The following is a 62485-nucleotide window of genomic DNA, read 5'->3' on the forward strand; positions in this document are numbered from 1 at the left end:
TTCATGTACACATGCTTTCTTCCTTTTCTCATGTCCCATCAGACTTCAACTCTCACCCATCAGTCCATCAGAATGATCCTTACCAAGTTCATCTGAGACCTATTCATTGTCAAATACAAGGCCCACTTTTCTGTCTTTGCCTTTCATAACTTCTGGGGAGAATCTGGAAAAAGTAACTATTCTCTCTTCCTTGAATAACTTCTTACTTAGCTTTTAAAACACTATCCTCTCAGAATATTATTTACATTGTATTGGTCACTCTCTTATTCATTTTTGTTTGTTCCCCACCTACTTGACTTTTAAATGGTGACATTCCCCTAAAGTTTGATCCCAAGACCTATACTCTTAACACTTTACACTGTCACTTTTGAAACGTCATCCAAGACCTTTAATAAATGTTCAAAATTTAACTTATTATTTTACCACACAAATATCCCTCATCCCAGTAATATGACCTCATTGACCCATTGCTCAAACCAGAAACTAAGTATCACTCCTGGATTTTATCCTTTCCCTCACTTTTCAAATTTGATCCATTAAGTCCTGTTGATTCTGCAACCAAATTATATGTAAGGTCACCTAAGAGTTTCCATCCGCACCTGCCACCACGCTACTGCAACTGCCTTAAGTATAGTCTCTCTACTTCTATACAAATCACCTTCAAATAATTTTCTACATATGAGCCAGGTGATCTTCTAAAATATAAATTAGATTAAGTAAATTCTCACTCTTCAGAGCAGATTAGTGATTTCCTGTACAGAATTTTGTACAAATTTCTCTTACAGAAGTTTGTAACTTCTGTAACATTTAATTCATGTAATATATTAATTCATTTTTACCTGCATATTAAAAAAAGTGTTCATTATTTGCTCATTATTTGCATACATACTTCACTCGTATTCATATCTTCAGACCCCAGCCCAGTGTGCGCTCTGTAATACTTACCGATGCTTCCCAATGCCAGTGAGTGCACCGCTCTCCCTGACTCCCTGGCAGCCTCCACAGGGAGGACGCAAGTGTCCGCCGATGACCCTTCCCGCTGGCCAGGACACTAGCACAATCTGCGTGCCTTCCATGTCCTCAAGCCTCCTCAGAGCAGTGTCCCATTCATCTTCTTCAGGATCCTTGGAGAGTGAGGCTTGAGTTAAATGGAGCTGAGTTTGCACAAAGAGAGAACAGAGGAACTACTTCGGTAATGCTAATAAAATAAAAACCATGAGACAACAGTGTTTTGGATTGGAAAACCATTATCGACAGGCTGAAATGACTCCTTATGGCTATGAAGTCATTGACAACCTGGCTCCTTTTCTCTCTCACACTTCTCTTCACAGGCTTCATTTAATCTCTGTTGAACTACCCAAAGATCCAAAAACTCACCATGATTTCTCCTGCCCCTCATTGAATTCCCGGAAACCCTTGCTACTAAATAGATATCATCTCCATTTCTCAAATGAGAAAACTGAAATTCATGGACAGTGATTGGTTCAGCCAAGGCCACCCAGTAGAAGATCCAGAATTTGATCTGCTTCTCTGATTCCAAAGTTTGCTTCTTTCCTCTATGCCAAGCAATTTCTCTAAGTTAACAGAAATATTCAGGTTGTTCACATTACTGAAAATGTCAGAAACTGGCAATAGCAGCTTAAATAAATAATGCTCCCAGGATCACTGTTTCTCTACTCATTTTGTAATAGCTGTGATATAGTCACCAAGACAGTTTAGGAGTAAAATCTTATTAACAACACTTCTATGTCAAAGAGTCTCAAACTTTATTATATCCAACCCAATTGGGGCACTTACTAATAATATAGTTTTCTGGGATACACACTCTAAAAGTGTGGTTTTAGAAAATACAAATAAGGCCTAAGAATTTTAAGAACACTGTGAAAACTAGCTTTCCATTTTTTTGTGAAAAATATTGATTATTATCAAAATTAATAGCTCTGAATGGAAGTAAGTTTTCCATGGTAAAAAATTTTATTAAGTCCCTGTGTTAGTTTTTTATATGATTAGTGTGAAATAAAACTTGACATACTATTGACACAATTCCTAATAGACTTGGGCATTTCTCGTATACATAAATTCTCAATCAATATCTCTGAATGTATGTAGATTTTACTCGGTATACTTCTCACTGACTCTGAGTCCACAATTGTGTGACTCATAATATACATGCCTGACTGCTTCCATGTGCAGTTCCAGAAGTTAGTCATCAGCTTTTCATAGTACCTAGTTGATTATACCATGGAATTTTGATGATGTTTGCAGTTGCTTATGCTGGAAAACCCTCCCAAGAACCAGAAACATGTTTTAAAAACCTGTTGCCAGGTTTCTTGTTGTAACTCTGTCATAATTTGCAAAAGATATATACTGCTCACTGACGGCAACCACCAGTTTATTCATGAAATTTTCAATAATTAAAAAAAAAATGAAAAAAATCACTTTGAGATCAAGTGATGAGGAACTGAGTGCAACTAATACTAATTATTTTTCAAAAGTTAGGATGAAAGACAGTTTCAATGGACCTGGAGCCTAGAAACATGAAGAGCTAAGGTGGCAGAATTTCTGGTACAAGGGCCTTTAATTCAATTTAACTTAAAACATTTATTGGGCATATATAGGGTCCCAAGCAATGCCTAGGAAGCACTGAGAAGAAGATGTATTTTTAAACTTTAAGGAGATTTTAACCACTCAGGAAGCTTGTTCATAATATCTATAGTACAAATCATACTGTCATAAATGACAGTTCCTATGGCCACACCCTAAGCCTTGAGAAACTGTTCCACTTCTAACATTTAAATTATAACACAAAAGTTTTAGGACAGCAACCTACTCTGCTACCAGGAATCACATTCTTTTGCTTCCAACACACGTCTTTGACCTCATTCAGACCTATAGACACATAGCCTGCATTTCTTCAGAATTAATTACTTTGGGAATCTAGTCCTCATTTTTCTCCTTTCTAAAACAAATTCCATAGTCTTTTTCATTGGATACTTCTGTCAATACCCACTCAACACCCATTCTAGGTGTCTCTGGACTTCACTAACCATCATCTATTTTCAAAATTTGGGGCATCATCTTCTTAGATGTCACAACAAAGTTTGAAACACATACCTTTCCTTCTTGAAACTCCATGTTGCTTGCAGTTATTTCTTTATTATCTCAAAAATATTCATTGAGCACTATCGTGTGCTAGGTGTCAGGAATACAATTTTATTTTTAAAAAATGTTCCCTTTTTTCATGGATATCACATCCTAGTGGTGAGGACAGAGAGTAACCATAACACAAATACACATAAACTTGCAACTATGATAATTGCAAAAAAAAAAAAAAAAAAAAGATATATATAAGGACCCTGACTTTGGTTCCCATTTTTTTTCTAAAAGCCATTGAAAGTTTTTTTAAGGAGATGATACACTTAAATTTGCTTTTGGAAATACTTTTTCAAGCACTAGGGTAGTAAATAGGTAAGAGACAGGCCAGAGCAGATACGGCAACAATCCACATTAGGCACAATAATTACTTGGCAAAGATCATAGTTGTCAGGTGGAGAAAAGGAAGTGAAAAGGAGAGAGATGTATTAGATTTAAAATTAATAGAACTTGGTGTTGGACAAGAAATAGAAGGGTAAGGAAAAATGTATTGATACAAAGATGCAAGGAAAATATGACCAGCAACACTGAAAGGAAAAGAAATCAACAGAGACAAGAGGGAAGGAGGGAGGGGCGGGCCGGGAAAGGGAAGGAAAGGGGAAAGTCAAGGAACATATAGCAAGAACTCATGGACAAAACCAAAGGGGAAGAGCTGAGGGAGGGAAGGAGGGAGGAGGCAAGGGAAAGTGGTCGGGGGTAGGCAGAGACAAATGTATTTAAAAATAAATAAAGAAAGAAAGAAAAAAAAAGAAAAATGTATTGATAATATCATTTGGGTTTCTGTCTTGTACAACTAGATAGATGGGCATTCTTATTGCCTGGTCAAAGGGAAAGAACCTTTTCTGAGAGGAAGATCATAAATTTTCAACATGTTGAATTTGAGCTATAATTGATACTTTCCAGAGGATATTTCAAGCAGCCATTTGGATGTGGAGTCTAGAGTTCAGAATAAAAAGCGCCTGGACTAACCTACTTGCGGGTTGTTCTTGCGTGAGACCAGTGAGAGACTACAGACAGCGAGCGGGATGCAGATGTAGGGCCATGCCTACAAGGAAACAGTGCACCGGATGGGTGCCGGAGAGGAATATGGCTGCAAAGAAACAGAAGAGTAAGAGCCAGGTTGTTGGGGAAGAAGTTGGAAAATGAGGCTCTCTTCTCATTTTCCTCAGGTTGTCAGGACTGTTTTGGAACTTTTTCATCTCAACATTCTTCCTTTGATTTAAATTACATGGGTCCAAACTGGTTCTGCCACTTCTTTGAAGGACTTTTTTCTGTTTTGCTAACTTTTCTTCCCCTTTAGCAAACAAATGTAAGTATGCAAATTGTCTTTTCAGACATTTTCATGTCTTTCTCTTCATGCTCCTCCAAGTGATTTTCTCCACTTTGCAATTTCATTGTCACCTTCAAACTGACAACTTTCACATACACATTTCTAATCCTAACTCTCTACCTGTCTTCAGATGGACAGATAACATTAACTCATTTCTAAAAGATCAATTATGAAGCTTAAAATATTTTTACATTTTGTTACATAATGAAGTACTGCTAATAATAAAATACAGAAATGGATGAGCAGAATGCAAGATCAAACATACAATTTGTTTTCTAATAAACAGATTTTTGTAAATTATTCTAGAAAGTTTCTATGCATATAGAAATGTGTGTACACAAAATATATATTTACACAAAAGTGTGTACACCTGTTCTATATCTTGGTTTTAAACTTACTGTAACCTGTACTACTTTCCATATAGGTATATAAGGATCTGCCTCATTTTTCATCCACTATACAAATATGCCTTAAATCATTTAACAAATTCTGCTCTGATGGACATTTGGGTTACTACCTTTTATTCACTATGACAACAATAATGCAAAAAACTTCTTTGTATATGCATTTTTAATCAGTTGTTCCCAGTGTATGTGGGGCTAAATGGGAGAATAGAAACTGTTACATCATACTGCATGCATACTTCAATTTTTGTTAGCTATTACAACATTGCCTTCCCAAAACAATGTACCAACTTTCACGTCTATGTTCAATCAAGGAGATGATTTTCTATTTTCCTACTTCCTCTACTACAATGGGTGTCATCTAATGTTGTTATTATCAAATACTAATCTGCTCTGTGATTATTTTTACTTAAATTTGTTTTTCTTCTTTATATAGCTAATTCTGACTAAGTTTGGGCATCTTTTCTTCTGCCTATTACCCATGCTATGTCTTTTCAAGTAAAAGTTCTATTTATGTCCTTTGCCTATTTATATATTTTGGGTTGTCAATCTTTTCTTACAGTTATTTTCTAATTCCAAAGTGTGTTTTTTACTGTAGCATTAACTTTAAACCTTCTCAGGCTTGACTTCACTCATTACTGTATTTTTCACATATTAGAATTTTAAATTTTATTCTTGATTATTTGTTACTTTACATGAAATTATATTGTCAAGTTTCAAAAAAATAGAATGTGAGAGGTTTCTTAGTCATATGGGATCTTCCTGTACAAAAAAAAAAACAAAAACGTACAGCTTTCTATTTATTTATGTCTTCTTTATGTTCTTGAGGAAAGCTCAAAGGTTTTCAGGCTGCAGGGTCTACACATTTCTTCTTTGCCTCATTATGTAGTAGTTTACATTCATAGTTGCTACTATAAGCTATTTTATTATAAATCTTTTATTATAGTCCTTAACTAATAAGTCTGTAGATTACTAAACATTGTTTATTAATTAGGTACATGGCCACCTTAATACAATTTTTATGTCATTTGCAACATTTTTAATTGATTCTCTCAAAATTCTTATGTAGAAAAATTTATGTACTGGGGATAGTCTTAATGATAATATCTCTCAATATTTATATTTGGTTATACCTCAGAAAATATTAGGTAATATAATAGTGGAATTATTTTCTTGAATGTAATAAAAATGTGTTTAACATTTCACACTAAGCATGATGGTAGATTTTTGTAGGATACACCTTTTTTACCAAGTGGGTGACCATTTCTTTATATTTTAAAAAACCTATGAAAGCTATTTTTTAATTTTAGTTGTTATAAGGGTTGACTATTGTAATTAAATTTTTATACATTGAACCAGAGACATTCCTAGAGACAATTTCAGCTAGTCTCTAGATTCATCCTTCTCCTTAGTATCTCTGCTCTATCCACTCATCACAGTGTTTTCAGGACAAATCCTTTGAGCACAACTTTGGCTAGGGTGATACCTTGCTCTAAAGCCCACCATGGTTATCTGTCTACCATAAAATATCATCCAAACTCCTCAGAAGAGCATTCAAAGTCCTCTACCTTTTGTTAACTCATCAGCACTAATTCCTCTCACCAATCATATACTTAGTTTCAATCTGTCTCCCTTTTGGCCTAAAAAAATACATATTTCCTTTTGACTTATTTTTCATCTATGTCTTCATTTATTGAGAATATAGACATCCTGAATTAATGAGACTACCTGTCTCTAATGTTCTTGATGTGGAAATTATTTCCTTTTTGCAGGGCTCATAAAAAACTACAGGCTTTTCCTATAGCACATATATTAATATGCCTTGTAGTAGAGACATGTCTCATCACCCCTTTGAGATGCAATCAAGAATATAGCCTTTATAAAGAAAGAAATTTATATTACATATTTTTATCTCTCTTGTCAACAAATACAATCCCTAGTGGGACTCAGAAGAATAAAGGTGGAAATCAAATTTTTAAACCTTCACTCAACAACAAAATGAAGAAAAATTTTTACTTGTTCACAGACTATAAACACACACTTCCATAATAATTATTCTAGACAAATATCAATTAATATCTTACCTTAAATCATGTTGGTATCATCATCATCAAAAGTAGGCTCTTCAAAAATGAAAGTCAAACACAAAAATTCTTAAGACTGTGAAGGCAATTGCATTTTGTTTCCACCAGATATAGTAAATAACCTGAGGATATAGAAGCTACAATATAAAGATATTTTGACCTGGGAAAAAATATGGAGTTACTGTGGTTTCTCGGGAAGAGGCATGACACATGGAAAGCACTGTTTCAGAAAGACTACTCTGGACAATGAATACAGCATGGATTAAGAGGGACGAGTGTGAGGTGCAGTTAGAAGTGTGGCAGAGCACACCAGGGGAAGAGGAACACGAGCAGATCTATAGCAGCAGAAACAAAGGCAGAAAGTCAACGCTGAGACAAAACAAGACATAAATTTGAAAGCATAGTGTGGGCTGATTTAGGTAAGCAACAAAGAAAAAAAGAAATCAAGCATTTCAGAAATCCATTTCATCATGTCATAAAGGTGTAGCCTTTAATAGTAAAAGTAAGTCCTCACGTAACATCATTGATAGATTCTGCAACCTTAAGTGAGATGATGTATAACAAAAGCAATTTTACTGTGGGCTACTTGTAAAACAGGAGTTAAGTTTATTGCATATCATCACCATTAATGAAATGATGTTGAAATGACCTTATACGAAGACCTGCATGCTTCCAATTAACAAGTTGGGGGAAAAAAAATCTGTTGCCTTTCTCATTCAGCTAACGTGGAGATACTTGAGTGCGAGGACCAGGGAATTTCCATGTTTATAACTCTAGTATTTAGCATAGTACAAGCCAGATAGTAGACAAAAAAATATATATTGTAGAACTTAAATGATGATAATTTATTATAAGCAATGAGAAGAACTTAACTTGTATCCTTAACATAGTTCCCTCAATATCTTCTCTATTATTTGGATTAATTTTACATTTCAATTATTTTTAAACAATTTGTAGAGCTTATTATGGTAGAATAGACAAATATATGATTCCACGTATAAGTTCACGTACAACATAAAAACATATTCATGGAAACATATGAGACCATGTTATGGGTGCTGTGTAAATAAATGACAATAGTCATTACTTTAATTAGGCTCAAAAAATTCAAGTCCAGTAGAATTCATCACCTTTGGTGAAAGATGCTGATTACTTTGTTTTTCAGGAAGACATGGCAGTATCCCAGGCTGTGAGCAAATGTAGAAATGCAGACACTTGAGATGACATTCAAGAGTTTGCAGCGCCTTATGAAAGAGAAGAAAATTTTTTCCTGGGAAAACCTTGATGCCTGTAAGAAAATCCATTCGTTTACCAGGGAAATTCCAAGAGAAAACACTCCAAACTAATACAATTTCCATGAAATTAGGACTGTTGATACATATGTGGAGGCATACATTTAATAAACACTCAGAGTAGGAACAGGGCACCATGAGACCAGATCAAAGAAGCAAACTTGAGGAGCACAGGTATGCGACAGTGTAGTGCGAGCTTGCAGGTGAGGTGGCTGGAAAGTGTGAACATGGACACAAGAAGGGTTTGTGTTGTCTATGTTTTAAAGTATCTTAACTTGTTATCGTTAGCAAATAGGATCAATAAAGAGTCAGGAAACAGGACTGGACCAACTGAGACTGTGGAAGCACACAAAGGAAAGGGAACCAAGAGGTGCTGATTGGAAACTGGAGCAAAGCTAGAGTGGCCTCAGTTGAGAAAAGGAGCTGAATGTGGAACAGATGGAGTTGGGGCAGAGAGTAAGTTAGAAGACAAAAGCACGGTGCAATATAGTAACTGCAGGCACAAGCGGTTGTCTAGATTTAAATTAACAACAACAAAATAAAGCTAAAAATTCAGTTCCTCAGTTATCGTAGCCACTTTTAAATGCTCAAGAGCCATATAGGGTTAGTGGCTAACCTTATATTGGATAGCACAGGTAAAGAACATTTCCACATTTCAGAACGTCCTATGTGTTAGCTCTGTACTGAGGACATTAAAATGGGTAGGAAAGGGAAAACAGCAGAGGAAGAGGTGAAGGAGGAGGGATGGTGAGTCATAGTTTCCCTTTCCCGTTTGTGCTTAATTTCCCATGTGATGGTCCAGGGAGCCACCGCTCCGCAGCAGAGGGGTCTGTCACACCCCCTCCCAGAAAGGGGCTGGAGAGGTTGCTGCTTTCCCAGTGCTCTAGGTATTGGGATTGTTGGAGCAGGGCATTGAGTTAGGGGGGCAGCCAAGGTTGGCTCTGGCTGAAGAGGGCCTGTGCACACCCTAGTGCCTACCCAGACTTCAAGGTCGACAATCATTCACTCGCCACGCAAAAGCTGTGAGAGTGGGCTCCTTCTTCCCTGGTGTCCAGTGAGTCCTCAGTCATTCATGCCATGCAACCCTCCTGCTAACATATTGCTCAGCCCAAGTCAGAGGGCGACACTCACATTGTATATTACTCGACTAATGAGAAATTTGGCCTGACCGTCTCCTTTTATTTTATTTATTCATATCAACCAATTCTAATTATATGTATTCTTATTCATTGCAAGCAGATATAGGCAGCCTGTGTCTTCCCTCTAAGCTCCATGATGAGTAGCATGAATATTCAAACCTCTGTTGAGAAACCTTCTTTGTCACACATCTGCAGTGAAATGACAGCATTCTGTAGAAGGAAAACTTTCTGTAAAACATTTTGTAAAATGTCCTTTCTAGGACATTTTAGCATCTTTTTGGTCATAATCAACTTTTATACAATCCAAAAGGTCTTTCATTTCAGATCGCCATTTCAAATTCCATAGACTTCCTGCCACACACAATATTTATACCTGACATTGGGAGGTGAAGAGAACACTTCCCAAGAACACTGTCAAATGCTGCCTGCCTTGTGGGAGTCACTATTTATTTCACAGACCCAAGGTTTCTCAGTTTCCCATTTGCATGTGTGGGCAGCCGTCTCTTCAGTTCATTCCCCATGTTCTAATTGGCTCACTCTACAGGTTCTTGGCTCTGTGCTTGGGAATCATCACTGGCTTTTAACCCACCTCACCTGAAGAGCAGCTTCTGTGTGTCCATTAGTATTTTAGGTACAGATCCTAATCTTAAAAATATCAACAGGACTAATTTGGAGGTATTTTAATTTACTTTTAATCTGATGTAGTCATATTGTAGTATTTTTTACTGCATTTGAAAAAGGCAAAACTTGAAAGAGAGAGAAAATGTTGGGGAGAGAATATATTCATTTAGAGCGAAAAACAGAGACTTCCCCTGGACTTAGGCTGATCACTTAAAGGCAGAGGACCTTATAATTATAAGTATCAGAGTTTTGCTTTTATAAGCTGATATTTAAAAAAAAAATCCTCACTCTTAACATTAGCAAATTTTCTCATAAACATTAGCAAAAATCTCATAAAGATCAACTTTGAAAATGACTGGATATTTTCCTAATATCCACTGAAATGGAAAGTTTATAATTTTCCACCATGACCTGAGTATCTGGCTATGAGCACAGGCCAGATAATCTTCTTGGAATACTATAAGCTTTCATTCAGACTCCACTTGCCTTTTTAATATGGGAGGAAGCTAAACAACCTGTGAATCTAGCGTAGGGGGAAAGCTCCAATCAATTATACCATTTTCTTTACTTCTTATCATTTTAAATGCCTGCCACTGAAAACTTTCCATAAAGGAATGAATCTGCCATTCCCTACAGAGAGCTGCCTTTCATCCGGAAGAAGGGCGTGTCCCTATCTTTTTCCTGGGAGCAAGGATGATCTTGTCACGCATCTTCATGAGATCAGCCCAAGCTTTTAGGGTGGGGATCTAAACTGGTTATACATACCTTCAGTCCTTCTCCCAGCAAAGGCAGAAATACCTCAAAGCCTGCATGTAAGAACATCTACTGTAAAGTCATTTTAACAGACAGCAGCTGAGCGGGGCAAAAGAAAAAAAAAACCAGAGAACAAGCAGCACTCCCCTGGTCCTGGATGTAAGAGCACCCAGCAGCAATGGACTGGCACTTCAGAGCAGCTCCTGTGCTCTTCCTTTTTCTGGTAAGTGGATTCTGTCAAAAACATGTCATGATCACCCTCATGGTCAGCAAGTGAGAACTTTTTTCCCTAAGAGTATATTTATTTATTTTTAGAGCATGGGGAAGGGAGGGAGAAAGAGAGTGAGACAAGTATCTATATGAGAGAGAAACATCCATCCATTGCCTCTCATATGTGCCCTGACCAGGGACCAAACCCAGCACCCTGGCATGTCCGCTGACTGGGAATCGAACCGGTAACATTTTGCTTTGCTGGATAATGCCCAACATGGAGCCATACCAGTCAGGGCGACAAATGAGAACTTCTTAGACAGTGTTATTTGGTGTTATTTCTAACCTATACCCACTAAAAGTTTATGTTAATAATAATGTGACTTTATGAACCAGATTTTTAAATAGTATTTCTCTCTTTAATTAAAGAATCAGGATCGTATTAATGTATCAATGTCAATTCATCATATGATATCTCTGACATCAAAGTCATTGCTATGTTCTTTAGGGAAAATAATGAATTTGGGGGAGTCATCTCACTATTTAATAGCACTGTGTCATTCATATTCTCTTTTGCAGCTGGGCTTTTAAAGTAATATCACAGGTGTGTCCTGACTTTTAACCTAAACATTTTGCATTCTTTTGGTACCTTTGCAGGATGTATGTAGTGCTGTGGTTCATATTTGTTGCTACTTGCTTAAGTTTTAACTGGATTGTTGGGTTTCTATAATAACAAGTTAGATCTTTGATTCAATGTATGCTGGTTAGTTTTCATTCAGTTCATTAATTAAGACACGTCATAACCAGTGCATTAATAAGTTGGTAACTTTAGAGCCAAATTGCCCTTTAAACATGACTGTTATCCCATGGACTTTCTAATGGATCTTCAGGATCAGCTGATATCATACTTTGGGACGTGGCAGGGATTAATGAGGATTATGCACTATGTCATTTGAACAGAGGAGCATTTGTACATTTTGAAAAAATAAAATAATTTCATTTTAAAATTTTATATAAATTTGATCTCATATAGCCTATTATAGTTACAGTTGATTAAAGCTTATTCAGATACTTATATATTTTCATTGAATGTATAAGATACTATATTTCACTATTTTTATGATTATTTTTAATTAATTGTACCCTAAAAAATTTCTTTATACAGCCATTTCCAATTAGTCATTCTTCATTAAAATATATCATTTTATCAATATTGTGTATCCTTATTGAAATTTCTTTCTATGTACAGAGATTTCTGGGCATTTGTACTCTATTTTCTGAGTCTCGATGGGTATCTTTTGTGTGAATAATTTGTTGGTTTTATTTGTTTGTTCTTTTGCCATATTTTACTTTGGAATCAATCAAAAGTTTCTCATATTCCTTATGAAAATTATGTCTCAAAGAACTTACTATATGATGAATTCAAATATTTCAGTTTTACATTATTGTAATGTTTTTGTAAAACATTTAACTTTCTAAGATTTTGAAAATCATAATTTATTTTCACTACTCGTTTTGCCAGATTATTTGGATAAATGTAATTTGGAGTTATGCAGTCTATTTTTGCTTTAAAATGATTTTTACTCTGAAAATTAACCACCACTATAGAAAACTCTTCCACTAACATGTTTGCTAGCCTGTGAATGTCTGCTTTTACAAAAAAAAAAAAAAAAAAAAGGAAATGAAAAGAAATATTTATGTAAAGCCTTTATATTTTTCTCTGCTCAAAGTTGATAAGTGAAAACCTAGAGCAGAGAATATAGTTGGACAATTTTGAACACCTTTAAGACATTTAAACTGGTAGTACCTTTAATGCAAGTCCATTTGAGAGCTGGCAGCCATCTACTGCAAATATGTTGTGTAGTCTGCTCAATATCCTAAACATAGACCTTGTTCAAGTAAGTGGGTTAGATCTGGGAGAATAAAAATGAAAAACCTGCTCTTGCAGTGATCAGCTTTGCCACTTGATTATTCTTTTATTTAAACAAATCTCTTAGGCAAAAAATAGCTTATACCCATTATAACATAGCAAGCCAAGTTAATGTTATTGATTCTGCATTTATTTTTTCATTCTTTTTTGTTGCCATGAAATTTTTGTATGGTGGTGGGGAAGGGAGTATTTTAGGCCAGAGAACAAAGTTACCTAAGCTCTGAGAAATTTTGTGACAATGATAGAAAATATGGCATGGTCACTGTGGGAAAGCAAAATAGAACCAGTAGAATTTTTATAGTTCTAATGATTTCTAAACTTATTTGTAACTTTGTCAGGTCCAATGAGTACATCAATATGCTTCTAAGGTGTCTTTTTCTAGAAAACAAACTTCTGCAGCAAAGAACTCAAAAAATTTATCTAGTACCAAGAATGATCCAGTTTCTTCAGTACATCATATCAGACTAGCTTCTTCTCTTTCCATGGCTAATATTATCTTTCCAAAAAAGCCCAATGACCACTTGATAAACTAAGTCCACACTTTGAACTTAGCTGAAATTATTTAGTCTTCAAGCAGGAATTTACCTGAGTATTTCTCAACACTTGGACAAAAATACACAAAAAATAATACAGGGCAGACAAAAGCAGGTTTATAGTAGTGAATAAGCTAAGCCCAGAGTTTATTCTTGCATGAGTATTTATTAATTATTGTATTATTTATTTGAATTAAGATAATAAACCTACTTTGTGCCACTCCTGAATGTATTTTATTAGATAGTTCATCAACTTATTTGAACTGGACATCTTAAATACACATAACTGTGTTCACTGATGCATAAAGCAAAGAAATGATTAACAAACTCCTAGAGACTGACAGAAGACAGCAAAAAAGAGGATTCTTTATGATTTCTTCAGCACATGTTATAATAATATATATTATAGATATAAGTATTTCACTAAAATACCTTATAGAAAATGAAAGCAATATTTCTTTTCACCTGTTCAATAAAATTTATAAATTATATTTAAGCAAAATCCTTTCCATTTACATAGGGCTTTAACTGCAGATTTTATGGTACATTTAAGACCAGCATCTTCTTTCACCTTTATGAAAATGGAGAGTTCAAATGTATCATCATTTAATTGTTTTTTGTTCCTGCACAGTAAATACATTTTGCATGCCTGATTTAAGCAATAAAAAACCTTAAAATGCTGCCTTGACAAATCCGAAGTTTTGGCCCCTAACTAACAAGATATGCTTATTTAACAGGGCTCATGAATCTAGAAAAACAACACTCCTGTCTCTACCCAGAGCACTGAATTTCTGATAACTCTTTCATCACCATGCCTTCTTCAAGGATATTATTGCTGAATGTCCCCATGTCCTAACGGGCATTACCTAATGTGTAAGCAGAGTCATGCTTGGTGACGCAGTTAGGTTCCCTGTGCTCCCACCAGTGAGGGAACACCCTTACAGATTACTGGGTCATCCACCCTTGCTGATGAGGCTTGGCATGCAAATTCCTTAAACGGACTTGGGAGGATCAAAGTCATTTAAATGTCAGTGTCAGTTAATCTTGCCCTCCACTGGTCTATGAGAATGCAGATCAGTCCTTTACACCTGTCTAAAGAAAAGCCACATCATCCCAAATTAGTGGCTGCCTGTTGCTCATAAAATTACTTGCCCATAAATTATTTGAGGGCAGTTCTGTCTGATTCACTTTTGTACATTTCATAACGCATTGTAACAATGAAAGATGGCTCAATAGGTGTGTAATCACACAATGTAGAGTCATCAGAAGGGAATTTTTGGATAGTTTATATTTCCCTTCCCTATAGACGCCATAAAATTGTCAAGGTATTAAACATGGAAATAATCATGTTGAGTTTCCCTAACACTTATTTTTATGATGTAGCATTACACTTACTTTACATTTCTTCTAAGCCTTACCATAATATTTTTAGTGCTTAAGCCCTTTCAATGTCTGCACCCAGCCTTGGAGTCACATAATACATATTCAATACATATTTGTCAAATAAATGTATAAACCAGTGAACAAATAAGAGAAATCAACCTATCAAGAAGTCAACTTGTGACTGATAGCTTTTGTGCAGTGCTACAAAGGAAACACAAAGGAGGAGGTTTCTTTAAAAGAAGCATATTATTATATATTAGCTTTGTCTCAAGTTCAATCTTGTGATGTCTATAACAGTTAAATACCTTAGAATTAGTTGAGTAACAAAAACTGCCAAGTAACTGGAAGACCACCTCATAATTATTAAATGCAGAGGGTTTTCATCATAAAAGTTATAAATTACAACTTTCAAGACCATTTTTGTTATATGCAAAGAAATGTAAAATTGAGTATTAAAGGAAAAGAAATAAAAATGAGTATAATTAGAGAACCATTGAAATTGGCATGCAGCATTGTATCCTGTGGTATTTGGGTTATGCTTTTGTTTTTGTTGTTGTTGCTGTTGTTTTAATACATGGATTAGCTTCTAAAATAGAGATGAAGGGAGGAGATATTGAAGATTCACTGCATTCATTTTTGAATAAAATGGGCTTTAGCCTCATAAAGAGAAATGGACTGGTAACTTCCCCCAATACCCATATCCAGTGGGCAAGAAGCTGAGGGTTACTCAATAAGCTTGACTACCCCATATTCATCACTAAGTAAATCTTTTTACAGCCTTCACAGAACGTATTCCCAATTTATTTTGGAATCCAAACCACTCCCCTTATTTAGAGAAAACAACCTTACGCTCACCCTACGGACAAGTTCTGAATCATCCATGTGGTGCCCTTCAATTTCCCTGTCCTAATCGATTGATTTTAATCTCCATTATCTCACTCTTCCTTACCCTCTGTCTTCAAAGCCCTTTCTCTCTGCCTCTTCCCTCCTGCTCATCACATACCTCCAGCAAGGACTTTCTCAACCTCTCTTGTTTCAAATCAAAGTCTCCTTTTCTCCTCTTTCTCTGACTTCAAAATCCACATCCTCTTTTCCCTAAATATCTCCTTGTATACTTAATCTTATTCTCCTATCATTTCTATTACCTTATTTCCCCAAATTTCTCAGAAAAGTGGCATCTTTATATCCTCTTCCCCTCCGTCTTCTCCTGCACTTGTGAGTCAGGAAGGGCCTGTTCCATCCAACTGAAAACATTTTCCTGAAGGTCACAAAAAAACTCAGAGTTTCTCTGAATTCACCCTACTCAACTTTTACATCATCAGACATTTGTTCACAGTTTTTCTTTTAATTCTCCTTCTTTGGATACCCATGACATTACATTATATTTTCCTCTCATTTCTTTGGCCACTTCTTTTCCATCTCTTTTGTAGTTTCTTGTTTATTGTCATGGTTCCCAATTATATAAACTCAGGAATTCCCCTGGTTTCATCCTCAGCCATGGGCTATTTCTTTCCTGTGTTCTCTACTTTAGGGATTTCAAATTCTCCCATGATTCCAACCATTCTCCTGAGCCTATGTGTCCCTCAAGTCTATGTGCCAGGACTAAACTGTTGTTCATGGTCCTGACACATATTTCAAATCGCTAAACATCTTCACCAGGTATTTCTCTGGCATCCCAAACTGAGCGAGCTCTAACCTGCTTAACTGTGCTTCTGCCTTGCTCCTGATCTCCTAGTTTAAAACTGCAGTGATCTCAGAGTCTCCCTCTCTTCACAGCCACTCACCACTTGTTCTCAAACCCTGTCAATTTCAACCTGGCTCTATCTCTCCCTGGATCTTACTCAGTCTACCTGCTCCTCCTAATCTCTGCACTAACTTGATGCAGAAATTCAGCTGCTCATTGCCTGTAATCACTGTCTCTTCCCATCACTTCCATCAATTACTCTCAGAGATTTCTTTAAAATCCACAATTTTATCATGCCTTTCTCATGATCAAGAAACTTCAATATTTTCCTTCTGCACACAGAGATTTGGTGTTAAAATTCAAAAAGCAACTGTATGAAATCTAGTCAATGTCTAACATTTTATAAATGAGAAAACTAAAGATCAGAGTATGTAGGTAGTTTTTCTGAGTCTACCTAATGCTCTTTGATTCTCATCCTTTTGCCCTAAAAGTCAAAACAAGGAATTTGTTTCAAATTCCATTTTAGACTCTGAGCAAAAGGCAATATAGATATGTCAACACAACATATTTTTAAGAAGACCTGGCTGTTTTTAATTGGTAATCTAATTAAGAGCTTGACTATACAGTGAAACCTACTTGGTCTTCTGCCTAAATTGCCTCTCATGAGAAAAAGAATGACACAGTTTCATAAAGTGAGAAGGTTAGTGGCTTCTGGCATGGTTCTCCAAAACAAACAGCGGTGCTGACACTTCCGTGTGGTAAAGGAAATGCAAAAGAGAGAAGAGATGAATACACAGTCCCGTAGGTATGAAGAACAGGCTCCCAAACAGACAAACGAGGTATCCGTACACGCTTATCCAACATCTACAAGGAAAGGAATAATTGTTCATGAGTTCAAGGTAGCAAGAAGCACACAGCTGCATTAACATCATTTCAATTCTGCACCCAAGCAAGACAGTAATATTTTGGTTACTTGTCCAAAGCATTGGGCTGTTTGCTTTTCTTCCTCCCCCACCTATTATGACTATTACTGTTATTATTGTTGTATATAAGCATTCCTTATCACAAGGATAATATGAGAATAGATTAAAATTCAAAATTTTTTTGAATTTCTAAAATTGTGATGTCAGTTCTCTGTAATATATTTTAGTTAGTAATTTACATAAAATAGGCTATCTTGTACTTAATTATAAAACCCACACCTCAAGCACATATTTAGGCTGAATTGTACTGGGTTGTATTAAGTCATTAATATCGAAACCTCAATTTCTCATCTGTAAAATGAGATAATTATAGTATTGACCATATATTCTTGTTGAGATTAAGTGCATGGATTTCTCTAAACATGTTGTCTAGTACTTAGTTATCATTTAATAAATTGTAATGATTATAATGATTAACATTAAATATATACCATGAGTATATAACTCCTCTAATAAAAATATTGTCTTTTTAAACTATTCATATTAATCATAAGTACAAATTTTCTTGAATTATCAATTACAGTGATTTAAAAAATGTACTTAAACATTAAATTTTATTTTAACTTAATGGTAAAATTAAAGCTCACTATAAAAAGTTATTTACTATATTTTGAATATACTATTATTTGTATTTTTAAAGTGCAAACCTTAATTTTATTTTTCAAGTAATATAGATAGTGCTTATTTATAACAACAGCTTTCATACTTGGCAATTCTAAAAATAATTCAAGTTGAAGTTAAAAATGTCTTATTGAGGCAGAAATAAGAACTAAAGATTCACATTTTATTTATTAAATCTGAGTGCAATTTTTTATTGTTTTTCAGCTACAGTTGTCTCCATTTTCCCCCCAACTCTCTCCTGCCCCACCCACCCCCACATCCCACACTCAATCCTAACAGCCCCCCTCCCATTGATGTCATCCAAGGATTCTTTATACATGTTCCTTGATGACACTTCCCCTTGTTTGCTCCATTACCGCCCCCCCCCCACCCCTCAGGTTACTGTCAGTTTGGTTACTGTCAGTTTGTTCTTTATTTCAATGTCTCTGGCTTTATTTTGCTTGCTTGTTTGTTGATTAGGTTCCACTTATAGGTGAGATCATATGGAATTTGTCTTTCACTGCCTGCCTTATTTCACTTAGCACAATGTTCTCCAGTTTCATCCACGCTGACGCGAAGGGTAGGAGCTCCTTCTTTCTTTCTGCTCCATAGTATTCAATTGTGTAAATGTACCAGTTTTTTGACCCACTCAATTACTGATGGGCACTTAGGCTGTTTCCAGCACTTGTCCATTGTAAATTGTGCTGCTATGAACATTGGGTTGCATAGGTTCTTTTGAATTGATGTTTCAGAATTCTGAAGGTATAATCCCAGCAGTGGAATTTAAAGCCATAAAAATCATAGAAGAAAACATAAGCAGCAAAATGTTGGACATTGTCCTTAGAAATTTTTATCAGATATATCTCCCCAGGCAAGGGAAACAAAATAAAAAAAATAAGCAAATGGGACTTCATCAAACTAAAAAGTTTTTGCAGAGCAAAAGAAATCAACAAAATAAAAAGGCAACCCACAGAATGGGAGAACATATTCGCCAATACATCTAATAAGGGGTTAATCTCCAAATTTATAAAGTACTACAAAACTCAACACCAAAAAACCAAACAACCCAATTAAAAAATGGACAAAGGACCTGAATAGACACTTCTCTAAAGAGGACATATAAATGGCCAATAGACATATGAAAATATGCTCAACATCACTAATCATCAGAGAAATGGAAATAAAAACCACAATGAAATACATCTCACACCTGTCAGAATGGCCATCATCAATAAATCAACAAACAACAAGTGCTGGTGAGGATGTGGAGAAAGGGGAACCCTTTTGCACTGTTGGTGGGAATGCACAGTGCAGCCACTGTGGAAAGCAGTATGGAGAAACCTCAAAAAATTAAAAATGCATCTGCCTTTTGACCCAGCCATCCCACTTCTGGGAATATATCTGAAGAAACTCAAAACACTAATTTGAAACAACATAAGCACGCCTGTGTTCATTGCAGCATTATTTACAGTCACCAAGATATGGAAGCAGCCTAAGTGTCCAACAATAGATGAGTGGATAAAACAACTATGGGACATTTACACAATGGAATTCTACTCCGCCATAAAAAAGAAGAAAATTTTCCTTTTTGCAACAGTGTGGATAGACCTGAAGAACATTACACTAAGTGAAATAAGCCAGTCAGAGAAAGACAAATACCTTATGATTTCACTCATATGGGGAATCTAACAAATGAACTGAACTAATAAGCAAAACAGAGCCAGACTCATAGACGGAGAACAGATAATAGCTAGTCGGGAGGGGAGGGGAAGTTGGGAGGAGAGATTGCGCTTTTGTTATATAGAGCATTTCTATATAGAAAAGCCTCCTTAGGGGCTGTCGTCTGACTGCATACAATACGTGTCCCTGAGTGTCTTCAAAACTTTTTGAATATATGGGTTGTGAAAGACTCTACAAGCATGTCCTTTTGAGAAAATGTTTCTGTGATTGAGAGAATCCTGAGCTGAGAAGGCTGAACCGAAACCCTCCTCTGAATACAAAATTTCACTGTCAGCGAATGCATGTCCGGATGTAGAGGTATAAACCCAGGTTTGGGCTCTGATACAGATAGGAATGATTGCCGCCCGGTACTGTCAGATTAACTCTAAAGATCTCAGTGAGTGAAAGTACACTCTACCTTATTCCCTCACACCCTGTTTTCACTTCATAACACAGATTCCCTACACTACCTCAATGACCCACACATCTGAACTAGAAAAGGAACTCTTAGGGTTTGAAAAAGGATAAAGGGCTCACGGATATGGACAACAGTGCCGTGTTGCTGGGGACAGGATATAAAGGGATGAAACGGTAATTAAAAAATGCAATAAAAATTATACTAAAAAAACTTATACATACAAATTAGCCTTAAAATCCACACCTAATTTTTTAAGAAGATATTTTAAAATGTCTTAGGCATGCTCGTATATTAAACTTAATACACAAGTGTTGTGTTTTTAGAAATGCCTTTGGTTTTTAGAGAAAAAAATTAAACTACCCTGATTAGCACTACAAATCATGTGTAAAAGTCAAGGCCATAGCTGAGCTGAAATTAGGCAGAACTGTGCTTGACTAGCTCACTTATTTAATGCAAGAGAAAAAACTAATGGAAGTTCCTTACCCAGCAATTTGTCACTACACTCTGAATTTCTTCTCCTTGCTATGGAAGGATGCATTTATGTCATTGACTTTGTTTAGTGTGAACTCTAAAATGCCAAATATGAGTACATTTTTATATAAAAATATTTGTTTCTATTTTAAAATTGTATATTCTCATATTTCAAAGCAAGTAATAAATTTGTCATCTTAATATTTTCAAGAATAATAAAAATCCATCAATTTAGAATTAGAAAATTAAGAAACAAATATTTTTTTAAAAGAATGTTTATTTATTTTTTTATTTTAATTTAGTTTTTCAAATACATTTGTCTCTGTTTACCACCCACCACTTTCCCTTGCCCCCTCCTTCCTTCCCTCCCTCAGCTCTTCACCTTTGGTTTTGTCCATGAGTCCTTGCTATATGTTCCTTGACTTTCCCCTTCCCTTCCTTTTCCCCACCCTCCCTTCCCTCTTGTCTCTGTTGATTCCTTTTCCTTTCAGTGTTGATGGTCTTATTTTCCTTGCATCTTTGTATTGTTGGTTAGGTTCCACTTATAGGTGAGATCATATGGTATTTGTCGAAGAAACAAATATTTTGAAGCTTTCTGGATACTTTATGCTTCGTATGCTGTCTTTATCCCAAAACATTTTTTTTTCTATTTTCATCTGAGTCTGCTCAGGTGCTAAAACTATAGTCAAAAGTTTTAGTATCATAATTTACTGTTGAACTACACTAAATACCTACAGCTCTTCAGGCACAGAATTTACTAAGAGAACATTATTTTCCAACCCTCATTCCCCCTCTGTTCTAGCTTCAAATATCCTGGCTCATATGATTACCTACATCACATAGGCTAAGAATGAAAAAAAAGGTTAAAAAGTAAAAGTAATATAGAGAAGAAGAACAAAATTGAAAAGTCAAAACTAAAAGAAAAAGAATCATTTAGCATCATTGTCACACCTGAGAGATAAACAAGGTCCACCTACTATCTACTCTGAGAAAGTAATTTTAATGACTCAGATTGTTTGATTATTTAATGATTTGATAACATAAATTTCAAAGCATTTATTTAAAAATTAAATATTGTCTTTATCATATTTTTTATAGGTGGTGATGGAAGTTAACAGTGAATTTCAAATCCAGGTAACATATAATGAATTTATTTCTTCAATTTAGAAAGATTGAGCAAAAAGGAAAAAGGACTCATGGACAAGGACAACACTGTGGAGGCTGCTGTGGGTGGGTAGTATCAGGACACTAAAGGGTAATGGAAAAATACAATAAAGGAAAAAGTTAAAATATTTAAGGAAATATGTATTAAACAAAAACAAAAAAACTAAGTCAGTGGTTTGGGAGTAACTACATAAACCTGATGTCCCACCCTCTACCCCAGAATTCACCTTATAAGTAAAGTTAATTTTAGGTGTAAATTAATAGAGTATCAAAACTACCAGTCTTCCCCAAAAAAGCATTCTTTCTGTCATTACAATGACTTCTCCTACCATTTCTTTAGTGGAATGTGAATTATGAATAAAAGTTAATAGATATCACTAATTTACCCTGCCCCTTCAAGGTACGAGATTATAACACTAAAAATGGCACCATCAAGTGGCATTCAATCAGAAGGCAAAAACGTGAATGGATCAAATTTGCTGCCGCCTGCCGTGAAGGTGAAGACAACTCTAAAAGGAACCCGATAGCCAAAGTGAGTATCAACCCCAAAACATAAAAAATCAAAATGGATGAAGTTAAAGTTTCAAAAGAACCTGTCTTTTAAATATTTTATGAACATATCTCACTGAGAAGTTATGATGTAAAACAGAATAGTCATTCAGGTTATGAAAATTGAAGCCATTAAAAGGATAAGTTAAGAAATGTAGGCACTCGCTTAAACAGTTAAACACCGACTCACCTTACTGGTGACATTAATACACATACATAATCATGTGTTACCTTAAACTCTAGATTTTATAATGATAGTGATTTAAGTAATGAATTTACCACTCGGCACAGTTAGAGGAACTATTTCAATGTCTGCTCTTTCTGCCTCATAATCTATTAGAATTAAATTCCTGCTTTTGGCTTGTTTATGAGCATTCACCATGTACCCTCTTTTGTAATATTTTTCCTTTCACTTCCCTTTATATGCTTTTTACACACATGTGCACACTCCAAAACACATCAACACACAGATTCACTCATATACATTTATATATACGCACACATACATACACTGACACACATTCAAACATAGCACTTTCACATAAATACACACAGGGACATTCCCCATGCAATATTTTATTTTAAAAAAAGAGTTCTGATTTCTATAACCATTTATTTAAGCTGGTCTCCTCACTTTCCTGCTAAAACATCCTCTCCATTTTCAGAATTAAGAGCCTCTTCTTACAGTAAGATACCTTTTCTTACCTACATAAATCCACCTCAGTCTTCTAAAAGTACAATTAAATTTTTTTTGAATTGGAAGATCAAAGTTATGTTAAAAAAAACACTGGTACACTCACTAAAATGGTAAGTAGTTCCCTGCTCTAGACCTAGTGTTAGCATGGAACCTGAAAATCATACAATCAAGTTGTAAATGTTGAATGAATGAACACATAAATGATGATTGTATAGGCTAGAAGTATTAGGGTGATATTTTACTTTTTTATTATTTGTTAGATACAAACTGAATTTCCTCTATTACATTAACAGTTACCACTGAAATATTAGAGCTCTAACTACACCACTTATCTAGTAAAATAATTCTCTACTTCCAGAACTTCCCCCAAAATAACAGGGACAGAACATTCAACACATCTTTAAAAAGAGAGCAATTATATATGAAGTGTAACAGACTTATTTTGCAGCCTGTCATGTTTTCAACTGTGCTCTTTCCGCAGATCCATTCAGATTGTGCTGCAAACCAGCAAGTTACATACCACATCTCTGGAGTAGGAATTGATCAACCACCTTTGGGAATCTTTGTGATTAATCAAAAAACTGGTGAAATCAACATAACATCCATAGTTGATCGAGAAGTCACCCCGTTTTTCATTGTAAGTGGGTGCTGTGTCAATATACATGTTCAGTCCTAAGTTATTTTTGGAATATCTCAAGCTCAGCTCATATTTGATTTCATTTTAAGAGTCTCAGTATAGGTATTTTGGGTTGTCTCTTAATTCATGAGCAGCTATGACCCAGAGACACAGAGAGAGGGCTGAGAGACTGAAGAGTGTTTCGCCTAATTGCTTTAGCAAAAATGCTAACCTTTGGCCCGGCCCAAGTGGCAGACTAGAGCATTTGCATTGGAGGGCAAGTACTCAACCTTTACTTTCCTTAATACAGTTGAGAATGTTGGTCTCCGCCAACTCTAGGGCCAAGTGATGATTCTATAGGTGCTACAGGAGCCTTTTCTTAGTGAACATACTTTACTATAAATGCATGTTGCTCAAGCTCACCTGAGCACAGCATTTGCCTTGGAAAGACTTCAGTTCCTCTTTAAATGAATCTTACTCTATTCTTTACGGTAGCTATGACAAAGCTTAAGTGCTCACTCTTCAAACCCTTAACGTCATTCCTACTTCAAGCAGCTGACCTCATACCAACTCCATTAAAATATCTCAGGCTCTCTGCCACAGACTCCTACAATTAATTCTCCCTGCCTGCTCAGAAATGGTCTACCTTAAATCCAAAAGCAAGATGAACCTTCTATGTTTCTTTAATATAGCTCGAGAGTTTCCATTTTCCCATTTACCTGGTATTCAAGAACTTTATTTTTCTGCTTGCTCTGTGGGTTGCTTCCATCATTGTCTACTTTGGTAATACTTAAAATTAAAAGTAAAGAAATAAAGAAAAGCTCCCTCAATGAAGTAACTTCTTCTATTAAAACCTCATCAATCCATTTCCAAAAATGCCTTCAGAGAATAATCTATGCCTGCTGCTTTCACTCATACTGCTTGTCTGTATTCCTAACATTATTTTAATCCCCGAGTCTTCTCTTCCAATTAAATATTCCTGCTTTGTTTCCCATAATGTTTTCCCAAATCACCCTAAATCAGCATGGCAGCCTGTAAGATCCTCTTAAAGCACAGTGCATTTTACATGAAATATACCATAGGTAAAATAATACACATTATATTATACTTATGCACACACCTAATAATAATGAGAATACAAGCACCCATATAGCCACGACCTACCTTACGAACGCTCTGTTTCTTTGAAGCTCCCATGGGACTCTCCTTTACCACAGCCTCAACCCCAGTAGTCCCTATTCCTAATTCCAAACATTGCCTTTTCATTACTTTGTTTCTTCCTTCCATGAATCCCTTTCCTTGGAACACCCAGCCGATTCCCGGCTCCACTTGTTGAAATTCCCTTCAAGATCTACCTCAGTCATTGCGTTTCCTATGATAGCCTACTGTTGCTGTTCGTCCTTTCATAGCTGGTCATGTGACCTTTCCTCAAATGGTATTTTTTGTTCATTTTTACCTGCACTTATTGACTGTAAGTACTGCTTGTGCTTACACTCCAGTAGTGTTATTTTTTTTCAGTTACACAGTGCCTAGTACTGATCCAAGCAAAATAAAAATGTAAGATTTGTTGAATTATATAATTATTCCTCTTTTATTTTCCAGATCTACTGCCGGGCCCTAAATGCACAAAGACAAGATTTAGAGAGGGTTCTTGAGCTCAGAGTTAGGGTCTTGGATATAAATGACAACCCTCCAGTGTTTTCTATGTCTACTTTTCTAGGACAAATAGAAGAGAATTCTAATGCAAGTAAGTAAGCAACTTTATTAAGTAATTAAGCATATATTGGCTTCCAGATCATTCTTCATCAAAACTGCTTCTAGCATTAATGGTAAAGATGAAAGATAGGACAAAGGATGTAGTTAAATAAGCATCTTTTTAAACCTTCTACTTCCCTAGCCCTGAACTAGGGACCATTCAAAACAGAGCAATAAGACATATTTACTGAGGATGCATTAGCCAGTAGGAAGTGTGTATGATTTTCTCACATGAAGCTGCTTAATTTGCTCATGAACTCACAGAGGACAGTACTGTTATCATCCCCATTGACAGGTGTGGAAACTGAGACCAAGGTCATACATCAGGAAAGTGCCACAAAGTTGAGAAGCTGATGGTATCAGTTTGTTTAATATCATTTTGTTTCACCACAGTGACCTTAAAAAAACAACAACATTAGACTAGAATAGGAAATGGAAAGGCAGAATCCAACATTTCTTCGTTTTCGAACTATCAGCAATCTCTAGGTTCTTGGTAAAATGTGATCTGTCGTCAATGCAAACGTATAGAAAGGAGGTAATATATGACTACGTGAAAGGAGGAGAAAGGAAAAATGGAAAAGTGCACATGATGTGAACCAAAAAGCCTAACAACTTGTTGAAAAAGTAAGATACTATATTATGACAAAAATGGAAACTGTCCAATAGCAATACATTTTCCTTGATTTCTAGATACCCTGGTGATGAAACTCAATGCTACTGATGCAGATGAACCCAATAATTTGAACTCCAAAATAGCCTTCAAGATCATAAGCCAGGAGCCTTCTGATTCATCCATGTTCATTATCAACAGATACACTGGCGAAATTCGAACAATGAATAATTTTCTAGACAGAGAGGTAATTTCTTTTTCTTTGAGCGGTTAGTCCATAGGAACTGACTCTAAAAGCAAGAGTACCTAAGAGAGAAAAAAGGAACTATGTTTTAAATTTTTAATTGCCTAATCTTTTTACATAATGGTAATGACATAAAAACATCTTTAAAATGAAAAGAGGGGGGTTCCTCACATACATTTTATACTGTCATTTCTTTCATTTAATCTGCCAGCATTTGCCTCAACTTAAGAAAACTGTATTCTGAGGGCCCACAACATATACATTCAGTATTTTGCTAGAATATCCCCCACCTCGGAGAATCACAGTGCATGAACATGGCTGAGGCTCCGAGAATTTTTACAGGCTAAGCTACTGGTTTATCTTTCTTTTTTCTTTTTTTTTAAGATCTTATTTATTTGTTACTTTAGAGAGAGTGGAAAGGAGGGAGAAAGAGAAGGAGAGGAGCATCAGTGCGTGGTTGTCTCTTGCCCGCCCCCAACTGAGGCCGCGGCCCACAACCCAGGCCTGTGCCCGGACTGGGAATCTAACGGGTGACCCTTTGGTTCTCAGGCCGGTGCTCAGTGCACTGAGCCACACCAGCCAGGGCTGTTTATCTTTCTTTAACACAGTATATTGTAAACTTCTTTGACAACAAAAAAATCTTCTTTTACTTCCTGTGTTGCACCTGTTGACAGCCCATTGATTACCTTGGGATATGAATCACAAAAACACAATGATCATTAACAATTAAGTAACATCCAGATCAATGTTTGCATTTACAAAACAGAAAACAATTAGTGACCGTTATCAGGTAATGATCAGCATTATAGGTTTTCTACCATGCCCTGTGGTCTCATAACTTAATGTAAAAACATCAACTTTTCATTATTTTTTAATATTTATAGAATATAGCTGACCTGTACATATTGTACGAGCTATGAATGAGGAAGTTTTACTTTCTAAGTTATACCCTATTAATTTTAGTCAATATAGCTATTTATTTTTTTTAAAGATTCTAATTATATACTTTTAGAGAGAAGGGAAGGGTAGGAGAAAGAGAGGAAGAGAAACAGCAATGTGCCAGAGATACATTGATCAGTTGCCTCTCACACACCCTGAACTGGGCAGCTGGTCCACAAGCCAGGCATGTGCCCGGACTGGGAATCAAACCAGTGACCCTTTGGCTTGCAGGAGGTCACTTAATCCACTGAGCCACACCAGCCAAGGCTCAGTAGACTTATTTAAAAATGACAATCTCCTGTTAATGGCCTAGAAGTTAAGCATAAATCAGATTATATTAACACTTCTTAATGATCCAAAAGCCATCGGTTTCTAGGTTACTTATATTTCCTTTTATACTTGCTTGAAACTATAATCAGAAGAAATGGACTATTTAGCTCTTTCTCAAGCTTTCTTAAAGAACCCAGTGAAAGTACTTTAATGTCGAAAGAGTTGTAGTGGTGAAAGCTGTAAGGAGGGAAAGAACTCTGCATTTACTGGGATGCCACCAGGGCACATATTCTTAATTGGGGTCCACGGGGAGACTCCGAGATGTCCCTAGCTATGAATCCTCTAAGAGTACATCACAGTTTCGAATGAGAATGCAGTTATGCATATTTCTTGAAAAGCAGTCAAAGCTCATACCAGCTTCTCAAAATTTAAACACCTTGAGTAGAATCAAGAAGACAGATCATCAATAATTTCACGGCCACAACCTGCCTCCATCACCCCCTGAGAAATGCAACCATGTTATCTGTCCTTTATTCCTCCACACTGGGGGCTGATTATCCAAGGTATGGAAATTTCAAACCAAAATTCTTGATAAACCTTAATTTCTTTCCTCCTGATCATTGTGACCCACTTTATCCCCTGTAAACATTTTGACATTCTGAGAATAGAATACGGAAGGAGGCCTTTAAGAGTGTTGCTTTTTAAAATGAGGTTGGACAACTATTTTGGAGACTAGAGACTAGAAGTGGCAACTTTCATATTGATTCATGTGCGATTTGTGAATTTTCCATCATCTGTTACCCTTATCACCACCATAGATTTATGTAACTTTTGTGGCAATATTTTAAAAGGACTTTGCAAGAGACAGAATAAGGACTGTCTGTATCAACTGATCTATTGTATGTAATGTGCATTTTAGCTATATAGCCAATATTCTCTTGCTGTAAGAGGTTCAGACCGAGATGGAGGAGCAGGTGGTTTGTCAGCAGACTGTGAGTGCAGCATTAAAATCCTCGATGTCAACGACAACATCCCATACATGGAACAACCTTCAGTAAGTATTTGTCTTTGAAAATAATAATTTTTACTCATGACATCCTAAAATTTGTTTGAACAACCCTATTCACAGATAGATATATATGTTCTCTCTAGTCACATGCAACCCAAATTTAGACGTGTACTTTGTGCTTGTTTATTCAAAGCACAGGGAGAAAATATTTGAACACTGAAAAGTCTGACTATAAACACAGATCCTTTTTCTAAATATTGAATAACTGTAAATATTCAGTATAAGTCTAGTATAATTCTCTCACTCACAGAGGTTTTTTTTTTTACTTCTTTTTTCAGTATTCCATAAAAATTGAAGAAAATGCTCTGTATTCAGATTTGCTCCAAATTAGAGTCATTGATTTGGATGAGGAGTTCTCAGCTAACTGGATAGCAGTAATTTTCTTTATCTCTGGAAATGAGGGAAATTGGTTTGACATAGAAATGAATGAAAGAACAAACGTGGGGATTTTAAAGGTTATTAAGGTATGGTATAATTATCCTTGTCTTTTTCCAAATGCTAATCTTAAAATAAAATGTTAAGATTTTACAAACGAGTGTATTAAAGAATGAAAATTACTGTTTTAAATGGTATATGAAATAGAGCTTTTACATAGACTTTTTGCTTATATAATTTTATGAAAGCAGACATTGAATTTTAACTCGAAACACTTCTGTTTACACAGTATTCCCTCACAGATCATAGGAATTGAAAGAAGTTCCAAGCATTAAACCTACCTTATACTTACAGAAAAAGTATGGTTAATGGTTAAAATATTGTTTTAGAATATTTAGAAAAATATTTTTAATCAGATTGAACATTAGCCTTTATAAAATGTGTCCATTTCTACATTATATGACAATCATTATACACTAAGAATATTCATCAAATAAATGAAAGTTCTTTATTCCTCCAGTGTCTTTTTATGAAATGAAATAGACTCTAACTGTAGAATCACATTCCCGTCTCATTGTGGCCGCTGACCAAAGTTTATTATGACATAAATACACTAGAGATTTGGTCCAAGTCACTAGAGTTTTCCTGTGTCCCCCGTAGACTAATGATCCACCAGATTCACCTGCAGTAGAATTCCCTGTGAGACGTGAGGCAGAATGTCTGACTCCTGGGGAGCTGGCAGTGAAAACTTCACCCTGTGCTGCAAGACCTACCCGGTCTATGTTTAAAATTTGTGAAAGCGGTACATGGACTGTGTGTGGTGCGTGCAAGATGGATCTTTTTAGGAAAATATAATTCCTTTTTTGCTATTTCCTTCCTTCAGAATAATCCTCAGAAAAGACTCCTAAGGAATTCTGTCCCCTTAGGAATGTGTGATCACTTGTTTCATAAAGTGTCACCGTGGCTCTCGCGTCCATGTGGCGAGGCCCTGTGCAGAGCCTGGAGGCCATCCCTCCCAGCACCCCCCGCCGTAGGTTACCCGCGCCCACGCCCACGTTCAGGCAGGTGCTGCGAGGGTCAGAGAGAGTGCGCAACCTGCTCGCGTTCTCCCGACGAGGAAGTGCTACAGCTGACATTCAGACCTCCGTCTCTCTAGCTACCCAGTCCGTATTCTTTCCACCGCGCTGCCTGGATTCCATGCTGGGGAAACGGAGTCCTAAACTATCTTACACCAAACCACTATAACGCTTGAGAAAGTTAATCTTTCCTCAATACCTCTCTCTGTAAAATGGGAATGATTTTGATTTTTTCTCCCAGACATGATATCATATTTTCCCCTTTTTTGTGAATATATACTATATATAATATGTATTTGTGTTTCTGTATAATATATATGTATACATGATTTTATAGCCATTCTTTACATTGCAAATAGAGTTTATATTAGAGCAAAGACTAAAAATTTTATCTTAGTGGAGAGTTCAGTTTGTGTATAAATGATCATCTAAGTTACTCTCAAGTGAAAATTTGGAAAAACAAATTTGGCATAACAGACAGTTTGAGGGTTTTATGAGTAGTGGTTGGTGACACCATCTTTTATAATGAAAATGACTACTTGACTATTTCACAAGATGAAAAAAATTTCTCCAGAATATGTTGAAAAAGTAAGAATTTCTTTTTATTATATATATACTACATTCAAACACCGGTCTTAATGAAAGAAGTTGCATTAATAGAGGTAAAATTCTTCTAAGTAGTTCTCTATGGATAAACCAGTCAAATGATGGAAATTATAATGTATCATCCCATACTTTGTATATATAGAACTACTTTGTGAATAACATGAAATGATAAAATCTAACATAAACTGTCTTTGCACTGCAAAACACATGGATTTGACCATCTATATTAAGTTTCTAATGTGGTGGACAATTAAGACTCATGCCACAACTTGTCAATTTTTGCAACAAAGAATCTAAGAAAATTGGATTTTTTTCTTACTATGTATATTTCTTGTGTATGTACTGGAATATAAAGAAAGTAAGAATGCATTGTATATTTATATGTATCTATAACTTAAAAAGAAGTCTAAAGATTTCTTTGCCTGTTATCACAGGATTTCTTTCACTTCTAGAATTTTTTTCTTCTTATAATGAAACTATTTCACTCTGTATTTTCTAGCCCTTAGATCATGAAGCTATGCAGAGTCTCCAACTTAGTATTGGTGTTAGAAATAAAGCTGAATTTCATCAGTCAATTTTGTCTCAGTACAAGCTCACAGCTACTACGATCTCTGTGACTGTGTTAAATGTAATTGAAGGCCCAGTGTTCCGTCCAGGTTCAAAGACATTCGAAGTAAATAGTAACATGGGACAAAATTATGAAGTGGGAGAATTTACAGCTACTGATCAGGACACAGGTCGAGCTTCAACAACTGTTAGGTAAGACTGACATTTTCCAAGTAATTTTCATCACATATTGGATTAAGTACATATATTCTTTTTAGGAATGTTAAGTATGAATTAAAATATTTTTCAATATTTAGAAACTATCATCTAATTGTAAAGAGTACTAACTACTGAACTATTACCTAATTTAGAGTGCTTAGCTTAAGAACATATAATTTGTATAAAATGTAAGATGTAAAAGTTTGAAGTTGTAAATTGTGGAAATATTGTATCTTTAGAGTTTGACACTCCTGTGCTTATATATTTTATTGCCCAATTAGCTGATTACCACATATCAAGGTTGTTTACCCTGGAAGATTTTCTGGACTGATTTCCCCATTGGAAATTTGCCCAGATTGAAATCCATTAGATTTAGTTACTCTCTTTTCTTTAATCAGCACTTATGTTATACGCATGTGCTTGTGACCAAGCATTACAGTGAGGGAAAAGCCTCCCAAATGGGCTCTGTAAGTTTGCTCTCTGCGCTCTTCTCACACTGTGTGAGTAGTTCTGTTCTGTCTCTTATCACACTGGGCCACCATTGCCGATAAACTCTCTTGTGCCCTGCAGATGTGAGTTCATGGAGGGCAGGTCACCCTCCAACCCACCACCCTGTTCCCCTTAAAGTTCTGCTCCCTGAGTTTAGCAGAATGCCTGACACAGAGAGTTACTGCCCAGTGCTTCCTTAACAAATGTAAATGAGGGGAGGAAAGGAGTGATGTGAAAGATGAGGAGAGAAAAGAGGATAGAAAACAGGACAGAAGCACAAGGAAAGGACAAACATAGTTTGGAATTCAACAGAAGCCCTGTGAAGTCATTGTGTATGTGGAGAGGGGGAGTGGAAATAGGGAGGGGATGACGGCCAAGCTAATGATGAAGTAACTTCTTTGGTGAGAGAATGATCTAGAATTATTATGAGCTCTCGAGAAGTCCTAGGATCTGGGTCTTCCCCAGTAGCTCTGGTGCTTCCAAAGTCAAATCAAAATGAGATTGCAAGCATTAAAGGAAAATTTTGACATCCAAGTGGGCTTAACTTGGGTTAATTGGGATATTCCATTAGAAAGGGCTGCTCAGTAACTTTTTTCTTAAATTTACATCTTGGACTATTCTGAATGTCTTCAAACAGCTGGAAGTACCCCGAAAAATAGTATCTAATAACTGAAAAGAATATTCAGGGGTTATAACTCTGACTTATGGACTGGACACATGTTTAATAAACAAAATTGCTTTCTCTCTCTCTCTTCTGTTGGAGAGCTGACATTAATTTGTACTGTTATCTTTCAAATACAGATATGTAATGGGAGATAATCCAGCTGACCTGCTTGCTGTTGACTCAAAGACAGGCATAATTACTTTGAGAAATAAAGTTACCTGGGATCAATATACAATGCTTAATGGAAAATACCAAGGAACAATTCTGTCTATAGATGGTAAAAGATTAATTCATCAATTTATCTTTTTCCTTCTAGAGGAAGTTATAGATTTTCACAGAAATTAAAATTTAAGCGTATTTTGAAGTAATTGTCTTTCTAACAAAACATAATATATTGGGTATTATAGAATCTTTAATAATGTGGAAAACAGTATAATTTAGTGGGTAAGACCATGAGCTCTGGAGTGAGATTGGTTTGGCATCTTTTACCATCATTTACTAGAAGTGAGATTTTAAAGTTCTTTAAACCATTTATCCTTCACTCTTCAACATGGATTTAAGGAGTTACTATATGTAAAGCAGTTAGACTTCCAATAAATGTTAGTTCTTAGCAATGTAAATAATTATTTTAAACTGTATGTATTGTAAAATTATTTTCAAATAGTTAGGCCAGAAGCCAAGCTAACTTAACTTTACATAATCTTTAGAAAGTTGATGTAAAACTTTGTGTAAACAATTTGGAAGTAGCATGCTTATATAACTCTTCAAAACCAATAATATTAAATTAAGCTGGTTACTTAAGGAGGGAAGTTCCTGAGGGTGACTCTAGTAGCAATACTTGCTACTTCAGTTGTCCTCCTCCCTTCTTTCTCCCTCTTTTTCTTCTTTCAATCATCTTAAAACAGGGTTGACAGTTTCCACTTGCTTTACAGATTAAAAATAATAATAATAAAAACCATTTTTAAGTCATTATACAATTCAAAATTATAATGTTTCTTCCACAATCAGTCAAAATGAATGTAGTTTTAAAACTAATATTACAAATAGAAATGTGATTCCATCTATCAATAAACCTTATTTTGAATCAGCACTGAAATAAACTTAAGTAATTACTAGTTTACCCTTTTTCTTACATCCAACATCAAGCTTAATTGGAGACATGAAGGGGAAATTGGAACTTAGCTTATAAAATTGTTAGGCTCCTGGCAAGGAGAAATCATGCCTTTGCTCTTCAACAATTGCAGCCTTCTAGAGATAAATACTACATGTGATGATAATGATAAAAATAGCAACAGAACAATAACAGTAGAATCAGCAGAGCTGAGATGAAAGGTATGGGCTTTGACATCATGGACTGGATTTACACTTGTCTCTGTTATGCACTTCTGCGGATATCTTTATTCATTTACTGCGAAACTATATATTGAATTGCAACCCAACGTCAGCCATTGGGCTAAGTTCTAGGGTTATATCAATGGAAAAAGGCTGACAACTGAGCTCACATTTATATTAATATAACAGAGATTAAAAAATCATGTCAAACAAAATCATTCTTTTAGTTTTACCAAATTTCAATAATCCTAGGAAAATCCCTTAACATAAAAGACAATGCACATAGATGTTATTCACAGCATTATCTATAATAATCAACTATTGAGAGCAATGTCAGTAATAGGTAACTGGGTAGGTAGACCATTGTTCACCTCACACAAAATTATGTAGTCATCAGAAATTATTTTACTGAAATGATTTTTAAACATGGAAGAACTCTTACAATGCAAAGTAAAAAATATAAAATGGAATGAACCATATGATCTATCAATGAAACTTAAGTAAAATGTAATTTTCAGGCATTATAATTAAGGTCCAAATTTAATATAACAGATATTGTTCTTGGGTAGTGCAACTGTCGGTTTCTTTTTGTCTTTGTTTTGTTTTGCTTCTTTATATAATATTATACTTTTCAAATTATATACAATATCCAACTACTCATAATATAAAGAAATATTCCCATAGTGTTACTGGTAATAATTCATAATATGGTTGATTGTAATATTTCAAACAGTTTTTGAGAGTATATGTTATGCACATGTGAAATGCCACAGTAGGCACATAAATATTGCTACTTCTCTTCCCTTGCAGTTTGATGAAATAAGCTATAGATGACCTGAGTTCATAGTGTGTATATAATTGCACACTGCAATTATCTTACTGCAGTGTATATATAATTTGAAAAATAAATCACATTTTCTTTCTTTAAAAGATATGCTATAATGATTTGTGTAGCCAATTTAGTTTCATAAAAATGGGTTGCATAGTATTTAAAAGATTGTGTTCAAAATATTAAAAACAATCTACATGGCTCAAAAGCATTTAAAATAGCAGATAAAGGCTGGTAAATTTGGGAAATTGGGAGATGGTGTTCAAAAACTACAAACTTCCAGTTACTAAATAAATATGTTCTGGGGGTATAATGTACAGCATTAAAATTATAGATAACAATACTGTACTAATGATATAGACTTAAAAGAGTAGATCTTAAATTTTCTCACTACATACACACAGAAAAAAAAGATATGGAAACTATGCGATACAATGGAAATGTTAGCTTACACTCCTGTGGTAATCATATTGTAGTACATAAGTGTATCAAATCAGCACATTGTACCCCATAAAGGTATGATGTTACATGTCAATTATAGTTTCTCATTAAAGTTAAAGGAATTGATAGGGAAAAAATGTCTAGGAATTTTAAAAAATTGCTTCAGTAATAACCACATGTAAATAATTGCAAGTGGGCTAGAGAAAAGGCTAATGTTCCATGAGCATCATTCCTACACTGCAGCAGGGATTGTAATGACCACTGAAGTCTGGCCTGCTAACACATATTGACGAAGAAGCTTTCCTACATTGCGGATGCTCCCTTCGGAAACCTCACCTCTGGAGGAGAAAACAATCACACCTGGAACTTTCAGTAATGTGGTTTTTGTGTAGTGAGCAATTGCTAATCCTGAATTTTCACATTCAAGTCCTACAGAAAACAAACAATGCAGATGTGATGAATGAATCTCTTTTAAGGTATCTTAGGAGAGAATAGATAGAGCAACTGCATGCAAGATACAATTCATTTCAATAGGTGTGAAACATGACTGACTTTCTAAATCAAAGGTAAATAATGATCACAACAATGTATTTTTAATATTGGCTTGAGCAACTTTTTTCATTTAAAGCTATCTTTTTTATCACCTCTCACATATACTACTTTTGATTAAATTGTTATAGATTAAATACATGATTATTTTGATAGCTTTTAATGGGCTAGTTTTCTTGCAAGATAAGGACACAAATATAAATTCAAATGTGTTTCTTATTCAACTTTATTGAGATATAATTTACACTTAAAAAAACATCTTTTTAAACTGTATCGATTGATGTGTTTTGACAAATGTACACATCCATTTTTATAATGCCACAAACAAGACCTAGAACATACTCATCACCATGAAGAGCTCCCCTTTGCAGTCATTACCACAGCTCTGCTTCAGTTCCAGGCACCTGCTGATCTAAATGCAGATGTATTTTGATGTACTGCCCTGTGTATCACAGGCACTCAAAATCAGTATACCATTTTGAAATACTGGTTGCTTGGCTGGTTGAAATAAACAGCAGTGTAGAGCAATTAAGTTGAAACAAATAACAAATGCCCCTACCCCTGTGTTTAGTCAAGGAACACAGTGACAAACTGAAACTTTGAAGGACAAGAAGAAAGCAAATTTGGAATATCTGCTTGAGAAACAAAGTGTCTTACCTAATGTTTGAAATGAAAACTCACCCCCACCTCCAATAGCGTCAATTCCCTCTCATATAAGTTAATGGTTATGAGTTTGGGAACATGCAGCTTTATCACTAGGAAATTTTTGTAAAACTGAATTACCAACCTGTTTAAAATCTGTTCATTTTGTCAGCCCATAAATAACCACGAACATAGTTGAAAAACAAAGACAGTAAAACAACAAACAAAAAAATTTAGCCCTAATATTAGAAATGTGCAAAAAAAAAGTCTAGAAATGCCTCCACTGTGCCTTACAACACACCACTGGCCAATACTTACTTTCTGGCATCTACTATTTATGCTTCCCGACACATGAGACAGTTTTTCAGGAGCACTGAAAGTCATAACGGTTTGATTTAAAAACTGAGTCATGAACGAGAGGGACAATTTGGGAAGTTACTAAATTGATGGGAATAAAGATATTGAAATAAGTATTGGTGCAAAAAAGAAAATAGTTTTGTATTGTCTAACAATTATTACACTAAATGTATAAAATATTTCTTCCATTTTTTAACGTTTCAGATGCTCTTCAGAGAACTTGTACGGGTACGGTTATTGTGAACCTAGAAGGTGGTGGCTGGGTACCTTCTGATTCTACTACAAGATTTGTTGACAGAGAAAAATATGATCCTACTACTCCTCGTCCTATTATAAGAACAACTTATGTAGTAACCTATGCCCAGCCCTTCATCGCAGATAATGTACATCTTGGTCCTGCTGGCATTGGACTACTCATCATGGGATTCTTGGTGTTAGGATGTAAGTACTTCAACAGTCCAATTTATACATGCCCCCACCTCAAAAAATTGTGAGAAATATTTTGATCTTTTGAATAAATGCATTTTACAAATGCTTATTTTGTTCAATTATCAAGATATTTCTACATTTGGTAATGGATTTATAAGATAAAAAAATCCAACTGCTAGGCAGTGGAGGATAAAATCTTTTTTGCATTAAACCTCAATGTAACGGGAAGTCCCATAATAGGCAAGTCAAATCACTATTTGAGCGAAGAAGACAATGGGAAAGAATTGATTAAAGCAGTCAGAAAAGCCTACATACAGAAAATAAATTCTCAGTTGGATATTAACAGAACTAGCCTGATGAAGAAGAAAAAGGAAACAAAATACAAGGAGAAAAAAAAATCTATGGGTAAATCCCCAATGAGTGAGAGTGCTGGTTATTGATGTAAAGGACTCCAATAAGAAAGAAAGAAAGGATGTGCAGGACTGCATTGTGAGAGTTGAGACTAGAAGGATAGGCAGGGGCCAGACCCTGAAGAGATTTCGTGCTATGCTAAGACTTAATGGAAGAGAGTTAGATAGACATAGGGTTAAACTTCAGCTTCTAACTATAATTATCTGTATCTTTCAAACCTTACTTAACTTGCTGAACCAGGCTTTTGTCACTTATTACCATGCAACATTGTTTTGATGATGAAAAAAAAGTATCCCACATGGCAACATTAGAAATAGATCATATTTATGGTCACCAGAGTAGATCTCAAGTATTTAGCCGAAAGGCTGTACTATCTAGTGAATTCTCTAAATGGCCTTCAACAGAGCCTTGGGTGATGATAGGTGTTAGAGTGGAGATGGGCTAGATCTTACCGTCTCTGAGGGATGAGAAGGGGAGCTCTGAAGTAAGTGGTTGACATCTGCACATTACTATTAAACATTGCCATTTTTCAGGTATAGAATCATAAAATTTCAGTGACAGAGGATACCTCAGGTATTATTTAAGTAAAACATACACACATAAAATATGAAATCAGAGCACTCCACATATGAAATATTTTTACTTTCACTTTTTTAAACACAGAAACAGCTATCCACTAGATAGTTCTCACTAAATTTATTAGTAAACTGGACTTTCTCTGATTTTAAATAACTTTCATCCTTTTGAAATTTTTGACCAAAATTGAATTCATGTACACCACAAAGGCTTTGGACATGCTGGTAGCACAACTTAAAGTGGAGGATCTTTTCCCACAATTGAAAATGAATTTCAAAAAATAAGAAATGTATATGTAAAGTAATACGATGTCATTCTTATTCACTCAAAGGAAATTGAAACGACCATGAAAAGTTCTATTAAAGGAGGAGAAAGGTTAAAAAACATTCTTATCAGAATAAACCAAGGCAATAAAAATGCTAGGAAATTTGCAGAATGTAATATAAAATATATATGAGAAGACATAATTCTTTAATTTCCCCTTTTTGGACATGTTAATTACTAACAACATTTTAAAACTTTTAAGTTAAATATTTTTCAAAGTAACAATTGACCCACGTGCTGATTACTTCTACTGTAAAACTATATAACTTTCACTTTGAGTTTGCTTTGTATATTGGTGACTGCCTTTGGTTAGTATGGTTAGTAAAATATTTATAAAGTATATTATGGGCTTAAGAGTCAAATAATTCTAGATTCAAACCTATCTCTCAGCCTGGCATATTTTCAAAAAACAAAACACCTGAAATTACTTTTCTCCTTTTTCCTCTTTCTCTCCCCCCCCCCATGTGTATATTATTTATTACACTGAATAAAATGACCACAAATATTCATACCTTTTGGCTTACCTCTACTGAGTTAAATACATTAACAATAATTTGCATACAACAATACAGTTTCCTTAACACCATAGAGAAATCATTTCACGTGCACATTTTCAACATGTTATGCATCTGTGATTCAGAAGTAACCTTGAACATTTTAAACAGCAAAAATACACAGAACAGTTACAAGCAAAAATAATGCAGGCGAAGTGCCCCGTGCTTTTATCAGAGACACACCACAGAAATCTCGGGTTAAGAGAACTTTAAAAACTATTTGGTGGTTAAGAATATTTGAGGGGGGAGTGGAGAGAATAACAGCTTTCCCTTTGGCTTAAGAGAGTCAACAGTTAGAAGTCATTGAACCTGGAGCTAGAAGCCCCGAGGAGCCAGAACTCTGAGGCAGGAAACAGCATGGCCAGGAGCTGGGTTGTCTCTTCCCTCCCTTCTCCAGGCCCAGCCAGGGTCCCTCCTTGAAGATGCTGCTGAGGTCACTTGTCTTTCAGAAGGGTAATCACGCCATGGGGAAGTGACGCTTTCATCTTAGTAGCTGCAATGAACCGTGATCTGTGAGATGCTCTGCCATTTTAAAGCACAAATGTCTGTATCCCAGCAGATAAACAGGCTGCACTGCTGGGAGTCTGAGCGCGACGCCTGCTGCCCGCCAGTCAGTGGCGCTGCGAGCAGGAAGCCAGGGAGGGGCCTAGCAGCCTGGAGGCAGCTGCCATGGGCTCCCAGAGCTGACTGTGGTCGCCCGCTACCATCAGTCACAGTCAGAGCTCTGCTGTTTTCTTGGCCTTAGAATCTCACTGAAGGCTTTTCATGAAAACCCCATCCCTAGGAATACATTTGGGGCACAACACATTGTCCTCCAGCTGCGGGGGGAGTGGCAGGCAGGTAGCAAGAAGAGTGCAGGCACTTTCTCCTGTTTCTCAGGAACCCAGGCTTGCCCAGCACTTCCCTCTGCCTCCTGCTCTCCTTCCTGCGCTCCTCCTGACCCACCCCCACCCTGCTTTCTTCTTCTTTCCCTCCTGCCTCACTTGTAAAAAATGTACACGTCCTTTCCTCCATACACCTGTTAATTCCAAATCCTTGTTTAAGACCATATTATGTTAAAAACCCTGGGAGAGAAACACACAGATAAGAAAAATCCAGTTGCTTAATAGTAAAAGATATTGGTAAGCAGTGTAATGTTCTCTCTTTCTGCATGAGTAAGTTCAAGAAAAGGGATCTGTCTACAGGCCAATAATAGCCTCCGAGGGGATAATTGCTTGAAGCCTGAGTAAGACGTTCCTTTGGAGATAAAAGGGCAGGCATGTGTGAAAGGACAAATATAAAGACGGGGAAGAGGAAAAGGAAAAATCAGACCTATGGACGAGTCTTTCCAGCTTTCTTTTTTCTCCCCTTTATTATTTTCCTGAGTAATGACAGGGGGAAGACGCATCTGTTTCAATAGTATAATACTATCTGCAATCTGAATCCCATATTACAAATTAAAATGGATTGTAACCTAGTATAGTGAAGCTCACAGTGATTCTGATAGCTCACCGTTACTCAGGTTATTTTCTGAAAACTTCATAATGATTTTAGGACCAAATAGGGTTATATTAAGGGTTCAAATTTAATAACGAAAAGCAAGTTGTTTGGTTTTACTATGGCCCCGCTGCTAATTTCAATATTCCCATCCTCTCACCATCAGTGGTCCCATTTCTGTTGACCTATCTTGATTGTGGAGGTGCCCCTGGTGGGGGAGCCGGCTTTGAGCCTGTTCCTGAATGTTCAGATGGAGCAATTCAGTCATGGGCAGTAGAAGGACCACAGCCTCAGCTCATGGTAAGTGTCCATCTGTAAGAAACGGCCTACGGTCGTCACCTAAACTCAGCCCTGTGCTCATGAAACCAGATGTGGGAGGTCACTGCCAGTCTATGCTGTTCTCTGTTCTGGGCTAACGGGTGGGGAAAATGGAGAGAAATCAGAGGCGCCTCACAATTCGGTGGAAGTAACCAGGGGAGGCTTTCTGAATGAGGTTCCTGTTTAAATGGATTTTGAAAGGTTCCTCAGTAGTATTCATTCAGAAAATCTGAGCTAATTTGACAACTAACCCAATGTGTGACTATAGAGTCAAAAGTCAATACAAATGGGAAAATGCTGTTTCTTGTCTTTTAGGATTTGACCGCTTTCCCTGTACCACTGGATAATGCAAATGTGATTGAATGTATTGACAATTCAGGTAATATTTTATTTTTTAAAAGTTTAATAACTAATGACTCGAAGGAATTTTGTTCTCTTTTAGTATACTTCACTGTTCTTCAATTATTTTATTTGTCTTTAAAACTGTTCTTATTATTCCTTTTTTAAATGACTGGTTGCTAAATAAATGTTAAGGAAAAATCTACAGTATTATTCCTATATGTTGAATTTTTAAAATCATTCTCTGATTACCTGATTAGGATGTCCATACAGAGGAAAAAATAACTAGATTGTAATCGACAAGTCAATATTGGTATGGTTTTGTTTGTTTGTATGTTTGTTTGTTTTTGTTCAATAGAGGAAACCTTATTTACCCCCAAAACACTGATTAGAATTAATGTACAACCCAATTAAAATAGATCTGTGCTCATTTATTGAGACTAGAATCTATCTTCACAATTCATGAATGGCTCAAAATCATGCTGACTTCAGCTGCTATCATAACAAAATTAAAAACTGTATCCATTCTCAGCATCCACATTAATGTTTACCTAAAAAGCTTTGTCCCGTTTTTCAGAATGAAAGTAAATGGATAAAACTCTATCAAAATCTTCTAAAGCTCTCACCTGAGGGTGTGTGCACGTGGTAGAGTTAGTCCTTGCACGTGGGTAAAACTCTCAGTATGATTTAATTTACAGCAGGGGTCTAGACCAATTCATAGGCAGACACCAGGGACAATTAGATTTTCACAGTAAGTGAATAGCTACCACTCTCACAAAAAGACAGTTAACTTTTAAAAACTTCTTATACCTTTGAAAAGAGTTGCATCAGCTTTCCTTTTTTCAAGGTAAGTAAATATTATTGATTCTCTTATTTTTCCCTCAGTTTTCAACAAACTTGTAATCATGACTTTTCTACTTTAAACTCTTTAAATTGCAAGAGGCACAGGCATGTTTGTAACTTGTAGAATGGACCTTATTCAAAAACTGGACAAGCTATTCTTTAAAACTATTCCTCCTCCTGATATACCGATTTTTGTTACGGCACTTACACCCCCGCAACCTCAAAATCAAAAACTCATTCTCTTTTATCTACCTATTTATTTATTTTTAACCTTTTTTATTGTTCAAATACATTTGTCTCCATTTCCTGCCACCACTTTCCCCTGCCCCACCCACCCCCAACTCCCTCCCTCAATCCTTCCCCACTTTGGCTTTGTCCATGGGTCCTTTATACGTGTTCCTTGATTTGACCCTTTCCCTTCTTTTCCCCATTAGCCCCCTCTCTCCATCCCTCTCATAACTGTCAGCTTCTTTTTTTTTCAATGTTGCAGATTACATTTTTCTTTCTTGTTTATTTTGTTGATTGAGTTCCACTTATAAGTGAGATCATAGGTATTTGATACAGGTATTTGCCTTTTACCCCCTGGCTTATTTCGCTTTGCATAATGCTCTCCAGTTCCTCTATGCTGTTACGAAGGATAGTAGCTCTTTCTTTCTGCTGTGTAGTATTCCATTGTTTAAATGTACCATAGTTTTTTGATCCATTCATTTATTGATGGGCACTTAGGCTGCTTCCAGCGCTTGGCTGTTATAAACTGTGCTACTATAAACATTGGGGTGCATATGTTCCTTTGAATAAGTGGTTTGAGATTCTGAAGGTAAAGCCCAGTAGTTGAATTGCTGGGACAAAAGGCAGTTCCATTTTTAGCTTTTTGAGGAAATTCCAAACTGTTTTCCACAGTGGCTGCACCAGTCTACATTCCCACCAACAGTGTACTAGGGTCCCCTTTTCTCCACAACCTTGCCAGCACTTGTTTCTTGATTTGTTTATGATGGCCATTCTGACCGGTGTGAAGTGGTATCTCCTTGTAGTTTTAATTTGCATTTCTCTGATGACTAGTGACGCTGAGCATCTTTTCATATGTCTCTGGGCTCTGTGTATGTCCTCTTTGGATAAGTGTCTACCCAGGTCCTTTGCCCATTTTTTAATTGGATTGTTCGTCTTGCTGGAGTGGTGTCATGTGAGTTCTTTATATAGTTTGGAGCTCAAACCCCTGTCTGAGGTATCATTGGCACATACATTTTCCCATATGGTTGGTTCCCTTTTCATCTTGCTGATGTTTTCTTTAGCCATGCAGAAGTTTCTTATTTTGATGAAGTCCTATTTGTTTACTCTTTTGTTTATGTCCCTTGCTCTAGAGGACATATTGGTGAAAATATTGCTGCGTGGAATATCTGAGAGTTTCCTGCCTATGTTCTCCTCTAGGACTTTTATAGTGTCAGGACTTATATTTAACTCTCTTATGTTGAGTTTATTTTTGTGTATGGTGTAAGTTAGTGGTCAAATTCCAGTGTTTTGCATGTAGCTGTCCAGATCTCCCAACACCATTTGTTGAAGAGGCTATTTTTACTCTGTTTTATGCTTCTGCCCCTTTGGTCAAATGTTAATTGACCATAGAGACATGGGTTTATTTCTGGGCTCTTTATTCTGTTCCATTGATTTATGTGTGTTCCTATGCCAATATCACACTGTTTTGATTACACTGGCCTTGTAATATAGTTTGCTGTCAGGTACTGTGATCCCTCCTACTTTGTTCTTCTTTCTCAAAATTGCTGCAGCTATTCAGGGTCATTATGGTTCCATATAAATTTTTGAAATGTTTGTTCTCTATCTGTGAAATATGTCATTGGTATTTTAATAGGGGTTGCATTGAATCTATAAATTGCTTTGGGTAGTATGGACATTTTGATGATGTTAATTCTTCCAATATATGAACACGGTATATGCTTCTACTTATTTGTGTCTTACTTAATTTCTTTCTTCAGTGTTGTGTTGTTTTCTGAGTACAGGTCTTTTATCTCCTTGGTTACATTTATTCCTAGGTACTTTATTTTTCTTGTTGCTATAGCAAATAGGATTTTTTTCCTGGTTTCTGATTCTGATATTTCATTGTTGGTATACAAAAATGCCTTCAATTTCTGAATATTGACTTGTATCCTGCTGTTTTGCCAAATTCACTTATTAGGTCAAGGAGTTTTTTTGGTGGAGTCTATGGGGTGTTCTATGTATACTATCATGTTATCTGCAAACAATGACATTTTTACTTCCTCCTTTCCAATTTGGATGCCTTTTATTTCTTTTTCTTGTCTGATTGCTGTGGCTCGGACTTGCAATACTATGTTGAATAGAAGTGGTGAAAGCAAACAACCTTGTCTTGTTCCCAGTCTTAGTGGGAAAGTTTTAGTTTCTGCTCTTTGAATATGATGTTGGCCTTTATTATGTTGCGGTATGCCCCCTTTATTCCCACTTTCTGAGTGTTTTTATCATAAATGGATGCTATACCTTATCAAATGCTTGTTCCACATCTATTGATATGATCATGTGTTTTTTGTCTTTCTTTTTGTTTATGTGGTGTATTACGTCTATTGATTTGCAAATATTGAATGATCCTTGCATTCCGGGGATGAATCCCACTTGATCATGGTGGATGATCTTTTTAATGTATTTCTGGATGAAGTTTGCCAATATTTTGTTGAGGATTTTAATGTCTATGTTCATCAGTGATGTTGGCCTGTAGTTTTCTTTGTTGTGTCTTTATCTGGGTTTGGGATTAGGATAATGCTGGACTCATAAAAAGGGAGTCTCCCCTCTTCTTGGATTCTTTGGAATAGTCTGAGAAAGAGAGAGGTTAGGTCTTCCTTAAATGTTTTGTAAAATTCTCCTGTGAAACCATCCGGGCCACGGCTTTTTTTGTGCCAGATGTTTTTTGTTACCTGCTTCAATTTCACCAGCTGCTATTGGTCTGTTCAGGATTTCTGCTTCTTGTTCATTCAGTGTTAGAAGGTTATATTTTTTGAGAAATTTGTCCATTTCATCAAGGTTTTCAAATTTCTTGGTATATAATTTTTCATAGTAATTTCTTACAATCCTTTGTATTCCTGTGGTATCAGTTGTTATTTCTGGTCTTTCATTTCTGATATTATTTATTTGGGTCCTCTCCCTTTTTTTCTAGATCAGTCTGTTTAAAGACTTGTCAATTTTGTTTATCTTTCCAAAAAACCAGCTCCTGGATTTGTTGATCCTTTAAATTGTTATTTTAGTCTCTATGCCATTCAATTCTGCTCTGATCCTGATTATTTTCTTACTTCTACTCGCTCTGAGCTTTGTTTTTTGTTGTTGCTCCAGTTCTTGAAGCTGCAGGGTTAGGTCATTTATTTGAAATGTGTCTATCTTTTTTAGGTAGGCCTGTGTTGCTATGAACTTCCCTCTCAGGACTGCCTTTGCTGTGTCCCAAAGTTTTGAACTGCTGTGTGTTCATTTTCATTTGTTTCCAGGAACTTTTTGATTTCTTCCTTGATCTCATTATTAACCCTTTCATTGTTTAATAGCATGCCATTCAGTCTTCTTAAGTTTGAATATTTTTGAGATTTTTCCTTGAGGTTGGTTTCTAGTTTCAAGCCCTTGTGATCCAAGAAAATGCTTCTTATAATTTCAATTTTCTTGAATTTGTTAAAGCTTGTTTTGTGTCCTATCATATGGTCTATATTTGAAATTGAAAAGAATGTGTATTTTGCTTCTTTGGAATGAAAGGCTCTATATATGTCAGTTAAGTCCATTTGGTCTAATGCATTGTTCAGTTCCACAATATCCTTGTTGATGTTTTGTTTGGAAGATCTATCCATTATTGATGGTTGGGTGTTAAAATCCCCTACTATCAGTGTGTTGCTGTCTATATCTTTCTTGAATTCCTGCAAGATTTTCTTTATATATTTGGGTGCACCTATGTTGGGTGCATATATGTTTACAATGTTTATGTGTGTTTGATGGATTCTTCTGTTGAGTATTATAAAGTGTCCTTCTCGGTCTCTTTTTGTGACCTTTGTTTTGAAATCTATTTTGTCTGATACAAGTATTGATACCCCTGGGTTTGTTTTCTTTTTCTGCCCATTTGCTTGGATTTTTTTTTTCATCCCTTTACTTTCAGTCTGTGTAGGTCCTTTATTCTGAGGTGTGTCTCTTGTAGGTAACATATGTGCAGGTCACGTTTTCTTATCCATTCAGCTTCCCTTTTCTTTTGGTTGGAGCATTTAATCCATTTACATTTAGTTATTACTGATAGGTACATATTCACTTTTTCCCTTTGTACTGGTGTTCCTCTCTCACTCTTGTTCTTCATCTTCTTAAAGCAGTTTCTTTAGCATATCTTGCAATACTGGTTTGGTGGAGGTGTATTCTTTTTGCCTTCTTTTGTCTAGGAAACCCCTTATTTCACCTTCCATTTTAATTGAGAGCCTTGCTGGATAGAGCAGTCTTGGTTGCAGGACTTTGCTTTTCATTACTTGGAATATTTCTTGCCACTCCCTTCTGACTGGTAGTGTTTTTGTTGCGAAGTCAGCTGCTAGCCATACCAGGGCTGCCATATATGCTACTACCTCTTTCTCCCTTGCTTCCTTTAGGATTCTGTTTGTCTTTGATATTGCCACTTTAATTATGATGTGTCTTGGAATGGGCCTCACTGGGTTCCTTTTGAATGGGACCCATGGGACCGTCTGTGCTTCCTGGATTTGTGTGACTTTTTCTCTGCTCAAATTATGGAAGTTCTCCATCATTACTTTCTCAAACAGGTTCTCTATCCCTTTGACATCCTCTTCTTCTGGTATCCTTATTATATGGATATTATTACATTTCAGGTTGTCCTGCATTTCCCGCAATGCCTTTTCATTCTTTTTGAGTCTTTTTTCATTTTCTTGTTCTTTCTGGGAGCTTTTTTCTACCTTGTCCTCCAGCTTGCTGGTTCGATCCTCTGCTCCATCTAGCCTGCTTTGGATTCCTTCTACTGTGTTCTTCAATTCAGAAATTGTATTCTTCATTTATTCTTGCCTCTTATTGATAGTTTCTATGTCCTTTTTCATTCTGATATAGTTTGCAGTAAGTTCCTCATGGTTTCCCTATAGTTTTTTGTAATTCTCTCTGAGCTCACTGAGCTCACTGAGCTTCCCTAGAATCGTTGTTTTGAACCCAATATCTGATAGTTTGTCTGTATTTCAATAGTTCTCTTTCTGGGGATTCCTTCTTTTCCTTCGATTGGGTTTTTGTTTTTTGTTTTTTGTCTTCTCATTATTTATGAGACTCTTCTTTTTTTGCTTCAGCTTCTTAAATTGATCTGGCTTGACTTCTTGACTTTGTGGAGTGACCTTCTATGATAGGAAACCACTGTTTTTTCTTTTTGATCTGCCTCTGATGATGTCAGATGTTGACCCTGTCTGACCTTAGACAGTGTATTCGAGACTTCCAGGAACCTACTTTCTGTGGTTGTCTCCTTTAGTCTAATCTAGTCACTGCACTCAGCAGTCAGGCTTAGGCACCACAGGGCACGGCAGAGCCCCTCCTAGGGGCAGGGCTATTGTGTCCTCTCATGCTGCTGCCACTCAGCTGAGTGGTCTGCCTGAGCAGGATGGCTGATGCCATATGGGGGATGAGTCAGCACTAGGACCTTGCCTGCTATTCCCTCAGTTCTCCCCAAAGCCTTCTTGCCCAGGCATTCTTCAGGCATCTCTAGCCCACTCTGCCCCCACCTTTGCCAGAGACCATGTTAAGGGGCTGCAAATAAAAATTTATGCATTGGTCCTTTAAACAGCTCTTGGTGTCTCCAGTCATCCATCTCTGGCAAAGAGCAACCCTGCCACTTTTCATATCTGGTTTTTTTGGGCTCTCATGCTGTAAGATGGAGATCCCCACTTATGGTTTAGACCCCACTCTTCACTGGGGGATCCAACTGGCCATTTAAATGTGCCTTTGGTGCTGCTGCCTGTGGACACCCCGCCCACCTTCTTGAATCTCTACCACACTCCTCACCAGTCAGGTTCTGCCAAAACTGATTCCTCTTTCTGTTCAAGGTTATAAGGTTCCTCTCTTGCTATTGTTCAGCTGTTTTTTCCAGGGGTTTTCTTCACAATTTAGTTGTAATTCCAGATTGGTCCTGGGAAGAGATCAGTGTGATTCCATTCACTTCTCTGCCATCTTGTCCTCTATCTCCCTATTTACTGATGTTCTCAATACTTGTCAAATTGTCTAGGATTTATTTATGCCTTTTTTCTCTCATTAAGTCTCAAAACTTTATCCAAAATTTAACAAAGCACAGTGAGAGGTACCAAAGGAATAGATGAGTGGAACACACTGACCTTAAAATTAAGATCTTTAAAACATTAAATCATGGGACACCTATGCCATGTAAACATGTCCCTGCCCAAGGCTCTTCTGTAGTCCAGACCATCGTTGTATCTTATGTCCCTCGAATACTGTAAGAGACCTCTACTTACCCATCACATTCAAGTGCAGATTCAAGGTCCCATGTAATCTTTTCCCTTGCCTTAGCCATGGCTGCTTCTCTGAAAGCTGTTTTTCAGGGTTTTCACTGGAGACCCTGTGCTTCTTGTACATTGGATTAGTCTCATACTATTTAATTTGTAGACTTTAGGATATTTCCCCCTAATATTTGTTAATTTAAAATTAAAATGCTGCATTAACTATGTGTGGTGCCTGCTAGATACTGGAAATATCAGGGGAAATACTGTAAAGTATATCATGGTCTAATCAATTTGAACTACATCTTAAACTAATACAAAATAATATTGACTGTGAACAGTAATTGAAAAAATTTAATTAAAAATAAATGAAATAAAAAATGAATAAATAAAATAATTTCCAAACCATACATTTTTGTAAACTCTATGCTTTTTTGTAAGTCTTCTCTTCTAGTACAACATATAGTTACCAACAAAAATTTAAAACAATAATTAAGAAATTAATTGATAATATTATTTTGAATTAAATATCACATTTATTATTCCTGTATTTAGATTTCACCGTCAGTTTTTTCCTTGGCTCACAAATGCATACTTAGATGAAAAAACCATACATTAAAATAAGTCACTGATTTTCAGTCTATAACACACTACATGAAGTAAATTTAATTTGATTTACACTTTCAGGGGTTTATACAAGTGAGTATGGTGGTCGAGAAATGCAAGATATGGGAGGAGAAGAAAGAACAACAGGATTTGAACTAACCGATGCAGTTAAAACATCAGGAGCACCTGAGACATGTCAAGAATACTCTGGAACATTCAGAAGAAATTCTATGAGGGAATGTAGAGAAGGAGGTCTGAATATGGACTTCATGGAAAGTTACTTCTGTCAGGTAAGGGCTCTAGCCCCCATGCCTTCCTGTCTATCCTGCACTGCTGTGCTCTAGGTTCCCACTATTTCCCAACAGGGTTTGGCAGGTATCTCCTAGCTGGGCTTCCAGCCTCACATCTTTATGCCTGGAGGTCATTAGTGCTGCTAAATAATACAGCTACAACTCTGACTTAGACCTGTTACTCCTACACTTAAAAACAGCCAATGATCCCCAGCTGTATTTTCTCTATGGCATCAAACCCAACAAGGCATATAAGCTTATTTGCAAATTGACCCCTGCCCTCACATCTCCAATTACTCCTTACTACTAATCCCACTTGCCAAGTGCCATAGACTTTGTCACACAAGTCTATTGCTCTCCATGCTTTTGCTTATGCTGTGCATATACTGGAAAGCTTTTATCTGGTCATCATTCTCATAAACCCCTACCAATCTTCAAAACACCATTCAAATAGGACTATCTCTGAAGTTTTATTCTTGACCATTTCATTGAAAATAGGATTGGTGTTTCCTTATCTGTATTTCTGCAGTACACATTCTTCTCAATTCACAATGGGGTCATGACAAGTTGACCCCTTTAGTCCATGATAAGTTGAAAAGATGTAAATTGAAAATGCATTTAATACACCTAACCTGCCAAATACCCTAGCTTAGCCTAGCCCATATTCACTGAATGCACATCACTTTTAAACCATTATACATTAAAAAATTGTTAAGTTGAACCATCATATACCAGGGATCATCTATACTTTACTTATACATTTTATAGACCATACCATTGATAAAATCTGTTGGTTTATGTTACCACACTTTTTGGTGACTCAGATATGTGTTCTCCATATTATGTTGCCAGTACCTAGTTCAGTTCAAGGCACATAATAAACATTTCATAAGAGTGAGTTCAAGAGCTGTAGTACAATTCCAGAACATTCTAAGAACCAGTAAGAATTAATTTTGCCATCCACAGGTAGAGACAGAATTGCCCGTGGTTAATGCCATGTGATACCTAAGCTTTAAGGAATTTACTGTCCTTGGTATACTTAGATTTGTCTACATCCTGGCAAAATGCCTTCCTGAACTCTCCTGAGGGTTTAGATGGTAGGTGATATTTTGAAATGAGTCTAGTATAAGCCTTTCAAATCCCAGCAGATAATAACAAGAGGTCTGTTGCTGAAATCCATAGGAATGTTTCCTATCCAGAGCCAAACAAATTAATATATATTCATGAAAAGTACATTTCTGCCTCCCAGCTTTTGCACTTACAGCTCCTTCTGCCCAGAATATTCTGTCTGCTGTACTCACCACCACTTGATTCAAATCTCTCATCAAATATTACTTTTGGAAATGCCATCCTTGACCATTCTACCCGAAAGAGAACCTCCATCACTTCCTATCCCTGTACCAGCTCCTGACAAATAAGTTTATGTGTTGTCTGTCTCATACTACTAAATGTAAGCCCTACTAGAAAAAGACATCATCTAGTTTTGTTCTTTATTTTTTTGCTAATTTCCTAAAGAGTGTATTCCAAATGGTAAGGGCTCAAAAAAATTTGTGAATGAATAGTTCAATTAGTTGGTTTTCTAATAAATGTATTTTTGATACTTAACCTGAAAGCTTGCAATCCATTATCATGAACACCAAAGATAAACTAAAGTACACGTTGGTGGGCTTTCACTTTGAATTGAAGGAGATTCTAGTTTTAAAAATTATCATTGGTCACCTTCAATTCTGAATCCAAAAGTTGCATAGACCCAGAGTTAAATTTTTCTGTTGATTTGCTGAAAGAGCCACATTGAAATAACTTTCACAGATTTACCATAATCATTCAATGAAGGAAGGAAAGCAAAATCCTGAATAAATTTAAATAAGCTAATTTATATTAATGAACCAAAAAATTACACAATTACACAATTGGGTGTACTTCAGATTCAGTATTTTTAAGCTGGTCACAAAATATTTCATGGAATTTCTTTGTGTGCTTATGTGTTCAAAGCACACTGCAACAAAGCCTATCTATATAAATTTTAAAATTCAATATGTATTATTGAAATTACAGTTAAAATAATTTCTAAGAAAATTTTTTCATGCTGTTATTTGATTTTATAGAGCATCTCTAGTAGATGTTAGAAATTTGATTTTTATATACTTCTTTGGTAATGCCCTATACAAAATTTAAGACAAAGCCTTCCATTATTGTTAAATATATACTCATGATTTCATTTCCTCTTTCCTCTACCAATTTAGAAAGCATACACTTACGCAGATGAAGAAGGACGGCCATCCAATGACTGCTTGCTCATATATGATATTGAAGGCGTAGGTTCTTCCGTTGGCTCTGTGGGTTGTTGTAGCTTCATTGGAGAAGACTTTGATGACAGCTTCTTGGATACACTGGGGCCTAAATTTAAGAAGTTGGCAGATATCAGCCTGGGGAAAAGTGTTGAACCATATCCAGACCTTGATCCCTCATGGCCACCTGAGAGCACTGACCCGATTTACCCAAGGGGGGAAACAGAGCCCCTTGCTAGTGGACCCCCGCCCATCTCCCCACGTTACGGCACTACCACAGTCATTTCTGAGAGCACCTACCCCTCGGGACCTGGTGTACAGCATCCTATGCCTATTCCTGATCCTCTGGGCTATGGTAATGTCACTGTGACCGAGTCTTATGCCACCTCTGGCACTCTGAAGCCCTCTGTCCACTTTCATGATAATCGACATGCCTCAGACGTGGTGGTGACAGAGAGGGTGGTCGGCCCAATCTCTGGTGCCAATTTGCATGGAATGTTAGAGATGCCTGACTTGAGAGATGGGTCCAACGTTATAGTGACAGAAAGAGTAATTGCACCAAGTTCAGGTCTCCCCACCACTTTGACCATCCCTGATCCTAGAGAGTCTTCAAATGTGGTAGTGACAGAGAGAGTAATCCGACCCACTTCTGGCATGATGGGCAGTTTGGGTATGCACCCCGACCTGTCGAACGCCCACAATGTGATTGTGACCGAGAGGGTTGTCTCTGGCCCTGGCGTAACTGGAATTAGTGGCCCAGCTGGGATCATTGGAGGCAGTGGCACAGTCGGCAGTGGCTTCGTTGGCAGTGAAGCTGGAATCAGTGCCGGTGGTGCCGGGCTGAGCAGTCTGGGAGGAGGCGGGGGCCTGAGTAGCAGCATGTTGGGCACAGCCACCAGTGGCCACATGAGGAGCTCCTCTGACCATCACTTTAGCCAGACCCTTGGATCTGCCTCTCCTACTACAGCCCGAAGTCGAATCACAAAGTACAGTACAGTACAGTATACTAAGTAGCCAGGATCCCAGCACAGTTTTCCTCAGTAATTGTGATTTAGGTTCAGTTCCCACCACCAAAAGCTAACAATGTCATTTATGATGCACAACTAGGTGCTAAGGTAATTGTGGAGCAAGAAGAAACCACAATGAGAAAAATAGATGGAAACAGTGCTGTTGAGCAAGAGCCCTCCTTGGCATTTGTAAACTTTGTTTTCTAATAATACTACTAGAGGTTTTCTTCATTTTTGTGTGGTCTGTAGTACATCTCTAGCGTGTGGAAGAAATAAAACTTGGCGATATAAAACAAGGTCCTTAACACGACAATTCACATAATTCTTTTGCTCTTTTTTAATTTGCCATGTAGCTCAGGCAACATTCAAAAAGAAATAAGCACACCATATGTATTCCTGTATGTGGCACAAATTTGAAATTTGTGCCATATGCCCTATCAGTTTCACAGACAATATAAGTAATAATCCAACCACATATTCAACCCCCAGTTACCTATTAGAGAAAAAGAATCTGGTTACAAAGCAAAGTTCACCAGCCACGAAGCACTCCTTTCTTAGTAACTACACTAAGTAAAATAAAAATTAAAATAGGAAATGTTTTCTGAGAGGGATATTGCATAGGAGAGTGACAATAGGATTAAGATTCTTTTGGGTAAACTGGCAATGTCTGAGCCTGGGTCCTGAGATTAGGCTGCAGCTAAAATTTTTATGGAGTCTAGGATTGTCTGTTTCTAGTGTAGATGCAATATTAATTGATTCTGCCTACTGGGGAGATTGCAGGTTCTCACACTCATTTCTCCCTTTACCGCTAAAGCTCTGACTTAGTAACGGGAAAACCTGCCAAGTCCACTTGTCACAGTGAAGCAAGTAACAACTGACATGTTTGTCCTCACCAGTGGTAGATGACTTTCCAAGGAAGCAGATGGGAACTGCATTGTATTTTCCTATTGTTTATATTGATATTCAGCTTCTTTATTTTTACATCTCCTAAGTTAAAATGATTTACTTAAGCTGTGCTGCGTGGTTAATTTGGGGGCATTTTTTACACAGGATCTTAAAAAGTATTTTTAGAACATGTAAAATGTTTAATGGGGTAACTTGGACTTTTCCCCTAAAGTAACACTGTACTATTAATTTGAATTGCATTTAGTACATTTTTAAACAACCCCCAATGCTATTTTGAAGGGTCAACTAGGAACTTCTAACAGAGTTGATGATATTGTGTCAACACAAATGAAATTAGAGTAGAGAATGCTGTCTTCCTTATTCTGTCCCACTCCCAACTGAATTTTCTCACTAGCATAAATTTTACATCCCCGATTGATTTGTCAATGCACTTTTGGCTTACACATGCTCAAATTTACAGATTCCAAATTATATCTTTTGATATATTTTTCCACCTTCAAAATTTAGTGGTAGAGTATTTATAATGTATCATTTATGTCTGTTTGCTACATAGTTTCATCTGGTTAAATGTCTGTAAATAGAATCAAAGCATTCTTAGCCAGAGGTAAATTTACCATTGCATGGTAGGGGAATATTGTTTTCTTTTATAAACTCGGTGTTTAATATGAGTTTCACTAAAGTAAAACTGGATATGACAAAATCTTTTAAGGATTATTTGCCCCAATTACTCAAACTTCCCAGAGTTCTACAAGTCCAACGCTTATCAAAGGGGACTGAGGAATGAATTATTTTACCTACAGCCATTTTGCTCCATTGTTATAGCAGATGATGTCAACATTTTCAAAGCCACAATATACATCTTATTTTAACTCTGTAACCTATGTAAATTGTAATGTTCTATTGCATGCCAAAATGCAGATGTATAAATAAAATCATTCACAGAGAGTCTCTTGCTGCTTTCTCCAATTTGGGGCTTTCGTTAGCAATAGGTAATTTTTCCAGAAATAAAATTAAAGGGTATTTATTGAAATATACTTGAGTCTACAGTCATACCACCCCAAACACGCATGATCTCATCTGAAATATATTTGAGTATGCCTAGCTTCTGGGGTTTGATGAAATAACATCATTATTATTTAATTAATTAAAGTGTCTAATCTCTTAAGAGGTAGTCTATGGGGGCAGAATTTAATGCATTATCAATACTTATCTTATTATTTAATATCAACCAAAATACCATCTTGAGCTAATTTTTACACTGAATTCCAGATATACAACTGGAATTCCTGAATTCTGAATTCTGTTGCCTGATCCAGCTGAATTAACACTGGAAAAACTTACAAAAATTAAAAGTATGTATTACGGTTGTGTAAAAGCCTTATCGGAACATGTTTTATTTTCATGTATAACATTTATAGCCTCATAATTTCAATGTAATTTTCTGACAGAATTTTAATTATATAATTTCAAACATTACGTATTCACTCTCACTGGGTATTTTTAATTGTATACAAAATTCATTTCTGAATTTATATCAACATTTGAGTGTCAGCCAGGCTATGACATATATGACACACTTGGACTTTAGTAGGAGTTTAAAGGCGTTATAATCATTGGCTAAAATGGCCATGGCTATTTGGGAAAGACATTAGAAGCCCAAAACAAACTTTTAAAAGGATTGCCACATTTTCTCATGCCTATTGAATAAATTCCAACCTTTTTTGAGATTTTTAGTATTGTTAAGGCCTACTTCATATTGCCCTGGAATATACCAGTCCACATAGATTACTAGTAGCCATTTAATACAATCTGTCTTCCAGGTCTAGATTTTTCAGTTTATGTTGGGACAAAAGTATGAATGAATCAACCTGTTAGTTGTCAAATAATTTTAAAACAGTAATCTATTTTTTGCCCACAGCCCATCAGTTTAGTTATATTAGAACCACTAAACACATTATCACCCACAGACAGGCTTCATTTATTCTTTTCAGCTACCTGAAGATCTGCAAACTCACCATGATTTCTCCTGCCCCTCATTGAATTTCCATAAACCCTTGCTACTAAACAGATATCATTATCTCCATTTTTCAAATGAGAAAACTGAAACTTATGACCAGTGATTGATTCAGCCAAGGTCACACAGTAGAAAATCCAGAATTTAAACTGTTCCTCTGACTCGCAGGTTGGCTTCTTTCCCTCTATGCCAGGCAACGTCTCCAAATTCATAGCAATACTCAGTTTGTTCACCATTGCTAAAAATGTCAGAAACTAACAATAAAAGCTTAAATAAGTAATACAATACTCCCAGAATCACTGTGTCCTCACTCATTTTTTAATAGCTGTGATATAGTCACCAAGACGGTTTAGGAATAAAATCTTATTAATTAAGCTTCTATGTCAGAGACTTTCAAACTTTATTAAAACCAATCCACTTTGGGCACTTACTAATAACATAATTTTTGGGAACACACACTCTAAAAATGTGGCTTTAGTAAGTGTAAATAAGGCCTAAAAACTGACATTTTAAGAACACTGTGAAAAAAATTTCCATTATGTTCTATTATGCAAAACATTGATTACCATCAAATTTTTTAGCACTGAATGTAAGTATTTTTGACTAAAATAAAAACTTTTATTAAGTTCCTGTTGTTACTCCTTGCTGAGATTAGTCTGAAATAGAAGTTGATGATATAATATTGGCACAAGATTCCTAATAGAATTGGGCATTTCTCTTATACTTCTCAATCAATATATTTGAATGTAAGCATATTTCACTGGGTGTTCTTCTCACTGACTTATGATGGACAGGCTTGACTGCTTGCACATGCAGTTCTATAAGTTAGTCATCAGCTTTTCATAGTACCTAGTTGATTATATCATGGAATTTTGATGATGTTTGCAGTTCCTTGTGCTGGAAAACCCTCCCAAGACCAGAAACATGTTTTAAAAATCTGTTGCCAGGTTTCTTGTTGTAACTTTGTCATAATTGCCAAAAGATATATACCACTCACTGATGGCAACCACAAATTTGTCCTTGAAATCGTCAATAATAAAAAAACGGAAAAATCACTATTTGAGATCCAGTGATGAGGAACTGAATGCAATACTAATTATTTTTCAAAAGCTGGGATGAAAGAGTTTCTTTTATATATATATTTATTATATTTATATTAATTTATATTTATAAATAAATATATTTGTTATATATATATAATAAATATATAGATCATGCTATTACAGTTGTCCCTTTTTTCTCCCCTTTATTCCCCTCCACCCTGCATCCCCACCACCATTACCACTCCCCGCTTCGTTCACAGCCATGGGTCATATATATGAGTTTTTTGGCTTCTCCATATTCTGCACTATTCTTAACCTCCCCCTGTCTATTTTGTAGCTACTACTTATGCTTTTTATTCCCTGTACCTCTTCTCCCATTCTCCCCCTTCCTCTCTCCTCTGATCTCTATTTCTGTGATTCAATTCCTGTTATAGTTGTTTGCTGAGTTTGTTTTTGTTTTTAGGTTCAGTTGTTGATAGTTGTGAGTTTGTTGTCATTTTACTGTTCATAGTTTTGACCTTCTTTTTCTTAGATAAGTCCCTTTAGCATTTCATATAATAAGGCCTTGGTGATGATGAACTCCTTTAACTTGATCTTATCTGGGAAGCACTTTATCTGCCCTTTCGTTCTAAATGACAGCTTAGCTGGATAGAGTAATAATCTTGGATGTAGGTCCTTGCCTTTCAGGATCTTGAAAACTTCTTTCCAGCCTCTTCTTGCCTGTAAGATTTCTTTTGAGAGATCAGCTGAGAGTCTTATGAGAATTCCTTTGTAGGTAACTGTCTCCTTTTCTCTTGCTGCTTTTAAGATTCTCTCCTTATCTTTAATCTTGTGTAACTTAATTTGATGTGCCTTGGTGTGTGCTTCCCTGGGTCCAACTTCTTTGGGACTTTTTGAGCTTCCTGGATCTCCTGGAACTCTCTTTCCTTCACCAGATTGGGGAAGTTCTCCTTCATTATTTTTTCAAATAAGTTTTCAATTTCTTGTTATTCCTCTTCTCCTTCTGACACCCCTATGATTTGGATGTTGGAATATTTAAAGTTGTCCTGGAGATTCCTAAGCCTCTCCTCAGTTTTTTAATTCTTATTTCTTCATACTGTTCCAGTTGAATGTTTATCTCTTCCTTCTGCTCCAAATCATTGATTTGAGTCCCAGTTTCCTTTTCTTTACCATTGGTTCCCTGTATTTTTTTCTTTATTTCACTTTGCATAGCCTTCACTTTTTCCTCCATTTTGCGACTGTCCTCAACCATTTCTGTGAGCATCCTGATTACCAGTGTTTTGAACTGGCATCTGATAGGTTGGCTATCTGTTCATTGCTTTGTTCTATTTTTGGAGCTTTGATCTGTTCTTCCATTTGGGCCATATTTCTTTGTATCGGCGAACTTGTTACATTGGAAGGGGTGGAGCCTTAAGCATTTGCCAGGGCAGGGCAACTCAGGTCTCTGCATTGTGATGCTGTGTGGGGGGGAGAGGTCCAAGAGGGAACAATACCACTTGCTTGGCTCTCTGTCACTTTTTCTACTACCCACAAGCAGACTGGGCCCTTCTAGTGCTGATACCCAGGTGAGTGGGTTTTTGTATGTTCTAGCACCCTGTGGGTCTCTCCACCTAACTCTCCTGTGAGGCTGGGAGTTTCTCCCAGTGCCACAAACCCCACAGATTTTTATAGCCAGAGGTTTTGTGGCTTCCTTTTCCCACACTGGAGCCCTGGATTGCTCAGCCTGTCTCACTTCCCAGCTGTTCCTCCCAGTTTATCCGCAAGTAAATGTGGCACTACCTGGTTCACCAGCTGCTGCCTTGTTGCACATCCTCTCCACCCTGGCTGCCCATCTCTGTCCCTCCATCCAGTCTGGATGAATGTTCCTTCTTTAGCTCCTTGGTCGTCGGACCGCCACATAGTTCGATTTTTTGGCAGTTCTGGTTATTTTTTGGTTTTAAATTTGTTGTTGTCCTTCTTTTGGTTATGCAAGGTGGCAAAATGTATCTACCTATGCCTCCATCTTGGCCAGAGAAAAAGAGTTTCTATAGACATGGAGAATTGAAACATGCTCCAAAAGTTAAGGTGGCACAATTTCTGGAATATGGGACTTTAAGTCAATATGACTTAAAATATATATTGGGTGTATAAAGGGTCCCAAGCAATGACAGGAAGCACAGGGAAGAAGACATATTTTCCAACTATAGGAAGCTTTAACTTCTCAGGAAGCTTGTTCATAATATCTACAGTACAAATCATACTGTCATAAAAGAGAGCTCATATGGCCACATCTTAAGTCTTGAGAAGCTGTTCCACTTCTAACATTTAAATTATCACACAAAAGTTGTAGGACAACAACCTACTCTGCTTCCAGAAATCATATTCTTTTGCTTCTAATATACGTCTCTGAGCTCATTCATTGGGTCCCTAGACACTTCTATCTTGCAATTCTTCAAAGTTAATTACTTTGGGGATCTAGTCCTCACTTTTCTCCTTTCTAGAACAAACTCCATAATCTTTCTCTTTAGATGCTCTTCTCAACACCCACTTAACATATTCTAGGTATCTCTGGAATTCGCTCATCATCATCCATTTTCAAAATTTGTGGCTTCACCCTCTTAAATGTAGCTTTTCCTTCTTGAAATTCCATGTTGCTTTCATTTTTTTATTAATACAAAAATATTTATTGGGTACTATCATGTGCTAGGTGTCAGGAATACAATTTTGATTTTAAAAAATATGGTTCTTATTTGCATGGATACCATATTCTAGTGGGGAGGACAGAGGCTGACAGCAACACAATATACACATAAACTTGTAACTATGATAATTGCAAAAAAGAAGATGTACAAAGATCCTGACTTTTGTTCCCCTTTTTTCTAAAAGTCAATGAAAGTATTTTTAAGGAGGTGATATGCTTAGGTTTGCTCTTAGACATACTTTTTCCAGCACTAGTTTAGTAGACAGATAAGAGACTGGCCAGAACAGATGCAGTTCTCTTAGGAAGTTAATAATAGCAATCCAAGTGAGGGACAATAATCACTTGGCAAAAATAGTGGTTGTCTGATGGAGAAGAAGAAATTAATTTGAGAGAGATGTTTCAGATGTAAAGTTAATAAAACTTGGTCGTGGATTGGATATATATGGGTAAGAAAAAAATGTATTGAAAATATATCTTGAGTTTCTATCTTACACAACTACTTAGATGGGTAGTCTTATTGCCTGGTCAAAAGGAAAGAACCCATTCTGAGAGGGGGAACATAAAATTTTCAGCATGTTGAATTTGAACTGTATTTGAAACTTGCAAGAGACATTTGGATGTGGAGTCTAGAGCTCAGAATAAAAAGGGCCTGGACAAACCTACTTGCGGGTTGTTCTTGCAAGAGACCAATAAGAGACTACAGACAGGGAGAGGGATGCAGATGTAGGGCCATGCCTACAAGGAAACAGTGCATTGGATGGGTGCTGGAGAGGAATATGGCTGCAAAGAAACAGAAGAGTAAGAGCCAGGTTGTTGGGGAAGAAATCAGAAAATGAGGTGCTGTTCTTATTGTCTTCCTGTCTTCAAGACTGTATTAGGATCTTTTCATCTCAACATTCTTCCTTTGATTTAAATTACATGGGTCCAAACTGGTTCTGCCACTTCTTTGAAGGACTTTTTTTCTATCTGTTTTGCTGACTTTTCTTCCCTTTTAGCAAATAAATGTAAGTACATAAATTGTCTCTTCAGACATTTTCATGTCTTTCTCCTCATGCTCCTCCAAGTGATTTTCTCCACTTTGCAATTTCATTGTCACCTTCAAACTGACAACTTTCACATACACATTTCTAATCCTAACTCTCTACCTGTCTTCAGATGGACAGATAACATTAACTCATTTCTAAAAGATCAATTATGAAGCTTAAAATATTTTCACATATTGTTATATAATAAATACCTGCTGATGATAAAATATAGAAATAGATGAGAGGAATGCAAAATTAAACATACAATTTATTTTTCAATACACAGATTTTTGTAAATTATTCCAGAAAATTTCTATGCATATGTAAAAATGTGTGTAGGCAAGATATGTTCTTACACAAAAGTATGTACACACTGTTCTACATCATGGTTTTAAATTTACTGTAACTTGCTCTGCTTTCCATGTAGGTATATAAGAATCTATTACATTTTTTTATTCCATTATACAAATATGCCCTAATTTATCTAAGAAATTCTGCTCCGATAGACATTTGGGTTATTACCATTTTTCACTAGTGCAACAATAATGCAAAAAATTTCCTTTATGTGCATATTTAATTAGTTGTACCCAAAGTATTTATTGAGAAATAGAAATTGTGGCATCAAAATGTATATTACTTATATTTTTGATAGCTATTATGAAATTGCCTTCCCAAAACATTGTACCAACTTTCACATCCACTTTCAGTCAAAGCGATGGTTTTCTATTTTCTCGTTTCCTCCCCTACAGACATTCTCTAATGTTTTTGTTATCAAATGCTAACCTGATCTGTGAAGTATTTTTACATGCATTGGTGGTTGTTTTTTATATATTCAATTATGACTAAGGTTGGGCATCTTTTCTTCTGCCTATTAAGCATTCTTTGTCTTTTCAAGTGAAAGACCTATTTCTATCCTTTACTTATTTATGTATTTTGGGTTGTCAACATTTACTTACAGATTTGCAATTGCTCATTATATATTATAGGAACTGAACTTTATTACATATGTAAAAAATCTTATTCTGGCTTACCATTTTTTTTTCTCCCTTGAGTTATACTTGTTTGCTTTGTACATGTTTTGATTCTTACACTTCTAAAATTCATCAGTTCTTCACTCACTGGTTTCTGGACTTCGTTAGACACTCCCAACTTCAAAGCATTTTAATTTTTACGCAATTCTCTTCTTCTATGACCAGCTTCATTTACAAATAATCTTTCACCATCAAGATTTTTTTTCTGATATAAGAAGATGTTAATTTTTTTCTAAATGTCTAGCTATATACTCAACACCATCTTTTGAATTATGTATGTTTTTTCGCACTGATTTGAAAACCCATCTGTATTTCAGACTAGAGATCTTTTCTTAACTATAGATTAACTCTATTCCTGGATTCCTTAACCTATTTCATTGATCTTTTAATTCATTTTCCACTTCCAAAGTACGTACATTACTATAGCATTAAGTTTAAAACCTGTCAGGCTTGACTTCACTCATTACCATATGTTTTATGCAGAATTTTAATATCTATTTTGATTATTTGTTATTTCATATGGAAATAAAATTATTTTGTTAAGTTCCAATAATATAGAGTTTTAGGGGTTTCTTAATCATAATGGATCTTTCTGTACAAAAGCAAAGTATATTTTTCTATTTATTTATGTCTTCTTTATGTTCCTAAACAGAGCTTAAATGTTTTCAAGATGCAGGTTCTAGATATTTTTCTTCTCTGCTTTTTTTATGAAGTAGTTTACACTTATAGGTGCTACTATAAACTATTTTATTACATCTCTCATTATATTCCCTAATAATTCTGTGGATTATTTATGAATAAGGTACTCAGCCACCTTAACACATTTTTATGTCATTTGTAATATTTTTAAATTGATCTCTTGAAATTCCTATGTAGAAAAATTTATGATCTGTGAATAGTGATAATTTTGAATATCTTTCAAGATTTATGTTTGGTAATACTTCCAGAAAATAAGTAATATAATAGTGGGATTTTTTTATTGTAATAAAAATGTTTTCTCCATTTCACACTACTCACAATGGTAGATTCTTGTATGATACATCATTTTTATCAAGTTAGTGACTTTTTAAAATTTTATTTATACTTTATTCTTTTGATTAAAAGTACATGATAAAG

General features: G+C 36.0%; 1 protein-coding gene across 1 annotated transcript; it reads left to right on the forward strand.

Moving 5' to 3' along the window:
- Positions 1-17301: 17301 nt before the first annotated feature.
- LOC129078820 (desmoglein-1-like) lies at positions 17302-52683 on the forward strand. The gene is made up of 16 exons (XM_054583809.1): positions 17302-17415; positions 21806-21841; positions 22272-22403; positions 23599-23754; positions 25336-25480; positions 26179-26345; positions 28471-28605; positions 28899-29084; positions 31177-31436; positions 31502-31510; positions 32733-32872; positions 36950-37186; positions 40682-40815; positions 41149-41212; positions 49167-49375; positions 51619-52683. Exons 1-16 carry the CDS (start codon positions 17302-17304, stop codon positions 52675-52677), a joined length of 3183 nt encoding a protein of 1060 aa, XP_054439784.1. The 3' UTR covers positions 52678-52683.
- The last annotated feature ends 9802 nt before the right edge of the window (positions 52684-62485 follow it).

The sequence above is a fragment of the Pteronotus mesoamericanus genome, unplaced genomic scaffold (assembly GCF_021234165.1).
Source record: "Pteronotus mesoamericanus isolate MK-2021 breed Mesoamerican mustached bat unplaced genomic scaffold, CSHL_Meso_final contig_74, whole genome shotgun sequence".
NCBI classification, from domain to species: Eukaryota; Metazoa; Chordata; class Mammalia; order Chiroptera; family Mormoopidae; genus Pteronotus; species Pteronotus mesoamericanus.

What these genes read in the sequence shown, in the direction of transcription:
- LOC129078820 (XM_054583809.1), top strand. Translation starts at nt 17,302, where the DNA reads ATGAATACACAGTCCCGTAGGTATGAAGAACAGGCTCCCAAACAGACA. An exon ending in TAATTGTTCATGAGTTCAAG is followed by an intron (nt 17,416 to 21,805) that starts GTAGCAAGAAGC and finishes TATTTTTTATAG; the next exon opens with GTGGTGATGGAAGTTAACAG. An exon ending in TGAATGTATTGACAATTCAG is followed by an intron (nt 41,213 to 49,166) that starts GTAATATTTTAT and finishes TTACACTTTCAG; the next exon opens with GGGTTTATACAAGTGAGTAT.